Source organism: Vitis vinifera, chromosome 18 (genome assembly GCF_030704535.1).
Source record: "Vitis vinifera cultivar Pinot Noir 40024 chromosome 18, ASM3070453v1".
NCBI lineage: Eukaryota > Viridiplantae > Streptophyta > Magnoliopsida > Vitales > Vitaceae > Vitis > Vitis vinifera.
This window is the reverse complement of record NC_081822.1, coordinates 25,056,223-25,128,311: the sequence shown is the minus strand read 5'-3', so window position 1 is coordinate 25,128,311 and position 72,089 is coordinate 25,056,223. Positions and strand designations below refer to the sequence as shown.

Below are 72,089 nucleotides of genomic sequence, written 5' to 3'. Positions count from 1 at the left end.
GTATGAGTGATCAAACCACTAACTTAAGAAGTCTTTCATTTTGCACCCTTTTCTAGTGGTCTTGTCAACTTCTTTTTAAAGGTTCTCCATTCTTTTGTTTGACTCTATTGATTAGTTGAGGTTTAGATATTGGTTGGTTGTTGGGGATGTTATTTATTTTTATGTTTTGCTACTTTTTTTTTTCCCCACAAATTTACAATCCATAGTACACTTTCTCATTAAGTTTTCCCTTTCTTGACACACCACTCTCTCTATAAAAAATTTCAAAAGTTTTCCTCGAGGAAAAATGACTACTCATCTCTTGTCAGGTTAGTTGTTTTCTATGCAATGGGTTGCATTAAGCATGGGATTCCCTAAGGGAAAAGACTTTAGTTTCATGATCTATGAAAAGGAAATCTAAAGAATTAGTTAGTAAATAAAAACTAAACTTGAAGAAGTATGAAGATTTGTGAGGTGGAAAAGAAGGCCTTTAAGGTTAGGTTTGAAGGTTCCCATGGGAGGAGGTGATTTCTGTTACTGAGAGGAGTGGAAATGCTGCTTTTTCTGTGCCTTTCGAAAGAGAAGAGATGGGTTGGTTATTGGAACACTCTAAAAAGACATCAGGGTTAGAGAGGCATTTGGGTTTCAATGGGAAGTTCAAAGGAAAAACAAGGACACATCTTTGGTGATTCGTTTTAATAACATAGGTAGGTTCATCAAGTTGTTGAAATTTCTACAAATCAAAGAACCACAACACTGGTAATTCTTGAGGGTGATAAAGGGAGAGGATGGGAAATTCTCAGGAAGGTGATATATGTACTAATGGAAATCACTTTTAGGGTTCCTTTGGTTAGTTGAGTGGAAGTTGGGAGAACAAAGAAGGAAATGGTGGAGGATTTTGGTAGGAAGAAGCATTCTTTTGTGAGTGGTAGAGGGAGGGGGGGTTGGGGTGAAAGTAATGTTAGGTTGTAGGATTAGGTGGAAGTGAATAGAACGATTGCTAGAGAGTTGGGTTTGAGGAGTTTGGTGTCTATAACCCCTTTTGCATCTTTCAAAGGGTTGCTCCTTGCGTAATCTTCTGAAAGGGTTGTCTAACTTCAAGAGCAAGGGAAGATATCAGTGAAGGGAGGCCTTAGTATTACTTTAAGAAGTTGGTCACTAGAGAAAACACAGAGGTCCTTGGAAAATTCAAGCCGGAATGGATCGAACCAAGGGGCCTTCCTTTCCATTTATAGTTCAAGAATCATTTTCGACATTTAATGAAGTCGTGATGGAGGGTTATAGAGATAGATAGTCACACCTTGAAGCTTGTTGACTTACCAAAGGCTATAATGAGAGTGGAGATAAATCTAAACATGATGCTTCCAACACTATTGGTGGTAAGATATGGAGCATGGATTGTCACGGTTTCAATTATAATTATTAGGAGGGAAGAAAAAGGGTAACAAGGGAGGTTTGAGTCAACTCGTAGTAGAGGTGAGTTTGACTTAGCAGGAGGTGGTGTGGTTTCAAGACATCTTCAGGACATGGGGACACATGGCTTTGCCAGGTAGAAGATAGGAAATAATAGTCCTCCAACTCCTTTGTTCTGAAATTCAAGACAAAATGAAGCCTTAAAGAGGAAGGTAGCCCATTTTGAGGGGAAGAAGGATAACCCATGTTATTCCAAAGCCCACTTAATAATGGAGAAAATTTTAAGTGGTAGCAGGCTTAATGATATTTTAATATGTAGGGCTCAATCTAGTGGAAGCCCAAAAGATGGAAATGGGCCTTTGCTGTAATGGCAAGCCCAAAAGATGGCAAACCTAACTATAGGTCACTTCAGATAAGGGCCTTTGCTATGAGATTCAAGGCTCTTTTTTCTTAGTGTTGGTGCCTCAACCTTCCACAATCACACATGAGCTACTGCCTTGAAGGCTAGTCCTAGATATTATTCCTAGTTTATGCGCAAGAAGTTGGCCTCCATTTTTCCAAAGGTCATTTTTGCGCAAAGCTATGGTTTGTGTTGCTGTAGAGATCAAAGAAGGCCTTCATTGAGGAGAATGGCTGCATTGTCCCGTTGGAAGCAGCAAGGTCATCAAAGGTCTAAGGCTTGACTACGATGGACGGGGATGAGTTCAATCACAACCTAGATTTGTTTGGGGCAACATCAAGAGTGGCTGAGGGTCGAGGAGGTGTTCTTCATTGTGGTTTTCAAGCCCATGTACTTTCATCTAACCTAGAATCCATTGCCAATGGCTAGATTTTAGATAGGGCCTCTGATTTGCATCCTATTCTCCTCACCCTTGTTTGATCTTTGACTACGTTTTTCCCTCATTTTCGGACAAATTGCGGTTCCTTAATCACCCTGCTTGAATTATCAGTGCTTAACCATGTCTTATCTAACACTAAAGTTGTCCCATTTCAAAAGGTGTGGAGTCTCTCATAGTTATTTCTAGCCAAGAATTAAAGGGCTTATTTTTCCATAGGTGGTGACCTAGCGACCCTAGTGACACTCTTTCCCTAGTTATATGTTTGTCTCTAGAATCAGACCCTTCTTTATAGGAAGGTTTTCATATAGAAGGTCTTACACCTAGTAAAATGGCCATTATTCAATTGGTTTTGGGAACTATGAACATCAAGCTTGTCAAACATAGTGATGATGCCATTAAAATGGGGAATAACAGTGCACGATCTTTGGATAAGGTCTATTCCAGGAGGAAGAATAAACCCTTATTTTATATCCCTAGTGTTTCTTAGGTTCTGTTCCTAAGGTTTTTCAGGTTGAAATATATATTTATGAAGATCATTAGTTGGAATATAAGAGGTCTTGGTTTTAGAAAGAAAAAAAGGGTTGTTAAGGAATTTCTTGGCCTATGAAAGTTCGGATATTGTGATGTTTTAGGAAACAAAGAGGGAATCTTGTGATACGAGGTTTGTGGGTAGTGTGTGGAAGGTTAGAAACAAAGAGGTGGGCTATTCTTCTAGCTTATGGGTCTTCAAGAGGGGTTATGATTATTTGGGACACATTGAAGTTTAGATGCTTAAAGGTGGTTCTATTTAGTGTTCAAAGACAATAAACTTGAATCCAAATGAAGAAGGGATTTTTTGACGTACTTCAGTTTATAATCCAACTAAGTTCAATCTTAGGAAGGTCTTTTTGGCTGGAGCTATAAGACCTTTTAGTTCTAACTTTTTTGAAATGGTGTGTTGGAGAGGATTTTAATATCATAAGAAGAATCTTATAAAAGTTGGGCAGTTCCGGGTTAACTTTGAGCATGAGTGATTTTGATGGACTCATAAGAGAAAGTGATTTAATCAATCCTTCTCTTCGAAACACGTCTTTCACATGGTCAAACATGCAAGAACTCCTTGTTTGCAAGAGGTTGGATATATTTTTAAATTCAAATGAATGTGAGCAAGGGTTCTCTAAAAGCATCCAAGAAGTGCTCCCCATATTGACCTTTGATCATTGTTTGATTGTTTTAGACACCAATCCTTTTAAGTGGGGACCAACTCCGTTTAGGTTTGAAAACATGTGGTTACTACACCCAAATTTCAATGAAAGATTAGTTCGGTGGGATGAGAGTTAGGTTGTAGGATGCGAAAGTCATAAATTCATGAAAAAGTTACAATTTATCAAATTAAGGCTGAAAGATAGGAATAAGGTGTCTTTTGGAGATTTAAAGGAGAAAGAGAAAAACATTCTCATAGAAATTTGTTAGCGTTAATGCTAGGGAGCAAGAAAGGAATTTGATTCCTTAACTTTCAATAGTGAGGACCTTAAGGACAGGGGAATTGGAAGAGTTGTTAAAGGAAGAGGTGTTTTGTAGGCAAAAAGCTAGGGTCAAATGGATAAGAGAAGGGGACTGCAACTCTTAAGTATTTCCATTGTGTGGCTGATGGTAGGCGATATAAGAAATTTATAAAGTTATTGGTTTTCGAAGTAGGGGCGATTCTAGATAACATTGAAAACATTTTGGAGGAGATAATGCATTTTTTTTGGAAAGTTATACTCTAAGACTCCATTTCAGCAGAGTGTTTCATGGTTAGGCTGCCTTTTTTCTCAGAAAAGGAGATTCACAATGCTATATTTTAGTTAAATAGGGAAAAGACTCTTGGGCCTAATGGATTCACCATTGTAGTGCATCAAGAGTGTTGGGATGTGATTGAAGATGATCGTCTTAGAGTGTTCTTAAAGTTTCACAATAATGGGGTAATAAACCAAAGCACCAATGCTACCTTCATTGTTCTTTGGCCAAAAAAGAGTCAAATCAGCAAAATCTCAGAATTTAAACCTATTAGCTTGGTTACAAGTTTGTATAAGATCATAGCTAAGGCCTTATTAGGGCGTATACGAAGAGTTCTTCATGTTACCATCTTCATGGTCGAAGGAGCTTTTGGGGAGGTGAGGCAAATTTTGGATGCTATTTTGATTGCTAATGATTTGGTAGATGAGAAAAAGAGATAAGGAGTGTAAGGGGTAGTCTTCAAAATTGATTTTGAAAAGGCCTATAACGATGTAGATTAGGGTTTTTTAGACTATGTACTTGAGAGAAAAGGGAAAGTTCACAATGGATGTCTTGGATGAGGGGATGCTTCTCCTTGACAAGTTTTGCGGTCTTAGTGAATAGAAACACAAAAGGTTAGGTTAAGGCAATTAGAGGCTTAAGACATGGAGATCCTCTTTCCCTATTTCTTTTCGCCATTGCAATTGATGTTTTAAGGAGAATGTTTTTGAGAGTGGCTTATTAGAGGGTTTCATATGGGTTAAAACAGGATTAAAGTGTCTCATTTGCAATTGCAGATGACTTTATCTTTCCCTCTACAATTTCTTTGGAAGATGTGCAAAATCCCAAGCTAATATTACTAGTTTATGGGTGTTTATCAAGGCTTAGGATCAATATAATCAAGAACACTCTTTCTAGTATCAAACACAAGTTAAGATTAGATCTCCAAGTTGGCTTTGATACTTGAATGTCTCTGATTGACTTTTAGTGTACTTAGGTCTTCTATTAAGGGAAAATCCGAAAGCAAACGCTTTTTTAGGATCCGGTGATTGAGGGAATCTCGAGGAGATTGGATAGGTGGAAAAAAACTTTTTTATCTTTAGGAGGTAGAATAACTCTAATTTAGTCTTGCTTATCTCACATCTTCTTATCCCTCTTCAAAATTCGAATATCAATAGCATCAAAGATTAAAAAATTGCAAAGAGATTTTTTATGGTTAGGTACTAGTTGGGACCTAGTGTGTATGCTTAAGGAGTTTGGAGATTTGATTTAGGAAAATTTCTTTGAGGTATCGTGCTCTTTTAGGGAAGTGGTTATGGAGGTTCACTAGGGAAAGTTATTTTTTCTTTCTTTTTTGATAGGTAGAGGTTCTTCCCTAGGAAAAGTTATGCCCTTTGGCATTATATTATTTAAAGTATTTATGGGACACATCCTAATAGGTGATACATCAATAATACAGTCAGATGGTCACATTGGTGCCCTTGAAAGGCCATTGCATATGTTTTCCAATTTTTTTTTCCACACACTTGCTTTGTGGTGATGGGACAAAAATTCATTTCAAGTCTTTATTTCAAGTCGTTACAAATAGAAATCTCTCTATTTCAATTATCCTTGGCAGTTCTTCCACCTTTTCTTGGAACCTTAATTTTTATCGCAACCTCATAGTTTTGTAGATTAAGGATCTTGAAAAACTCATGACCTCTCTTACTCACACACACTTGTCTCCATTCATCCCATATCCAAGAGTTTGGGAACTATCTTTTTCAGGGTTATTTTCAGTAAAATCTTACTTCTTCATTTAGTTTAACATATTAGATTTAGTCTTTTTCCATCTAGCCAAATTTTTATGGAAATCTAAGGCTCCATCTAAGGTCAAGGCTTTTATTTGGTTAGTGGCACATAAGAAGGTAAATGCCAATAATATGTTACAGTTGAGAAGACCTTTCAAAACCCTTAATTCTAGTTGGAACATCCTATGTAGTGCGGGGAGTGGAGAGACGATTAACCATCTCTTTCTACATTGTTTGATGACTTTAGGGTTATGGTATAAACTATTTAAATAGGCAAAATGGATCAGGTTGAGCCTAGGAGTTTTTGTGACATGTTGATTATTGCATATATGGAGTTAGGGAACTCCATTAGAGACAAGACCTTGTAGAAGATTGCTTCTCACTTTGGTATGGATCGTATGGCAAGGGAGAAATGCTAGGATCTTTGAGGATCAATGGAGGATGTCAGAGATGTTATGAGATTTACTTAACTTCTTTTCTTCTTTTTGGGCCTCTTATACTAACGAATTTAGAGGCATCCCTCTAAATGCCATTCAACTCAATTGGTATTCGGTGTGTACACCATTAGAGTTAGACCTACAATAAGAGGAGCTTAACCAGATTTGAAGAGATGAAATCTTTATACATTTTTTTATGATCCATCTTTTTGTATATATCTCCTTGTATAGTGGTAGAGTTCTTTGTTTTGATCAAGTTTGTGTATTTGGGGAGGATTCCTCATCCTTAACATGAACTCTTTATTAATAATTAATACACCTCTTGTTTGGTGTCTCCTCTTTCTTTTTAATATACTTCTCTTTACTTATCAAAAAAAAAAAATTAATACACCTCTTGTTTCTGATAAAAATTAATTAATGAAATGGAAAAGGAGGGAGAAACACATGTGGGATCGGTGCAACTACTAAACACTATCAACTACTAAACTCCATATTAATGTTTTGGCTGCTGAATTCAATGCTGCTAGAAATTGACATGCTTTTTATGTTTCTTTCCTCGGTAAGGGGCTTGGGATGATGTTTCATAAATATACTTCTAGAGGGGAGATGCTGCATAGATCTATGAACTGAATACCATGATCCAGGTAAGAGGTTAATACTTAGTAAAGATTCTCTTCCATCTTTATGTGAAGTATTCTTATGTGCATTAGTGAAGCATTTGGAAGGGTTGTCATGATGGGACCAACTTCTCAAACTCAACACTCCATATAGTTTAGGACAACAGTCTTGGACTTCAAAAGATTGGAGAAAAGGAGACTTGATGGTATGATTATTGCAATAAGCCAAGACACACACAAGAGACTTGTGGGAAATTGCGTGGAAATCCATAATCTGGGGGGGCCAAGGATGTAGCTAGCAATTGAGAAATAGCAAATGGGTTTCTTCACGAGGTAGTGAGTTTTTCTTCAACCTCACATAGTCTTCCTTTCACTAAAGAGTAACTGGATCTCTTGTACAAGATTTTGGAAAAATTCAAGGTTTCTTCTTCCTTAGTTTTTCAAGGTTTCCTCTGCCTCCACTTCATGTGCTTTTGCATGGTTTGCCACCTTTAAAACAAGCCTCGAGACTTCAAGCTCTCTTCATCCTAACACTTGGATCATTGATTTAGGGGCAACTGATTAGGTGAATAAAGAGTCTAATGTGTTTTTTTATCCCATGTTCAATGTTTTAGTGAACAAAAGGTATGGGTTCCGTAACACACCTCAAGGTCTGAAACAACAGCTCAACTTAATATCCAAAACAATCTATGATTACAGAACTTGAAGTGTGAATTATAGAAGATACTATGGTGTTTATGTTAATTAGATTGAGAGTCAAGTCCCATTACACCTTGATTTGTCATTTATTTCGGTTGTGGTGATTTCAACCCTAGTGTACAGTGAATCAACATGTTTTAAAATTTTAAGGCTTTCAAAGCTTACTTCTAGATGACAGTACATCATGCCCTATGGTGAAAGATTTACTATCCTGGTTAGGACTCAATTATCTCCTCTAAATACCCTTATAATGTAGTTCTACGAGTTTAAGAACATTGAGTGAACTCAGTAAATAGACCGAATAGCTTAGATTTTTCACTGAACTAAGATTGCTGTCTGTTTTTTCACTTTCTTGTGGTACTATATTATCATTTTAATGAAGTTTGTAACTAAACAATGGTCCCCTTCTCCACTTTTCTTTTCCTCTGAAGATGTAATATCTGAAGGTAACTTTTGGTGATTATACTGGGCAGATTTACCTTGGGAAAGTGGTGCTGTTAAATCAAACCTTACTAGTAAAGGTGAGGCCCTTGCTGTGTCTGGTTTGGTGGAGTATGGAGATGATATAGATGTGATTGCTCCAGTTGACATACTGAAGCAGATATTTAAGATGCCATATTCCAAGGCTCAACTGTCAATTGCAGTTCATCGTATTGGGCAGACTCTTGTTCTAAATACTGGGTATGATTTTGTGTATCATATGCTCCATTTATCATGCTGTCAGATCTTTTATCATTTCCAAATTTTGTGAATCCCAGGCCTGGTATTGAAGACGGAGAAAAATTGGTTAGAAGACATAATCAATCAAAATGTGCGGATCAGTCTTTATTTTTGAACTTCGCCATGCATTCAGTTAGAATGGAGGCTTGTGATTGTCCACCTACTCATAATTCCCAGTCAGAAGAGCAACCAAACTCATCTGAGGTTCTTCCTGGGCTGTTTGAGTGCAGGGCGGAGGATGGTCTTGAATCTTCTGATTATCCAGCACAAGGTGTTACATCCCAGTTTTTTGAACCGGTTGATGATGTTTCTCAAAAGGAAGGATTCAACTGTCCAGAGTACACACATGTCAAACAGGGCAACTTTTTCTGGGGAAGCAAAACGAATAAGAGAAGTAATGGGCATGATTCTGTTAAAAAGGCTTCACAAGTTGGTGAAAAGCCTAGGTACTCGGTACAAGACTCTGAGAAATATCGAAGAGTTGGTAATGATGGGTTTTCGAGGGTTTTATTTTGGCAATTTCACAACTTTCGTATGCTCCTGGGCAGTGACTTGCTTCTATTCAGTAATGAGAAATATGTTGCTGTGAGTTTGCATTTATGGGATGTCACTAGACAGGTGACTAACTAACTATTTGGCAATACATTCTGTACTTTTCTGAATGACCGGTCCTTGTTTACCAGCCACACTTTATGTGAAGCACCTTTTCCATGTCCATATTATGTCTACTCTTTGTTAGCAAATTGCTGAAGTATTTGGCAGTTTTTCCCTGTCATGCATAATCCTTATTCTGTTTTTTTTTTTATTTTTTTTTTATTTTTTTAATATTTTGTTTTTATTTCTTTTCATTTTGACAGGTCACTCCATTAACTTGGCTTGAGGCTTGGCTTGACAATGTCATGGCAAGTGTGCCTGAATTGGCCATCTGTTATCATCAAAATGGTGTTGTTCAGGGCTATGAGCTTCTGAAAACGGATGATATATTTCTGCTCAAGGGTGTTTCTGAGGATGGTACACCTGCTTTTCATCCACATGTTGTCCAACAAAATGGCCTTTCTGTTTTGAGGTTCCTTCAGGAAAACTGCAAGCAAGATCCTGGTGCTTACTGGGTAATACATGTTTTTGCTTTTGTGTTTTTCTTTTTCCTAATTTTGTGTACACCACCTATATTTTATTCCTTTTTGAACTTGTCAATGAACCTTACTCTTGTCTTTTACTTCATATTTTCAGCTCTATAAAAGTGCTGGGGAAGATGTAATTCAACTTTTTGATCTTTCTGTCATTCCCAAGAACCATTCTTCCAATGATTGTGATGATAGCTCTAGTTCTCTGCCATCTCTGGTGCATAGAGGGAGAAGTGATTCCTTACCTTCACTGGGGACTCTCCTGTACCGAATTGCTCATAGGCTTTCACTCTCCATGGTGTGGAACAATTTAGTTTTTAATACATGCAATCTATTCTGTAAATTGGTGGCACTAATGACAGTTGGTTTTGGTGCAGGCTTCTAACAATAGGGCCAAGTGTGCAAGATTCTTCAAGAAATGCTTCGACTTCTTGGATCGGCCAGATCTTCTGGTAACCATGTTTAACATTTCGTAACATGATTGTCTTGTTGTCTTTCTTTCTCTATTTTTACTTCTGTTGAGGAACAGCAAGAGAAATGTAATTAACTACCAGAATTATGCTGTTTAGGTTGTTCGTGCATTTGCTCATGAACAATTTGCAAGACTCATTTTGAATTATGAAGAAGAGCTGGATTTAACATCTGAAGGCCTTCCTGTGGAATCTGACATTACAGTTACTGATGCCGAAGAAGAACCACTGGATCTTGTTAGTAGTATTTCTGAATCAATTATCCATGGAGACATCCCATCCCTCATTCCAGAGGATGAACCAAGTGAAGAAGGAACTTATTTTCAAGATACAATATCTGAAGTTTCTTCAAAGATGACTTTGGAAGAAAACATATCTGCTTCCAAAAAATTGATAGCATCAGGTGACACAGCAATGGGTGATCAAGGGGTTGTGTTGAATTCCATAGATGATGAGAACTTTGCAGTGACTTCTGCTCATGTGGTTCAATCTGTTGCTGATCCAATCTCTTCTAAGTTAGCTGCTGTACATCATGTTTCCCAAGCAATTAAGTCCCTTAGATGGAAGCGCCAACTGAAGAGCACTGAACCAGAAAATGGAGAACATGGTGGCAGAATTCATGATAGATCACCTTCATCTGTAAATTTTTCTGTTTGTGCTTGTGGTGATGCTGACTGTATAGAAGTTTGTGATATTCGGGAGTGGCTTCCAACAACGAAGCTTGACCATAAGCTGTGGAAACTTGTTCTTTTACTTGGAGAATCTTATTTGGCCCTTGGACAAGCATATAAGGAGGATGGTCAGTTGCATCAAACTTTGAAGGTTGTAGAATTAGCATGTGCTGTTTATGGATCAATGCCTCGGCATCTTGGGGATACAATATTTATTTCATCAATGGTTAGCACCTCTCCATCCCAGACTGAACTCAATGATAGAAGAGAGAGGCTGAAATCTAGTTCTAGTGATGACGGTCTTACTTTTGACCGGTTTTCTTCCACTTATCTCTTCTGGGCCAAGGCGTGGACACTAGTTGGTGATGTGTATGTTGAGTTTCATATGATAAGGGGTACAGAGATCTCAATACAAGCAGAGAGAAAGCCTTGTAGCGGGGAATTAAGAATGTCATCAGAAGTTATGAAGGAAGTCAAAAGACTTAAGAAGAAGCTGGGACAGTATAAGCAGAACTGTAGTTCATGTTCCTTGGTTAACTGCAGCTGCCAGAATGATAGGGCCAGCAGTGGCAGCAGTGCAAGCAGTAGCAGTGGAGATACACTTCCCTTTGTTTATGGCAGAAAACTGAGTAAAAGATCATATTCCAAGAGTGCTTCCTACTCACATGTGGAAAAACCTGATGGGGATCTCATTTATCACAAAGTGGATAATAGAAGAAGTTCTGAAAGTCAATGCTTGCGGCATGACAGAGATGATGGCGCCATTGCAGAAGCTTCTCATATAATTACAGACAAGCTCAGAGTAAAAACCTTGGAAGCTACTAACCGTAAAAGAGTTGAGAGTACCTATGAAATTCATGATGCACAGTTTAAGATGGCAGATCAACCTAAAAATGCTCTTGGAGAAACACCCAAGACAAAAAATGGTGGAATATTCAAATACTTTGGGGGTCCTGTAGTTGGAGATGCAGATTACAATCTTTCAGCTGCTCTAAGCTGTTATGAAGAAGCCATAAGAGCATTGGGTGAGCTACCTACTGGTTCAGCAGAACTACAGTCTGTAATTAAAAAGAAAGGATGGGTTTGCAATGAACTGGGTCGAAGCAGGCTTGAAAGAAAGGAACTGGAAAAAGCTGAAGTTGCTTTTGTAGAAGCCATAAATGCATTCAAAGAGGTTTGTGACCATATGAACATTATATTAATTAACTGTAATCTGGGCCATGGCAGGCGTGCATTGGCTGAAGAGATGGTATCAAAGATAGAAGGTCTCAAAGTACATGCAATTTTCCATGATGCATATAACCAAGCTCTTGAGACTGCCAAACTGGAATACAGGGAATCACTTAGATACTATGGAGCAGCAAAAGCAGAACTAAGTGCTATTACTGAAGAGGCTGATTCTGAAGCAAGCAGCTTGAGGAATGAAGTATATACACAAACTGCTCATACTTATCTGCGGCTTGGCATGCTTTTAGCAAGAGAAGATACAGTTGCAGAGGCTTATGAAAAAGGAGCCTTTGAAGATGTAACAACATGTTATACTAGTTCTAGTGGTAGACAAGGTAGGAAAGATATAAGGAAGCATGAGATCTCAGCTAATGATGCCATTAGGAAAGCTTTGTCTTTGTATGAATCACTAGGTGAGTCGCGCAAACAGGAGGCTGCATATGCATATTTCCAGCTTGCTTGCTACCAAAGAGATTTCTGTTTGAAGTTTTTGGAGTCCGATCATTTGGAAGGCAATTTGTTGAAAGGTGAAAACAGCCTTCTCCAAAGGATCAAGCAGTATGCTTCTTTGGCAGAGAGGAATTGGCAAAAGTCTACAGACTTTTATGGCCCAAAGACGCATGCCACCATGTACCTGACCATCCTGATGGAGAGATCAGCTCTTTCACTACGTCTTTCAAGCTATTTTCACTCGAATGCAGTATGTTCTTCCACTTTGTTTGTTCTCCAACATGAAAAATAGCTTAGTATTATGGATTTCCTTCTCATTTGATGCATGCAAATTTGTTTTCTCATTATAACCAGGATGCTACATTGATATGTGTATGGCTGCAATACCAGTTGATGTCCTAATTGTTTCAATCCCATAATAGAAAGGCTCTTCAACATTTACCCTGAAATTTAAGAATGCTGATAATATGCTTTTTGTGATAGTTCATATTTATATTTCTTTTTTCTTAAGATAGGGAACAATACTATAAAAAAGAACATCATGGGATGGGACATCCTTCAAAAGAACCAAAATTATACTAGAAAGGAAGAACACATATGCAAAAGATCCACCTTAAGCCTCTGAACAGTCGAGGAGAGTAGACATCCCAAGTAAAAATCTATAATATAACACTCCTCATAGCCAACTGTCAGCCACCTGATTGACTGGTGTAAGTCCCATTATAAGACATTGTCTACAACAATAACATGAATCCTAGAAAAATCCTGAACAGCCACAGGAACCAGGAGGAAAAAAAAATCTGATCTATATTATAAATGATTGGGATTCTAATTCTTTTCCTAGGACTGTGACCTTTCAAATAATGGAATTAGAGCTTAAATAGATGTGACCTATGTTACATGGGTTAGGTACAGGTGTAGGGTACAGGTATGTGTCTAGGTGTTGGATCCTTTGTATCCCAACATCTGAAAACATGGGGATTCAGTTGAAAAGGATCTCAACTATGAGTGCAAGTACTTGGATTCAACGTTAAAGAAAAATAAATTAAGACTAAATATAAACACCATAAGATGAGTCATCTATAATAATACATTGTTAATTGTAATTGGAGAATATATTTATTGTATCTTTTCAATTTTGATAAGGTGTTAAGTGTTATTTTACTTTGATGTTACTACTAATTGTACATGAAAAACTTGTTTATTGTAGGTCTTTTATTTTCATACGATGCTGAGAAAAATCTTTAAGACAATATGATGTAAACATCAATTTTTTATAGGCAAATAAAGACTGTATTAAAAGGGTGTCCAAAGGAGTGCACCAAAGTATACAAGACATCTACAATGGTCGCTGAAAGACATTAGAAAAGGGAAAGGGACAAACAAAAAACTACTCCCTCTATTAATGAAATTCTAACTAATCAATGTAGTCACATAAGGACATTGGGCCTTCAGCTATGTACGACATCGTCCAAGACAAGTTACAAAGACACAAGCTTTTCAGTCTGTGGTTGGAAAGCTCCTCGTTCAAACAATCTTCTATTTCTCTCTTTCCTAATTGTTCAAAGGAGGCACAAAGGAGCTGCTCCCTACACCTTTTTTCATTTCCTTCCAACAAAGGATTCATGCCATCCTAATAGGGTCTCTCTTATGGAGGAAGATAACACCAAAAAGACAGAACAAAAGCTGCTACAAAACCCTTGCCTTGCCACAATGTACAAGATGTGGTCAATCAATTCCTCCTAGATATGATAAAGGAAGCATCTATTAGCTAGCAACCACCCTCTCCTTTGAAGCTGATGTAAAGTCAGAGCTTTACCACACGCCTCCTCCCTAGCAAAACAGCTTGCCTTAGGTGGAATCCACAATTTCCAAACAATAACATATGGGAAAGGGGCTGAACTCCCAAGCTCAAGGAAAGTGTAAAGGGACTTTATAGCGAAAGAACCACTCTTTGTCTCCAACTAGATCATCTTATCTTCTCCCATTCTCATTCACCACCCTTTCTTGAAGCCTTGAGAAGAAACACTCCACAATCTCCCAATCGTTTAAATGTCTAGAGAAGTTAGTAGTCCGACAACCTCTAATATTAGACTGATTCTGTGAATCTGCCACCCATACCTCCTTTGAACTAGCTAAGGCAAATAAGGACAGAAAAGAAACACACAAAGGCTCATTACCACACCACTTATCCTTCCAAAACTTTACCCTCCTCTTGTTGCCCACAAAGAGGAGACTCTACTGTTAACAGTCTCCCACAATTTGCTTATGACTTTCCATAACCCAATCTCATACCTGTCACGCACTTCCTTAAAACACCACCCCCCTTTCAACTTCCCTATATTTACCACTTATAATTTGCTTCCAAAAGGCCTCCCTTTCCACTGCAAACCACCCTCATAAACAAGGAAAGCTTGATTGCCAACGGCACAAGAACTTAGACCCCTAGGTTTTGTCCAGGATTCCCAAACCTGAGAGCTGGAGGTGCTGAACTTACTGAAGGAAGAGATCCATGGGGCCTAGGGAAAAGAGGGAGGGAAGGATGTAATAACATTTGGGTGTCTAAGAAAGTGTGATTCAAGGATTCTTCCATGGGTTGAGGTTTGGGGTTCTCTGGCTCCTCAAAAATGGCTTTCTGTTTTCATACAGCTGCAAAAGAACCTTTCTTGATTAAAATGAGTGGGGGGTTCTTCCAAATTTCATAAGTGGGTAAGAGGGTGGAAAATCTGGAAATCACCTTCCCACTGGTGTAGCTAAAGAGTTGTGGGGCCCTAAGCTTTGTCCCTTGAGGGTGAAGTGGGTGATGCTAAGGATAGGGGAGGGGATAAGATGCTTTCAGGATGGCCCAGGATTTTGTTGGGAAGAATGTTAAAAGAGCTTGGAGGGCAGGACCTCTCTGTTGATTCTGGTACACCACGAAAGAATGAAACATGAGTACTCTTGGGAAGAGGAGCTTCTGATTTTCAAATTTTGAAAAGAGCCCACTTAGAATTCATTCTTCCCCTTCGGTATTGAGGAGTGAGAACATCTTCATTTTGAATTTCATTACTGTTGTAGGTGACAAGTAACTTGTGTGCTGGGGTTGTCTTTTTAGAACTTGTGGTAATCTTCTACCTTTCGTCATTTGTCTTTTTTTTTATCTTTTTTCTTTTCCATCATGTGTTATTCTTGGTTATCAATGTATTAACCAATAATGAGTTATATTATCAAAACCATGTTGATGCTAAGGCCCTTTGCTATAATGACCTAGTGGATACTGAAAAACATGTTACACAATACAAAAGTTGTCAACCTTGATTAGTAGCCTACTGTCCTGGAGTGAAGATGTGTGCCAGTTGGGATAATTCGTAAATATGAAGCATGATACTTGCCTCATTTTTAACCCTGAATGTTGTGGGATTAGTAATGTGTATAGTCAAAATCATGGAAATAATAATAACTTGTTTTGTTTCAGATGCTGGAATCAGCTCTCTCCCGTCTTCTTGATGGACGCTACATATCTGGGGAAACAATCTCAGATTCCTTAAGAAACCTCAATTCTGAAGTCCTTTCTAAATTTTGGAGTCAGTTGCAGATGATATTAAAGAGTATGTTGGCTGCGGCACTCTCAGAAAGTACAAACAGGTCTTCTCCTGCCCCTCATCCAGGTGTACCATCTAACAGGTTCCAAGATGTTGGAAAACTGAGGGAGCTGTACAAGATGTCTCTGCAGTCCACTGATTTGAGTCAATTGCATGCTATGCACAAGCTGTTAACGGCATAATCATGATGAGTTTTAGTGGCAGTTGCGTATTTGTAGATTGTCTTTAATTGTGTCAGAATTGACTTATTACATGAAAAAAAGAAAGAAAGAAAGAAAGAAAGAAAAGAAACAAGAAAGCATTGTAAAAGACACTATTTGTAATCGTCTATATTTGGGGTATCTGGAGTTGCCAGGAATTGTCAAGGTCCCCGCCGCCCCCACCACTCCTTAATTCAGACTTGTCTGCCGTTTTGGAGGTGTTCTGGTGGAAACAATTAGATATAAGTTTGTAGTCTGTGGTTAAGTGGATATTATACCTTTGTACGAAGTTGTGTTTGTATATTTTAACTGTTCATGATTTCTAAATATTATGCCATCATTTTGGGATTCCTTTTTATAGAAGTTCAGAATGCGTTTGACAATGATTTTAGGAAGCATTTATTAATTTTTTGATACTTAAAATTTTTTATCATTCAAGTGTTAGAAAAGTTAGAAACGTTTTCAAATACACTCTTAAAATTATAACTGTGATTTTAACGAAGCAATCTTAAAAAAGAAGAAATTTTCACAAGATATTATCCTAATTTGTTTGTTATTATTGTTAGATTTAAGTTGGACTCTCCTTTCATAAAATTATTCAAATTGTGTACTTCTAAAATGAGCTTTTGGGGCTTTACATTTACATTTTGTGTATATATAAGGATGGATGAATACGCATTGTATGATTATTACAAATTATATATCAAATATAAGTTAGTTTTATAACAAGAAGAGGTACAAATGGTAATATAAGTATTAAATCAAGCTCTTAACTTATGCTATGAGGATCACAAAAATAAAGTGTGAATTATAAAAGACGTGAAGGTATTTATATTAAAGACTCATGTCTCACTTTTAGGTGGCAATGATTTAATCCCGGTGCATAAAGGGTCATCATATAATTTTAAACTTCTAAAGCTTTCGAAGTTTATTACTAGATACCATGGCATATGCCATTGCATAATGTCTCATAATGATTGATTTTCAATCCTTTTGATAGCTGGTGTGTGTGTATGATGGTTAATTTATTTATTATTTTTTTATGATAATGATTACAATAATCAAGGATTACAATCATGATGCTTGCATGAATTCCTTGCCATTGAAAAATTCCTTGTTACATGATAACTGAAACTACGTTTGCTTAGATTGTATTACAAATGACTTTGAGTGTTATGTTTAATGGAGTTTTGAATAAATCATTACCTACCGACTCAAATCTTGGGCACATGAGTTGAATTTATTTTTTTAGGGGATTAGCTAGTAAATTCAAAGTTTGTGTTATCCCTTATGAATGATAGGAATTTCTCCTCCCCAAGTGATATGGGACGTTATAACTCATCCTCCCATATAGGCCAAATGTCCCCCTCAACCCCTAGCTAACGAGGTGTAGCTATCTCTACATATTTTTTGATTAAGGATTGGCTTTGATATCTAACGAGGTGTAGCTATCATGACCTGTTAACATTGAGTGGATATTGTTTGCTTTTAGCCTATAGGCTTTATGATCACCTCCTAAACTTTAAAATGCATCCACCAATTCAAAGACATTACCCCTTATAAATGTTAAGAATTGCTTCTCCCTAAGCAATGTGAGACTTCATAACATCCATCATGACCTATCAATATCAGGTAAATGTTGCCTACTTCTAGCCCATAGCCTTCACGGTTGCCTTGATAGCTTTAAAACACATTAAACCATTTCAGAGGCATCACCCTTTATGAATCTCAGGAACTTCTACTCCCCATGCTATGTGGGATGTCATAACTTACCTTCCCATAAAGGCCTAACATCATAGGATAATAGAGTGTAGTTGACTTTTTTTAGTGGCATGTTAAGTCAACTTCAAACTTTGATTTTGAGGGAGTCAATATTTTCCTATGCGTGCTGCCCGTCCTTGCTCATGCTTACATTTTTTGATGACATTTCTTTTTACGAGAGTTTTTATACGTAATTATGTGCATAAGCATAAACACAAGTGTTTATCACTAAGTGACTTTATGTTTCTATTTGGGCTATTTTATTAATTGGAGTTCATCAAGTTAATTATTAAATATAATCCATTAAGGCTAGATTAAATGACTTAAACCCATGGGATGAACCTTAGTCAATTAAGCCCAATTGAGAGTCTATATAATTAGGTTAAACGAACTATTATCTTCCACTTTGTTTGGAAAGAAACCCTAGCCACCACTTTCTTTAGAAAGAAGTCCACACTTCCACATTGCCAAGATCCAAGATGGAGTCATTAGGTGGAAGATCGCACGATATTTGAGATTTCTGTTGTGAATTGGAAAAAAGATTTGGGAAAATCCAAATCCAAAGGTATATTTTCTAAGAACACCTTATAGTAATTTTTTGAAAAATTAGGCATGTTCCGTCATGCCTAAGATCTTTGTTGCATGAGTTCTTTAATCTAGATCCAAGGGTTGTTTCCCAATAATTGGTATCAGAGCCTTTAGATTTAAAGAATAACATGTTAAATCCTTTCTATGGTGTACTAACTCGTTTTTGCAACATTCAAGATAATCCCATGGCTTAAAAGAGATGAATGAATGCATAAATCACTTTCTTGTGAATGTTTTATTTATCTTTTAAGATTGGTTCTAAGCTTTGTTGAGGGAGCACAGTGCCTTTTGTTTTCTTATTATTATTTTCAATTGGTGTAAACTCTATTGTGAAATGTATTATTATTATTTCTAGATAATTGGTGTAAATTGCATTATGGTATGTTTATAAATTAAATCATAGTTTTGGGATGACAACAAAGGTAAGGATCATGCTTGGGATAATCTTGAATTAGTCTAGATAGCAAAAGGATGGACTTTTTCCATCAAAATTAAAGCAAAAAGATGAGAGGAAAGTGGCATGACCCAATCATAGCGGCCATGAGTTGCTGCAATTTTGGAGTATGCGACCTTAACTTTGACTGGAATTCAAAGTAGTCTCCCATGAGTTTCATGGTGCAAGCCATATATGGTTTAAACTAAAAAGTCAAGAATCCAATGCTTCAAACGTTTTCAAATTGGAGTTGAAATGAGGGAGGTATGACCAATTAAAGTAAGACTACATAGAGGGCAATGTTAAAATTAGAATTGAATTCAAGCTTCTTTTAGGTTGTCTTTGGACTACATTTTTTTGAGCATGTTCATTGGCTCTTTGTGGCAACAAGTTTGGTGGTTTTTTGGTTGGACATTATCAAAATTTCTATCACAGATACCTTGCCATGAGGATATCTTTATTTACTTTCCTTTTATGAATGCCTTTATATATGCATGTGCATATAAATTGAAATGAATGCATTTATTTAAATTGGAATATACATCTAACAATGCATTTTGGATCTTTTGATAATGTGTTGTAACAACAACACATGACTCATGTTAAACCTATGATGTTCTCTTTAACCTACAATAGATGTTTGGTGATAAGGGTAAGTTAGTTTGCTAGGATGTGTTAGGATAGAGCCTTTAAAAACATGTCATGATGTAACAAATTTGGATACATTATAATATCTTGATGAAGTATGACTATTTGATAGTGACTCACTATAGGTCTTGTCTAATATGTAACCGTACATACTGGTGTACTCACCATGAGAAACCCATCCCAATGAATAAGACTAATCATTCCACCATTTAGGAGGTAGTGCACTACAACCTTAAATGGATTGCTTAAGTCCATGAACTGACTATGAACGAATACTCTATTTGTAGGTAACTGATTTGTGCCTAATTGGTGTCTCAGCTGATTCATGTCCAGCTGGTGCTCCTTGATTGAGGGAGTAATCAACAAAATTTATAACCTATAACACCATATACTAGGGTAGCAAAGAAAAAGCTACTATAGTATAGTGGCTCTAGGATCGTTCACTAGGAAGGATTAGCAAGCTATCAATGATACCAATTCAAAGTGAATTGGTCTTGTTTCATTTCAAGGTTAGCTTAAGAAATAAAACACAAACTTTGATTGGTAAAGATTTAGATTTGAATTAACTAACAAAACAAGTAATGGGAATAACTTAGGAAGAAAAGCATTCCTTGGAGAGTCAGGTTCACTGGGGTGGTTCCTCATGCAAAAGACATAGCTTCGGTCAGATGGTTCATTTCCTCGCGTTAGAGATTCAACATATAGTCAATTCTCTAACCGGCGTTGTACAGATACATCCTTTAATTAGATTTCAACTTTAATTTTCTCACTGATGCAACTTGCAATGGTTTAAGCCTCTCACTAAGCCTTAACCATTCAAGGTGATCTTTAACCTTGGACTTCCCTTCTCAAGCTCGTAAGAGATAACTAATGGATGTCTCCTTGGAGTCCAAAAGCTTACCAAGTGTTGGCAATTCCAGAAAATCCTACCTTAAAGTCACCTTCCAGAGGCTCGCAAGGGGTAAACTAGTGCATCTCCATGGTTGGAAATCACTTGACTTACCAAGTGTTGGCCTAGGTGACTCTAAGGTGTTTTAAGTTAACTAAAAACATATAAATCACTAAAGGATTTCACTTTCTCTTCATTACTTGCTAAAACCACAAAGCTTTGCATTCTTGCACTTGGAACCTTCCCCGGCAACCTTAGCTCTAAGGAATTAGAGGTTTAGTTACTCATTCTCTGGGGAAAACTCCTCAGAGAGTTCATAACTTAGTAAGAAAATAAAAATACAAAGTGAGAAGGTAAGGCAAAACAAAGGGCCTGAACTTTACTTGCTTTCCCAAAACTTTTCAAAAGGATCTCTCTCTCGAGAACAGGCTCCCGAGAGGTATTTATATGAACATAATAAAAAACTAATTATTACATGGATATTTTCTCTTTTTACTAACTTAAAAGCTAAGGAATCTTGTAATTGGTGGCTTATAAGGAGTATTTTGGGATTTAGACAACAAAAATCTGATGCAAAATATCTCCCAATGTCGGTAGCAAATATCGGGATGCTCCAGGAACCATTTCGCAAGAGAAAATGGTGTCTGCGAGATTTCGCAGACACTCAAGAAGGGCTGCGAAATCACTTCGCAGCAAAAAGCTATTCTCGCAGGGCTGCGAAGTTGGCTTCCACCTTGATGTTCTCAGCTTCCAGCTTGCGGCATATATCGGGCAACTTCAGAAGGAAATACACCCTACTGTACAAAAAGGCTGCGAAATCACTTCACAACAAAAGGGTGATTTTGCAACACTTTGTAAAATGCTTCTTTTAGCTTGGAGTGATTGGCTTGCAATGGTTACAACTTCTTCGTTTCAACTCCGAATTGCACACCGTTTGAAGCATTGGATTGTTGACTTCCTGAGCTTTGAAATGGTATATAACATGCATCAATTGGACTCCAGAAAGTGCTCCAAAAGTGGCTGCTACGACTGTCATCAAGAATATGCTTCATGGCAGATTCTCTTTACTTTTTCTCCTTGCATTCCGGATTTACTCTTGGCAAATGACTTCCAAGCTTTGCCCAAGATTCCTCATAATTCTCCTCAATCTTGAATTGCTTTGGTGATCAAATTACTAACAAAAACACCAAAACTTACACAAAGTGATTAAAATTGCTTTCAAGGGTCCTTAACATGCCAATTGAGTTAAAAGGCCAAAACTACTACTCAAAAGTGTTTAAAAGGATTAATTATAAGCTATCAAATAGCGCTTTTTGAGTAGTAATCAGTAACCTATGACTTGGATCTTATGTGCAACTCCTAATGCACTTAAGTTATGTATAATGCAAAAGATGTCATGCTGGAATGCTCATAAGATATAATGCATGGAATATGATAGATAAAAGTGAAACTGGAATTATATTAAATAAATAATAAATCTAAGTTTACTATATCATGTCATACTTTTAAGGGTTCTATTCTAACACCCATAACAGAGAGTCAATTGCACTCCAGTATCCTATGATATTAGATTGTTATAGAAAAATTAGATTCATGACCTACTAATGATTGAATGCAATCTCCACATGAACAAATGTTTGTAATCTAACGAGGTGATTGCTATCAACCTTAAAAGAGTACTAAGCTTGTTTCAAAGTTTGAAGTGGCTTTAACTTACAAGTAAAGGTGGTCGGTCATATATTCCTTATGGATTGGGTCACTATGGATGAAAGTTGGTGGTAATAGGTATTCTTAATAGAGGCACCATGATATTTCATGAAGTTTGATACAATGTGTTCTCTTGGGTAATTCTAAGGAAGTGTGTTAAGGTAAACCATGACAATAGTAATTCCTTAAGTGGAACTTGACATAAGCTCTTTGTGAGGTAGAACATTTCAGTTGACCACATAATAAGAAGATTTGTAAGTCAAGTATGGTAAAGGTAATCTTAAGATGTTATCAACATTTGCCTTGTTAAATAATGGACACTAGTTCATGGGAAAACTGCATATAACGAATAACAAGTCACAAACTCAAACACAACGTCTCATTGTAATATACATAGGGTATTGGAGTGTAGTTGACTCACTATAATAGAATGTTGATCCAACTTTGGAATTAGATTATGAGGTAGCCAATATTGTCCTATAGGTCCCAATTGTCCCCATTTAAGCTCATATATCTTGATGATACAATTTATGAGGGTTAGATTGGTTCTTAGTTCACTTATGTACTTAAGGGAATTTTGGTAAATATACAAAGTTGCACTAGGGTTATTGGATGGTCTCCTTCGATTGGACTAATTGATTAATTGGATCCCAATTGGGCTAATTAATCAATTAGGACCCTTTTTAGGCTTGGGTTATTTAAGTTTATTTGAAGCCTATAAGTACCCTTTTAGGGATTAGGGCTTTAAGCTTTCTTTTATTCTCTTATCAACCATACATTTCAAAAAGAGAGAACCATAACCTCCAACCCTTTTTGATCTTTGCCATCTTTATGCCAAAGTTCAACGATAAGTCATTGAGTGGAAGACTTGAGGTGTATGAGTTTTTTTACAATTTTGTTCTACTCTTCACCAATAGGAAAAGATCTAGGAACATCTAAATCTAAGGTAAGCACATCTATAACTTGAATACTAGATCTTAAAAAGAATTTAAGCTTGTTTTGCTTCTATTGCCAGGATTTAGTAAGGCTAAGAAGTTGCATGCACTTAATGAGATCTAAGGCTAAGGAATAGAGTAATACAGGATTCCCTACATTGGGATGTTGAGTTAACTTTAGAATTGGATTTCGAGGGAGCTAATACTTTCCTATGGGTCTCAATGGTCCTTACTCAAACTCATATCCCTTGACAACACATTGTTTGAGGGATAGTTGGGTTCTTTATTCACATGCATGCATAAGGGCATTTCAATAAATATGCAAGGTTTTACAAGAGCTTGTGAATGGTCCTTCTAGATTGGGTCAATCAATTAATTAAAGTTCAATAGGGCTATTTAATTAATTAAGATAAGTGACTTAAGCCTAAGATGGGATCAAGTCACTTAAACCCATAAGAAAATCTATATAAACCCATTTAGGGATTTAGGACTTTAGTTTTGGCAGTCTTTTTGTTCAATTTTTTATAGACTAGGAGCCCTAGCCTCCATCCCTCTAAGAAGATTCTATCATTCTCACATTCCAAGGTCCAATGAGAGAGCCATCTAGTGAAAAATTGTGAGGTATTCAAGATCTACTCCAAACTCTTCCCTGATTAGAATCAATCTTAGAACATTCTAGATCATAAGTAAAGTTTTCTAAGCACTAAGATCTAAGATCTATAGTTTTTATATGATATAGGCTTTCGTTATGTAGATCTAGAGATCCTTAGGAAGATATTTCCATGCACCTCTATGCTAAAGTCTTTTTAGACTTTGACCTATGAGTGAGACTTTAAGGCAATTGTATATTCCTTATGCATTGGTCACTTTTGATGGAGGCTAGTGACAAAAAATATTTTCAATAGAGGCACTATGATTTGAGACAATATGTCCCTTTTAGTGATCCTAAGGATATGTAATCATAAAATCTGTGATGACCTGTACTTAATTATGGGTTAAGTTTACTTAATTTCTTAATGAAGAATAATGGTTTGTTTAATTAATTGATTGGGTTAATAAATTAAAGAAGTTGGTTAGTTTGTTAATCTAATTAAAAGTAAGTGATTTTTTATTTTTTATTTTTTTTATAGAATTTTCCCGGTGGTTAGTAAGCTGATAGTTTAGTCAATTGCTTGTTTGAGTGAGTGGTTGAGAATTCAACAAAACTAGATTATTTACTTGGTTGTAATAACAATCATTTTCCACTTTAAAAAAGGACTAAATATGTATGACAAATTGATTTTTAGAGGACACTAAGTTGGTTTTAAATTGGAACATCTAGAAACAATTTCTTTAAATAAACAACTCCAAGCCTTAACCTTGGTTGGTTTTGAAATCAAAATATGTAGGAGAAAAGCTTTCTTTAAGAAAAAAAAACGACTAAAGTTCTAGCAAGCCAAATTTCGAAACTTGATTGAAACACTATTTTGAAACTCATTGTTGAAGTGTGAACAAACATGTATGTTATATCTAGTATTTAATTCAAGTTGTGATATACTCTATTTTGGTGAGATATGCTATTTTCTTGTTGAAACTAACCTCTTATACAACTTAAGCAAACATGGAAAAGCGTTGAAAGCACTTATACACCTATGAAAAAGACTTTGATAAGGGTGGCTTGAATGAAAGGCAAAAAGTGATAAGGAGAATGATCCCTAGTGGAGAGTCCATAACAAAAGAAGGGTAAAGTATCCTAAGGGTGAAAGACCTAAAACATTCCCTAGGAAGATCCATACGCGAATTAATATGGGGTATGGATGCATGTCCCTAGGTGAGAGCCAAATAATACGTTTTAGTCAATATATGTAATTGAAGTGGGTTGTGGAAGGGGCTTGTTCAAAAAAGGTGTACAATGAGATATTTATTACTGGATATGATATAATTGTACTTATGCCATAAAAATTTGTGATTTATATGATTGTTGTTTTAATTTGTGCAAAATATTTTACATAAGAATTTTTTTTTGTGATAATTAAATCCTTTCTTACCGAGTTGTAGTTCATCCTTTTTATAAAATGGTTTTCCTCAAATTAAGTTGGAATTAAAGGAGTTTATAGAAAGAATTCAAGGTTGTGCTCTAGTTAAGGATGAGTGGTTGTGTTTTTCATGTATAGAAGTTTGATGATAGAATTTTTTTTTAATAATAATAGAAGTAGGAGATATTAGTGTTTGTAATATGTAAACATGTATCAAAGCACTTGAATGGATATACAACATTTAATGAAATGAAAAAAAAAAATGCAAGTTTTAGTATTTTTGGTTTTAAGAGGTTTTAATTATTTTTAGGTATATTCATCAATTGAATTTATGGTACAACAAGAATCATTTAATTGTGTTAAGGGCTCTTTAATGGAGGAAAAATTAAGTTTCAAAATTGAAACACATTAGTTAAAAACAAAAGAGAAACTGATGTAGGTAAGCTTAGGTATGGGTGCACAATTTGAAGGAATGCAAAATTCTTTTGTTTTTTAGGTTGGAAAAGGTGCACTATTTAAGTTGGAGTGTGCTAGAGAGATGTACAACATTACTTGGAGGTGTATTATGATTCAAGTGCACAATATAAAATTTATTTAGAGGTGTATAATTTGATTAGGAGGTGCATTATTTTAGTTACAAGTACATAAGAGAAATACGCTATTTTAATTTGGAGAGGTGCCCTAATGGAATTTGAGTGTGTTATTGGAGTTTAGTGCATAATTTGGAGTGTTAGTGCACTATTTGTGATTCGGGTGCATAGGTTGGTTAAGTGCACTATGTGAGGCATTGTATTGGAACTGTGTTTCGTTGGAGGTGTGTTAAGTGTGTTATATAGGGTGTGTTGTGTGGTATCATGTGGTGTTTATGTGGGTGCCGTGAATGGTGCGTTAAGTAAATGCCCTCATTTTTAATTTTGTCATTTATATATCCATTTACTTTAAGTTTACAATGAAACTAATAAAATACTCCCCATTTGAATCTAATAAAGATACTTTAGAATCTAATTCTAGGTAAATCAAAATTTGATTTTTCAATTTTAGTTATAAATTGATAGCTTTTACTAAATTTCTTTGAAAAAAAATTTGTCCAAGTAAATTTACTAAAAATAAAGATCTAGAAAAATTATTTTGAATATCGCTCACATAAAAACAACAAAATTGTTTTTTTAATCTTAAATTTAAATATTTTAAAAATGACACGTTTCTCTATACTTAGTAAAATTTCTATACAACTAAAACAACATACATGATATATCATAAAACTCTTAATCCATTGTACATGTTATCCAAACATTTAAAAGAGATAAAATTTTAAGTTTGAAACTTTTAAAATAAAATGTTAAGTTGTTATTATTTAGAAATATATATTTAATAATAACAAAAAAATTGATTATTATTCATACATCAAAATTAAAATTTCTAAATACGAAAATAAATTGTTAACATCTTATATTACAAATATTACATTATTATTCTTTAACTTAGAAAAGTCCTTCTAATTTCAAAATCTTTATAGAAGGAATTTTTCTTGTAAGCATAAGGTTCCAATTTTGGAGAAATAAATAAATTGGAAATTCTCATGGTATAAAATTTATTTCAAGAAAATAGTCAATATTAAAAAAAAAAACCTCTTTTTCAAAATATTAAGTGGGAGTGGGCCCTTGGTAGGCTCATAGCCTCTAAGATGAAGCCCATCTTGATTTGTTCTTATCACCATCCTAAAGAAGAGTTCGCCCAAGGAACCAAAGGACATAGACTTTCCTTTTGGACATGATTATACATATTAATATTGTGAGTGACCAATCCTAAATATGGAACTCCTTACTTGGTAACACTAACTAATTCTAAAGTGGTCCCATTTGTATAATCTAAGATTTAAACTTAAAAGGGTGTGTTAATTATTGCCTTAAGAAACTTTCAAAGTTTAAGGCTAATTGATTTATTAGAAATGGTCTACACCTAGTAGTAAGAATCATGACCTACTTAAAGTAGGCTTGATCCTTATGATACTAGATATCATGATACTAGGATATCTTGCATAGATTTATGTAGTATTTGAGAACATTACATTATTGCTAAATTTTACCAACTTGCCTTGAATGCTCAAATTAATTAATACATAATGGTTTAATTGTTATAGGAATCATGTCTTATAACCCGATCACTCTCATTCTCACAACAAATAAATTAATTGGATCTAACTATTTTGATTGTAAAAGAAACCTGAATATAATGCTCACATAAGAGGAGCTTAAGTAGGTAACTTAGGAGTTCCATCCATTCTTAATGAACATTCCTTACAAGAAAGGAATGGTCATTGCAAGTGCAAAAAAACAGTCAAGTATAGTACCTAAGTATCTTTGGAAAAGGTGTTGCAACAACAACACGTCTCTTGCCACACTAATTATGAGATTTCCTTTAGTCTACAAGACGTTTGGTGACGGGAGCAAGTTAGCTAGACTGGTTGCCTTTAAACTATTATGAACACTAAGATGATAGAAGAAAATCTTGTTATAGAGCATTCGATTTGTATGATTTGATTCCTTAACGAGATGGAGATCTTTAGAGCTAAAATCAATTATAAGAGAAAAGTTGAAATAATCATAGAGACTTTATCAGATTCCTTCAAGCAATTCAAACTCAACTATTCCAAGAATAATATGTTGATAAACTTGCTATAGTTGATGAGGAAACTTTAGATGGTTGAGGGAATTCTTAGTATTTTTTACCTTTTGAATTATACAACAATCTCTTTTTTACTTCTCCTTAAGAGCAATAATTTATAGGCTTATGCAAACATTCTACATATGAATGGATCGAAAAATCATCTTCACACACACAAAGAATCATACATGTCTCCAAGTACTCTATATTACAAATTCATGCAATATTCCTTTGCCAAATATTAATCTCTCTCCTCCTAGTAGCTGTCACACACATATTCTTTCCTATAGGAAATAATTAATGTATCCACAAAATGCAATTCATTGTCAAATGGTTTAGTAAAGAAGAAAATTCTAACAAGCTTAACTACTTCTAGTTCACAAATACATTTTTTTTGCAACATATTACTTATTTTTACAGTATAATTGAAATTCTCTAGCATCAACGATTAACGTAATACCAAACCTCTGCATGTCTAATTCTTCTTCTAGGTGGTCTTACTCAACATGCAAAGGGTTATGGGGAATGAGAATCAAACACAAATCTTGTTTTCTTCTAACTTTCAACCCAAATGACTCGGTCATGTCTATGTCATCTTTCTTCATTCCATAAAGAAGTTCCCAATCAAAATGGTCCAACATATTTGCCAGTGGCAGCTCAATGTTAGGTATAGCAAATAATATACCAGGACATATCCTCTTTCCAGCACCAAATGGGATGTACTCAAAATTATTACCCTTGTAATCAATTGGACTATCAAGAAATCACTCTGGGTGAAATCTTTTAGCTTTGGTTTGGTAATAAGGATCCCTTCCAATTGCCCATGCATTAATGATGACTTTGGTCTTCAGGGTATCTCATACCTGCTTCATCCATCACCTCAGGGTTTTTTTTCCACCAAAGATCTGTCTAACCTTAGCTTATGCCTTTTCCATCACTCTTGGGTTTTTTCATCATTTTTTACATTGCCCATTCTATAGCTATTGATGATGTCTCACCTCCACCACCAAAAATGTTCTAAAAAAGAATTAATAAGCCTTAGATTATGTTGGAGATGCCAAGGATTCTTTCTTGCATCATTGAACACACTTTGAAAGAACTGGCAAGTAAAACCCAAGCAATATTAGTGGCATAAATTTTCCATTTTGTGGAAGCTACAGACTAGATTCAATTAGAACTATTTACTTCAATATGGTTAGTTAAAAGCTTGGCCTCTCAAGAGCTTGAATTGACTCCTAATTAGTTCTTGTTTCTGTTAAACATAAGACAATGATAATGTGATTGAAAGAGGCAAGTGACCATATCTAACTTGAGGTCTTGAGCTATTATATAATCATTATTCACCAATTTATTATTGAGTCAACTCATCTTTCAATGGTTATATTTTTCACAAGATGTATAACCCACCATTATTGTTTCCTAATATTAAATTTGAAACAAAATATTTACATTCAATATATTGGATTGGACTTTGACCATTTCATCTGAAAACTAATTGGTGTTCGGTGAGGGTAGGTCAAACCCTTTATGACATCGACATCACATCCCGTAGACTTGTTCTAAAAATCATCACTTGGGTGATCCAACCCTAGACTTAAAAGTGACATTATTGCACCCTAACACAGTAAGATATAAATTACTTTCTTACCATATTCATATTCTCCTTCACTATTTTAGTGATGACTTGTTTAAGGTGATAGATTTGATCTAGAAGAAAAATGTTAGTTTCATTTGCTTCTAGTATCCAAAGGGCCTTATGACTTTCAAATATGTCTATAAGGTTAAGAGGAACCCATATATATATAGTCTCAACAACTTTCTCTTTTATCCTATGTGGGATATCATAATATATCATTACACTCCAATGAAAAATCATAAAGGAGCGTGCATTGAAACAGATTTTTAAACAATGTAAGACATTACTTGACTTTTGCGTGCAGATAATATGTGTTCCTAAGAAAATTTTGGCACCCTAAGAATATTTTAGTCAATTAACAATAAAATTATATTGGTTAGGCTTGATTTCATCTTGTGATAGAAGAAAATTATCAAATAATTTTTTTCCTCCTATTCAATAGCTATGAAATGAAATAATTTTCAAAATTAGTGAAATGTTAGAAATATTGAATCAAAAGGTAATATACTAACCAATATGATTGCTTTGATGTTGTTGTCAATTAAGGGAAATCCAAAGTTTCCATGCTTTTGAAGCTTTAAAAGAATATCAACTAGATCTTCATTTGCTTCCTGCTTTCCTGTTTCTGTTGTTGTCTTGCTCTCTTTATGCTCATCAATGATATTTTGAAGTATCCTATCAAGTCTTTGATGCACCTGGAAAGTGAATCTCAATAATGGACTACACCTAAAGAAGGGGAGGGGGTGAATAGATGTTGTTGAACAACAAAATAATAATAATAATAATAATAATAATAATAATAATAATAACAACAACAACAATAATAATAATAATAATAATAATAATAATAATAATAATAATAATAATAATAATAATAATAATAAAATAAAAATAAAATAAAAATCCTAACAAAGATTGTCTAACCTTAGAATTTCTCAATGTCAATAAACTTCTCTACCAACAAATTTTTAATAAAGCATAAAATCTACAAGCATGTATGCACCAACACTCTCCTAACAATTTATAAATGCAAGTCACATGCAAATGCTTCAACACTCCTCAAAATTAATTCAAAAGAACAATTATCTCCTTAACTCATTTCAATTTACTAGAAGATATCATTAACTAAAATGAACAGAAAAATTATTGAAGATCTTCCATGGATAATCACACTTATTTCAACTCATATTTCTTCCATTCAACATATATGCCCAAGTAACCAATGATATAAAAAAATGAAAATAAATCAAAGGGTAGAGTGAGAGAAAAAGACAAATAACACTGGATTTTAACGTGAAAAACCTTCGAAGAGATAAAAAACCATGGTTTACAATCAATCGAAAACATCCACTGTGAAGAATAAAAAATTGAATACAAGGTTTTACCTAACTCAAGCCAACCAATACGTCTCAGACCACTTGACTAGTACCTTTCACTTTCAGCTTCTCACTTTTTTCTTTTGGAGCACACTTGGAGCCCACACTAAGCTCAATCTTGCCCTTTTATTGAATCAACACAATAAGAAAATATGTTTTTACGCAAACCCAAATAGAATGAGAGATGAATGTTTAAGGAATTGACCTATATATATATTTTTTTTTTCAAAAAATCCATTTAAAAATTTTCTTGGAAAGCTGGGATGAGATTTTCTTAGTATGCAAACAACCTCAAAATGGTAAGGAATAAGGAGTTCTCTCTTACGATTGTTGCAATTTTTCAATCTAGAAATAAAAGAAATTTGATTTTAAAGGGAAATGAAAACCTTAATCTGATGGCTGAAAACCGATCTAAAAAAGAGGTTATTTGGATTGATCTGCTCCTACACTTGGATCTATCCATAAATAAGGGAACTTACAACTTTTACCAAAAATTATTTCTCTCAACTTCCCTAACACTTTTTAAAATAATTCAAGGTAACCAACTTGTTGAAAAACAAGGTTGATTTGAATCCATTCAACACACACTTGGCTACATGCCTCGACCTCTTAGCAAATCCAAAGTCTTAATCTTCAAAGGTTAAGTAGTCCGAAAAAAATTGGAAAATTGAGTTAAGGGACACTTCAAAATTTTGTCAAGAATTGCCAACCTAGCTAAATACTCACAATCTCCCTCTTTGACAATTCTGGGACAAAACCCTTTACAATACAAATGAGTACAAGTAAGTAAGCCCCACCCAACTCTCATACAAGACCACTCACTCACTCACTCACTCACTCACTCACTCACTCACTTAAAAGATACTACAACACCTACAATTAAATCTCAAGAAAAACTATTAGTTGCACCTACAAGAAACCATTAACTGTACACAATATTTCCAAGAATCTCTAGACGTTTCAAATGAATTTTCACAAGTATATCCACATATATCCACATTCAAACATAGAACTATATCCATTTAAAAATGATCACACATGTCCAAAGTTAAGAAGTATGCATTCATATGTCCAAAGTTAACAAGCACGTATTCACCATCATGTCAAGTAGCCAAAGATTTTTGAAAGTTGATCATGATCAACATCAAGTATCCAATATAGCAACATCCATGTATAATGTCTTCCTCTTTTGTCCCCGAAAGAGACAAATGTCACTTGTGAGTTGTCCAAAACTATGCAAAGTGTTCAGAAGCCAAAAATGAGTTGTCCAAAAACATAACTATCTAAAAACATGACTAAAAGAGATGTTTGTGGACAAAATCTTCAAGATCTTACAGCTAATCCATATTATAGTGCATTTGTCCATCAATTAAAGAAAAACCTTTTTCCTATGTGATTGAAGCTGGGAAATCTACTCAGAAAACAAAGTGGATTGTACAAAAATTTTCTCATCTAAAGCATCAAACCTAGCGCATAGTTGAGCTAGGACACCTGATCCTAAAATTGAATCTGAGTCACTTTCACCAATTTTATTCTACACATTCTTCCTAAGAGAAAGAGCATCCTCAATCTATCATTGACTTCGATTCTAAGATGAGGTATTGATGAGACCCATTGGCTTGAGAAATGATGAATTTACAGGAAATTCCACCCCGACCCTTTAGCAATTTTTTGTGATCAGAATGCCATAGGGAAAAACCTCTTTCTTAGACATGGAATGATATCCTCTAAGTATCATTTCATCTATGATGCAAGATGCTAGGTGAAAGGAAAAACCCAAATCTCTCTATTTCCCAACTCCAAATCAGGTTAGGAACATACATAACTATCTTAAGCTTTTTCTAAATCCTATACATAGTGGAAAAATAACATTTTTATACTTTAAAAGGATTCACAAAGTGCTAACGAAAACCATACCTTAGATTCAGATGTTCCCAAAACAAATCCACATGGTGAGGATGAAAATTGAAATCGCAAAAGTCTCGTAAACCCGTAGTCTTTCGCTTGATGACTCGAATCTTGATCTTGACACATTTCTGATAGGGAGAAAAAGAGGGTGTAGGCTATGGCTCTCTATCTCTTTGGATGGTGGAAGACAAAATCTATGGAAACCCTAACCCAATGAGGAATTTATAAGGTTCCTAAGTGGGCTTAAGTGACTTAAGCCCACATGTGCCCAAGTCACTTAATCTAGTCCAAAATGTGTTCTAATTGATTAATTAACTTAGTAGGATTTAATAATTAATCAATTAGTCCAATCTAGAGACCTTGTTCACTTATTCCTATGCAACTTTGCATAATTACCAAAATGCCTTTATGCACAAAAGTGAGCGTAGAGCCAATTCGACTCCTATAACCCATGCTAACAAAGTATATGAGCTTAGAGCAGGGACCATTGGGACGCATAGGAATATTGGCTCCCTCAAAATCTAATTCTAAAGTTGATTCATTATCCCACTATAGAGAATCAACTAAACTCTAGTATCTTATGTAAATAACGAGACATCAAGTGCTTGGGTCTGTGACCTGCTATCCATTGTGTTTAATCTCCCCATGAACTGGTGTCCGTTGTTTAACAAGGTGAAAGTTGTTAGCCTTTCAAGACTACCTCTACTATCCTTGAGTTACTGATCCTCCGATTGTGTGTTCAATTAACATATCTTAGCTCTCAAAGAGCCTATGTCAAGTTCCACTTAAGGAACTACTATGACCATAGTTTCCATGAACACACCTTCTTAGGATCACCCAATGGGACACAATGTCTCAATCCCAAGAGATATCATGGTGCCTTTATTGAGAATACCTATTGTTATCGACTTCCATCAATAGTGACCCAATCCATAGGGAATATATGATCAGCTTACGATCTCACTTTTAGGTCAAAGTCATTGCTAACTTTAGCACAAACTCAATATTCTCTCAAGGTTGAGAGACATTACAATGAAGCAACTTAGTGAGGTCATGACTACTTGATAGTCTTAAGTCATGACTCACCGTAAGTCTTGTCCAATATGTAACCATACACACTAGTGCATTCACCATGGGAAGCATGTCCGGATAGCTAAGACTAACCATCCCTCCAATTAAGAGGTGGTGCACTATAACCTCTAATGGGTTGCCTAGACTCATGAACTAGTTGTAAACAAGTTATCTATTTGCAAAGAGTCCATGACTTAGATCTTTTGTGCAACTCTTAATGCACCTAAGTCATGTACAATGCAGAAGATGCAAACAAGAATGCTCATAAAGTATAATTCAAGGAATAAAGATAGATAAAAGTGAAATTGGAACATCATTAAATAAATAATGAATTCCAAATTTATTACATCATGTCATGCTTTTAAGGGCTCTCTATCCTAACACTAGGTTGATAAGTTCCCAATGAAGAATTCGAGACAATAGAAGACAACCTCTCTTACAAATATCTGTCTAGTAAGACGATGGATAAACTGAAAAAGTTAGAAATGTTGCAAACACCTATGTAGGATGAGATATGCTACCAATGTGAACAACTAAGCCTATTTCACCTCAAACCTTTCCCCATAAGTCAATTGAAACTCTATCTAACAGTTTTGAAGTGATGTCCAATTCACTCACAATAGGTGCATCAACCAATAGGATGCTTAATACTTCAACAACCACATCTGGAGTGACCTTAACAACTATTCCAAAGAGACTTGACTTGAGATAGGACTCACCTAGGTCATGTTCAATTATATTTGAATAGAACATATGGACGATAGGAGCACAAGTAGTCCCAATGAAGCCTGCATGAGGAAGTCAATCTAGTTATGCAAATAATGCTGAAATTTGGGTGTCTTTGAAAGATTCCAGATGAATCTATCTTTCAAGAACAAGAGACTTGTGACGATAAACCTTGTGTACAAGTCTCTATAGAACTTTGTCAGGAAATCATTGAAAGGAATCCCATTAATGGATGCTTTTGTAGGAGCCCTAAGGATACTAGGAGGTTGGATAGGTGGATTAATAGGGGCAAATTTTCATCTCGTTTACCATTTCGAGTCCTAGAGGATGACCCTTTAACAAAGGCTTTGATCCTACGACATTTCAGAGGCATAGTTAAAAGTAGAAAATACAAAGAACCAAGTAGCCAAGGAATGTAACAAAATCAGAGATGAAATATTTCCTTAAAACATCCTATTGTGATAAACTCTCACATAGAGATAGATAATAACAGAGGATTAAAACCTATAGACATAGTAACGAAGGTTGTTGGAGATGAAGTCCTTTGATAGAGAACACTTGGAAATGCACTGCATTGAAGACACAAACATAACAACAATGGGAAGAACTCATCGGAAAGGCTGCTGACAACAAGAGATGGAGCACCAGTCGATGACAAATGACAGAGCACAGGTCGACGATAATAGTTAGATTAAATGGGTTGTGCGGCTTGCAATTTCCATTTATGAAGCTAGAACAATGGATCAGCAAGAGTCGAAAGAGAGGAAAAAGACAACAACATGTAGCAAAGCTTGGAAATGATGAGTTGAAACGAATTTATAATTATCACTAGAAAAGATTGTTGGAGAGGGAAAGGATCTCGACAAACTTGATTCTAATAAAAAAAACTGTGTTGAAAATCTTGCTGGAATAGATGTTGACAATAAGGATAGACGCTTAGGTCAGACACGAGCTAAGTATAATGGTAGTCCCAAGCTTGAACAAGGCAACACACATGTAGTTACAAAATAAATCTAAATAAAATAGTTAAAAGAGATTTATGCTACAAGGGAAGATTTTTCTAACATACACAAGATCTTTAGGATACAACCCAAGAACCTAAGAAGGTTAAAAACATACCAAAATAGGTTAATTCAATAAGTTATACAAAAACCACAGAAATAGGATTACAAACAAATGTTTATAAAATAAATCTATTTAAAATGGTTAGAGATGGCATAAAAATCAAATAAAAAATCTGCAATATATATAAAATGTCTATAATATATTTCAAAAGCCCAAAGAGCCCAAACATGCACCATATGATACAAATTTTAATAAACATTTCGTAACTCAAAAATAGGATTGCATAGTTAACCACAAATCTCTATTGTAGTTAAAATATTAAAGTCTAAATACATGATAACTCTAGCTAAGAAAAATCAAAGATAGAGTTATCATGGTTTTGTAGCATTTTGGGTTGTCGTCCTTTGGGATTAACTCTAAAGTGTTTATTTGTTTGGCTATTAGGTAGTCATAATCTCACCAAATTGTTATACTATATAGTCTCCCAGCCTTGAACGAACACTAAGCTTGTACTAAAGTTTACAGTAGTTTTAACCTACGGGTGAGATCTTGAGGTAGTCATATATTCTCCATGGATTGGGTTATTGTTTATGGAGATCAATGACAACAAGTATTCTCAATACAAGTGCTATGATATCTTATGGAGATTGAGACAATGTGTCCCTTGGGTGATCCTAAGGATGACTTTTTAGGAAATCTATGGTCATAGTGGTTCCTTAATTGGAACTTGATATATGCTCTTTGTGCACTAGAGTATGACAATTGATCATACAATAAAAAGATTTGAGACTCAAAGATTGTAGAGGTAATCTTGAAATATTGATAATATTCACTTTGTTAGATTACAAACACAAGTTTATAGGGAGTTTACATATAATAGATAGTAGATCACATACCTGAACTTATATATACATATAATGCTGAGTTAACTTCAGAATTTGATTATGAGGGAGCCCATATTTTTATATGGGTCATAGTGGTCCCTGCTAGAGCTTGTATTCTTTGATAACATGGTTTATAAGGGTTAGTTGAGTTTTTTATTCACATATGTGAATAAGGGTATTTTAGTAAATATATGAAGTTGTATGAGACCTTGTGAATGGTCTCTTCAGACTAAGCTAATTAATTAATTGGAGCCCATAAAAGCCCACCGGTGTCTCATTCAGACTTTATCATTACGATGAATGGTTGATACCCCGTGTTGTATATGTAGTCCAATTCGTACCATAAGGTCCATAACAAATGCCCAATTATAGCAGCATAGGCCTTCATCAGAACAACTTGGGGAAAGCCAAGACCCAAGATCAGTGGTGGGCGTTGGTGGAGTTGGGTCCCACCTTCACATAGCCCTTCGTTTCACCGTAGCCGATTGACCAGTATCCAACCAACGCATTCAACCCATAGTAGATCTCTCTCTTTGCTGCTGGCGTCGAGGAAGAAACTTACCTTTCTGTCCAGGTGCAATCATCTATTTCCACCTTACAGTCTTGGTTCCACATATTGATTTTCTGTTCTTTTTCATGCTTTGATTTTCATTGGGTTTCACTTTGATACATCTGTAAAACCATTCCGTTTCTGGGGTTTTCTTGTTTGCCATATCCATCTGTTTGGTTGCTGAGAAAAATTGAGGAAATGAGCATGTTATGTTCAGAATGCTTTATTTAGTGATTTAAGTTTTTGAGGCTTTTAGGTGTCCTCCTATTTGGGTCTCGCTTTATTGAAAATTTGAAATGGATATCCACTAAAATGAACTGTAGGAGATGGGATAGGCAGTGCACAGGATAGAAAAAGAAGAGTAGAGGAGCGTTTCTACATCTTACTGGAGTGTTCTGACTGGGGTAAGCATGGTTTTTTCGAGTTCTTAGAATGCTTGTAATGCATTCGAAAATCCCTTCCAAATTAAGCCGAGACTTAAACTATTAGTTATCCTTGGAGACCAATCAGGGTTTGCTCTTGAAGACTAACATATCAAAGTAAGTCATTTTGTTAAGGCAAAGGTATTGATCTGTAGGACGAGTGAGTAGGTAGGGGCCCTATTAAGAGTTTTCAATGAGCTTTCCCCATTTTATGTTGCTCTTATGCAGTTCTACATCTATTGGAAGCAAAGGACTTCATTTTTCCCTTTTTTTTGGTGATTACAGGGTATCCCTAGTTGTACTCCCACTGGATAATAAAGGAAGGAAGCAACGGGACTTTTAATGGAAGGACTTGGTTACATGTTCAAACATGAGTTTAGTGGAATGGGGTTTTAGTTGTCAGGGTTGGGATTCATTTGGGGTTGCTCTCACCTTCTATGGTCAATGAGGCTTTAATGGGAAGTGGCTCTGAAGTTTGATGTTTCATGAAGAATAGAGCAATTTATGGTTGTTATGGTGGGGGCTTTGTGGGGTGGGGATGGGGAGGAGATAAGCTTTCTGACAATAGAACCTTTGTTTGGAGAAGGGCATCTTTCAACTAGTTTCCATTGTGTGTGTGCTGCATATAGGGGATATGGGGGGCTCAAATAAAAAAATCTGCTATGAATTTCAGTTTTAAAGGAACCTTAGGATGGAGGGTTGTTCCAATACCACCCTTCTTATACCTTTTCTAGTCAAAGAGTTAATCTCACTGGACCCCTTCCCTATACTTGCTGCTATGAAGAGGTGTCTTTTGTATCTCAAACCATATCCGACCTCTATTGAGCATGTTCACTTTCTCTATGGAGAATGACCTCAAAATAGGTTCTCATCTCCTGATGCATTCCTTGTTTCGTCTTTGATTTGGAACAGATTTTAGCTGAGATAGCTAATGTGTGAGTTATTCCTAGTAGAGCTGGTTGTCCTATTATATGCATAGACAGACGATCAGTGATTTGAGCAAAATGTCTAGCTTATAATAAAAGTTATGCTATGTCACTAGCTGTTGGGTTATAATGAATGAGGTTACCATTGTATCTTTGATATTCAGTTTATTACAGTTGAGACAATGGAATCCATTGTTGAGTTCACCCCTTCTTGTGAAGCCCCATGTTGAGAAATAAGATGTTTTTTCTCATGTTTTCTCAACTGAAAAGCTGCAGTCTTTCTCTATTTCAAGATGCCAGTAGAGTGATAGAAATATCAGAGGGAAAAGAGTATCTGGTTTGACTTGGTGGCTGTCCCATTACAAGCATGGAGGAATTTCACGTATAGGTTCCAATGGAAGTCAATGTCTATCACTATTTTGGGCCATAAGTGAACCATTGTGTAAATGATGATTTGTCTATTACATTGAAGCAGTATTCTTAGTGAAGTTATGTCAATCTTTTTCTTGTGGTACCCCATGCTGAGGGATTTAGAGGGAATTTTGATCTCTTGTTTTACTTTGCTAGAACATGCATTCTTGCTGCATTATGAAATGAGAATAGGCTGATAGAAATTCCAAGAAGAATAGACTGGTTTGGCTGTTTGGTCTGTGCACATGTTCTCTAGTTATCTTATCTTGGAATTGAAATTTTAAAATCTAAAATAAAATAAAGTTAGTGTTAGCTGAATTATAGTATGTTTTAGCAGTTGTGAACTTTGAAATGTGGTTTAGTTAGACAGTATGATTCTGGATAAACATCATCTAACATTTCTTTCTTTCATTTCTTAGCTTCAAGAAGGATTAGACATTACGTGTGACAGGCTGGTGAAATGGGTTTGCTTTAACATTTTCACTTTAGTGTGGTCTAAGTAGTTTATTTCAATTTGGTTCTTGTATCGGGAACTTCTTTGAATTGCAACTAGCTTTAGGGCTAATCTATTGAATCCTTTACAGTTAATTTAAGGTACGCATGAAGTTTAAGTGTATTTTAAAAACCTAATTAAAGTAAAATTGCCAGCCATAATGTCTCAATGATGTTGTACTATGATTAAAATTTCCAATATTACACATGCTGATAAGGTTTTTCTGAAATATATAGGGAAGGAAAATTGGAAGCTATCTTGATTCTTGTCTACTTCCAGGAGGCCTCATGAAAATATCTGAATGAAGCTAAATTCCCTGGAAGCAGCCAAGATAGCCCTACCCTGTGACAAAATAATATTTCAACACAATTAGAAGCTTTGTACTTAAATTCCATAATTCTTCATGTTTTAATTGAAGTCTGCTAGGTATGAAAGCTAGACACCAAGTAAATGAGATAGGCCACTTCTCTAAGGTACTTATTGATGGTTGTGAATAATAATAGTAAAAATCATTTTATGATGTTTTTGCCCTGGATACCTGTTTCAACTGTTAAGGAGTTTGGATGGGGATGTGGGAGGTTCTAAGCTTGAATCCCTATATGGAGGAAAAGGAACAAAAAATTTTAAAGATACAATTAAAAATAAAAATTATTATTTTATGATGTTTCTACCACCATTTATTCTTTTTTCTTTGTTTGAAAGTGCAGGGATGCTTGGAAAATCATTTGCTTCTCCTTTGCTGACCTTGGATTTTACAGCACGCTTATCTTTTTCTAGTGTGAGTACCACTTCCAGAGCTTATTACTAAGATGATATTGGACAAAATGGAAATAACATTATTATAAATGGTTTTTGCACTATAAAACATGAAAATTGACTTATTTTGAATCCCATGCAAAACCAAATAAACTGATTTGGTTTGTGCTCCAAAATCCACCTAAACTTTTGCAACTCTTCTTCAACTCATACATTTAATAGCAAGAAGTCAACATGCATAGATACTTTCCTTGGGCTAGTGAGGATTTTGAACTGCATCTTCTATGTTAAGATTGTATATCCTGCGTATCCTAGGGAAAAGAAGAAACAGAAATTCTTTATGGAGTAAAGGGACCTTCATTTAATGGTTTCGATTGGGATCTCCATGGTCCTTACTTTCATCCGTATCAGAACAGAAGAGATGGATCTATAAAAATTTAGCAATTCTTGGGACCAAGTTCATCTTATTTGCAGCTCCTTTTAGTTAGTTATTGAGGGGCAAAAAGGGTAATCTTAAGCTATAGGTCTCCCAGTAAGTCATGCTTGGATTGAGAACTCATGGACTTCGACTAATAGTGTGTATGACAGTGTTTCTATTCAAAGTGCTTTTAATAGAAGTGCTTTCTCTAGAAGTGTTTCTGGGAGAATTCCTATTAAGTGCTTCTCTAAGAATTACTACGAGTGATTTTTCAACTTTTTAAAAATGTTTCTGAACTTTGCCAAACACCCGATTTTTCTTCAAAAACATTTTTATACTAGAAGTGTTTTCTAAAAACACTGCCAAACAAATTAAGTATGACCCCAAACCCAATATTATATGAATGAAAATTAGTCTTGTGGATGGCCCCATTTCAGGCCCTACAAGTTGATAAAATAGTTGATAATAAGTAGGTTAAAATGAAGAAGCAACCCACATTTTCGGTTATTTCACATCTAGTAGTGGTGCAACAGAAATTGGCTTTCTAATATATGTGACTCATGTATTTTTTTTTTTTGTTTTTATGATTGAAATCTCTTAAGGATTACTGGAGAAAGAAAGCATCTTAGAAGTTTTGAAGGAGATAAAACACAAGCTCCATTTGTTGTTAGGAAAGTAATCCCTTGGTCTCTTTCCATGCAAGAATGGTTTCAGTGGTGAAAAATTTTCATACTCAAATGGTCTCGTCCTTATCATGGAAAAGTTACTCAACATCAGGGGGTGATCATTTCCTCTATTTTTGGCTAACATGAATACAAGAATATCAATCACAGCCTCATGTAATATTTAATTTGTAAAGAAGCTGCTTAATCGCTGAAGCAGTCATAAGTGGAAATGTCTGATTCCTTAGAAATAAACAGAGCTTTAGCAAGTTATGAAAATATTGTTAGCATGAACACTATAAGTAGAATGGAGATAGGAGCCAATTCAATTAGTTAGTTAAAGGAGTGTAAGTCATGTATTGAGATACGAGTCAAATACAGATGAAATGTATAAATCTCAGTAGAGGTTGGAAATAGATGATTTATTCCTTTCACTTGTACTAGCAAAACAAGATTTGCTACCATTCTTTAGCTTTTAGTTTTTGGAAGTTAATTGGCATGTTTTCAGAAAATTGGTTAGATAGTAGAAGGAAATTATGAAGTTGACTAAAATGTTTAGTTTTATGGGCACAAAATGTTTGGGTAGTTAAGTTACTACATGTTCCAAACAACTACTATGTGAATATTAAAGGAGTGGTGACAAAAGAAAAGAGAGAAACCAAAGGTGAGTGAATCAGTCAGGAGTTGGAGATCAAACTGATGAAGGGTTTAGCTGCAGGAAATTCATTTTAAGATACATTGATCATGTGCAGTAAATACTAAAGAATGCAGTGTTGGAGTTCAATTCAAGTTGAAGGAATTAAAAGGATAACAGGACAGCCAAAAGGACTGTGTTGGTTTAGGCTGCAGGAAAAAATGTGAATGACCAGTTTTTTAGAGAGAGATAGAGAGTAATTGGTTAAGTTGATCAGGTATAAAACTGGGGGTGGGAAAGTCCTGCAGCATTCTATTTCACATGGACACTTCAGAAGTCGGGTTTTACTGAAATTTTATTGCTAAAGTTCCTCACGCTGCATGTCACCATTAGGAAAATTATTAAACAGAGTGGATATTTTCTGTGACTAAGAATGTAGTAGTAAAGACCTGATCATGCTTGACCCTCAAAAAAGAACCGTAAATATTGAATGACAAAAGCATTGGGGCATAACTGAGATGCAATTGTCTTGACATCTTCCATTATTCTTGTACGTTGACCCATATACGGTTTTAAACAATCTCTTTTTAGCTTTTCTTCATAATAAATTTTTCTTCTTTTCTCATTGCAGACTGATCTTGCAACAGCTGCACCAAATAACTTGAACTTCTCAAATGGCATTCTACCAAATGTGACCAGAGGTGCTTGTACCTCCCTTGCTGCAACTAAGAAATGGGAGTTGCATTCAACGGCACAAACTGCAAGTATAACACTGAACGATGAAGATGGGAAGGCATGGGAAGCATGCAAACAAGCTCTGTCAGTGTTTCAGTTCAGTGATGAGGAGGAAGACAAGATCCTTGGGAAAGCATTTGGCCATGTCCATTCACCTTACTGGAGCGAAGAGCGGAAGAAAGAAGTCCCACAATTTGAAATCGTGAGTGAAAAACTGGAGTATTTGAGGAGTTTAAACCTTTCTGATGACGATCTGGGCAAGCTCCTGAAGAAATTCCCTGAAGTTCTCGGGTGCAGTCTTGAAGAGGAGCTGAGGAACAATGTACAGGTCTTAGCCAAGGAGTGGGGAATAGAAGGTAAATCACTAAAAAACGTTCTTCTTCGTAACCCAAAGGTACTGGGTTACAACGTGGACTGCAGGGGAGATTGTATGGCACAATGCACACGCTGCTGGGTTCGGTTTTAGCTTTCATGAAACTTCAATGTTCTATCTATGTCCAAGATCTGTTTCTGCTCAATTATCTGTAATTCTTTAAGATGAAAATAATCTTCAATTTCTAGCATCGTAGCTGTGTTATGTGTTGCATTTTGAGGTCTGGCTGAATGCAGCCAGTGCTACGTATAAAAGCTGAGTTGGGTTGAAATCCATTGTAATTTTTGCTTTGTAAAAGATCTTGATATTCATGTGAGAACACTCACTTTTAATTTTATTCATCAATAATTTGAGGCTATGCTTGGTTCCGAAAAGCTTTAAGCTATGTTTGGTTCTCAGAAAATTTGAAGGAAAATGCAAGGGAAAGAAAATATAAAAGAAAAGTAGAAAGAAAGAAAAAATAAAGGAGAATAAAAAAATAGATTAAAAGTTGATAAATTATTTTTTTTGTTATTTTAAACTCATTTTCTTTATTTTAACTCATCAATATAAAGATTAAATAATTTAAAAATATACAAGTTTCTAATTAGTTTTAATTATATTTTATTTTCTTTGATATTTTTTATAGGACAATCAATCATGAAAAAATTATTTTCCTTTACATTTTTTTTCTTTCCTTAGTATTTTATGGGAACCAAACATAATCTTAGGGAAAGAAAAAAAAATGTTGAGGTATATAATTTTATCATATTTGATTTTACTATAAAAAATGTAAAATTTAAGTATAATTAAAATTATTAAGAAATTTGTATATTTTTAAATGATTTAATCTTTATATGGAAGAGTTAACTCCGTGAAAAAGTTTTGAAATAATATATAAAAATAATTTATTAATTTTAAATATACTTTTTATTTTCTTTCATTTTTCTTTTCCTCATATTTTCTTTCAAACTTTTTAAGAATCAAACATAGTTTTAAAGTTTCTTCTTTATATCAAATTAAGATTTGTGAAAGTTATATATTTCCTATGTTTTTTTTATTATATTAACGTTAAAAAAAATAATAATAATAAATAAATAGACCAAAAGATCCAAGGTAGGAGATTGAATGTTTTAAATTCAGCCAAAGTTGCAACACCGAGTGTAGATGAATTTCAACTATGGATAACACTTAAAAAGGGGTGAATGTTTTGATATTTTCTTTCAATCTTACCAACAAGAAAGCAAAACAAAAGCAATAAGGGATGCACCAACACTCTCATGAGAGGATGATCGATGCAATTCATATGCAAATGAATCAACAATGTTCAAATAAGATATACAAGGCATTTCAACTATTCAAAACACATTTTCTCATATCCATTAACACAAAAACCAAGTCAAATTATTTCATACTATTCCAAAGATTAAATGATTCAATTTCTACTCATTACCTTAATAGAACAACAAATTAAATCAATGGAAGTTTTATAAGCTAAATAAAATAAATGAAAAGATGAGATAAAGGTAAAAAAACCGTAACACCAAAATTGAAGATAAAAAACCTCCAAATATATAAAAAACCACATTCCTCTAGGTAATTAAAAGTATTCACTACGGAGAAAATTAATTAAGTACAAGGATTTATCTTGTTCAAGTCTTTAATCCTATCTCAGACCATTTGCCTAGAGCTTTTAAACTTCAACTACCCACTTTTTTCTTCTCTAGCATACTTGGAGTCCACACCAAACTTGATATCGTCTTCTTCTTGATTCCATACATGAAGAAATTTGGATTTTACCTTAAAGATGATGAATATAAGAGTAGGATTGAAACCTACATTGAATCAACCTATTTTTAAAGAAATTTTCTCACTTAAAAGATATTTTTTAACTCAAACTTGTCAAATTTTCTTTGAAATTAAACATCCCATAAATAGGTAAAGAACTTGAAGCTCAAGGAAGACCATCTAGTTCTCACAATTTTGAAACCTTCTTCTAGAAATAGGGCTTAAATGCTAGGGTTTTAAACTCCATCAAACGGTTTAGATTTATTTGAGAAAAATGAAGATTTTGCAAATATGATCAAATCCTAATTGATTAGACGGGACCATGAAATTCTAGGTATAATAAAAATTGTTACCCTTAGTGTGGCCAATCAAAAATTGATTCAAATGTTCTAAGTACAATTTTTTACATGCTTAAACTTTAACTCCAATTTTCAACAAAAAAAAAAAGTTTAAAACTTGGTTGATCAATGTTTAATATCATCCATCACTTAAAAAACTTTCACCCTCTCCCTTAACAATCTTCAATCATGGTCTACTTGGAATGACGTACAAGAGTTAAAGGGAGGATTTGAAGCAAATGAGCTAGGAGAACACAATGAGAATTGACCCGAAATTGCCAATACACAAAGATGCTTGCACTCTTCCCCTTTGGCAATTTTAGGGCAAAAACCCTTTACAACTCAGATGAGTACAAGTATACCTTAACCCAATCTCATATAAGACACAAATACTCATCCTCACAACCTAGATACTACAAAACCTACCGCTAAAATTTGATAAACATAAACTGGTTAGTAGCACCTACACAACATGGGAAAATATTCATAGATAACACCATATGTAAAGTATCTTGAATGAGTCAAAACATTCTATACCAAAACGAGCAATATCTAATAATTCCAATAATATCAACTTGTAGAAATCTCTCTCACTATTGTCCCAGAAATAGACTAAGGGAAGAAATAAATCTTTTCAAAATCCTAAAATAGATCCTCAATATTGCACATACAATTAACCAATAATAAAAAAAAAACATTTGTATAAACCATTACTCTAATAGAAATTCAATATCCATGTAAACAATTATTAGCAAAATATATCAACATTGACATCCTCCCCCTCAACCCAACTATATATGGGATTAGATAAGAAATTTTGAGAAAGAAGCTTTAGGAAACCAAACCTTTTAGAAATATGAAAGAACCAAGATTAAGCCCCAAATTGAACAAAATATCACATTCAAGCTCCAACACTAATATTGAAAACATTAAGAAGCTAGCACCAATTGACTCTCACATTTTCCATTTTAATAAATTTCCTTCCTCTTCTCTCTCTTTCTCTCTTTCTCTCTTTCTCTCTTTCTTTTTATTTTTTAAAAAAAATACAAAAACTTAAAGAAAAGTGGCTATGATCACAAATTGATTACCAATTTGATTATACAAACACAACTCTCGGTCAAGCTCAAATACAGTTGATTGATCAGAATTTCAGTTGTACTTTTGATCATACAACATCAGGTCCCGATTTTGGTTGAAAGTCTAGTGATCACCCTTTCTATCATAAACAATCAGCTCTTAGTTTTTCTTTACAAATAGGTGATTGATACAGTCAATCAATCAATCAATTTTGATCAGAGTCATTCAGCTCTCAATTTTGCTTTCAAAAAATAGGTGATCAAATGAGCTATGCAAAAAATCATCAAAATGAGCTAAAAATTCTATACAAACTTAAGAAAAATGAGAAAGATGGTGCAAACAAAGTTAATGATCCTAAGAAAATATTCAAAATAAAGCATTAAAGCTTAAAACAAGAATCATTTGACATTTGATTATTTATATGCATAACAATAAAAAATGCTAACAAGAGACTTTTGACTTGAAGAGACAAGGCAATGATCATATGAAACTCATCAATTTATCATATGATAAAGATAAAAAGTAAGGGATTATTAACACTCCATTAAGTGATTTTTAGCCAAAAAAAAACTCACTTATAAGTCCATAAAAAGCTAACAATGATAGATACTTTCCACTTATAAGATTATATTTTATATCCATGAACCAAAAATTATTTTCAAGATCACCTTCATCGTGAGAGCAACTCAATTTTATTTCCCTTGAAGTCAATTTACATACCTTTTAATTAGATTTCTATTTAACATGATCGGATTATATCTTACACTACTTTTGCATCATTATAACAAAATAACAATTTGTAAAAAGAAAAATAAACACAAGTCCTCATAAGAACGTCAATCATGATTGAAACATAAAAAAAATATATATATAAGGAGATACCAATGTGTGGGAATAGCTAGGTAAACTATCCTAAACCTTGGGTCATTAAGGTGTATGAAAAAACTATCGTACACTCTTTAGATCTATGCAAATGAAAGCAAATAGATATTTAAACATAGATCCATGAAAATAGAAGCAATACCTACATGCGATATAAACGTTTCATGATCAATTCTAGTTGGTGAAGAGGTGATGCAAATTTTGAAAACTAAGAGATCTTTCATCATATAGCTTTCTTTCTTGGATCCCAGCACATGAGGATGGTGGAATCCTCTCTAATGGGATGGAGGCTAGGGTTTCTCTCTATGGAAGGCTGAATGGCAAAGATGATATAAATTCTAAACCCTTAAGGGGGTTTATTAGATGTTTATTAGTTGACACGAAAGACATGCAAATTAATCCACTCTCTAGCTTTTCTTTAATAAAATGTTTATATATCTCAACATGTTTAGTTATGTCATGTTGCACTAGATTGTTAGCAATATTTATGGTTGCCTTATTATCACAATAAAGCTTCATTAGTCCCTCAATTTTGATCCTTAATTCTTCAAGTAGTTTTCTCAACTAGAGGTGCTCACACATACCTTGGGGCACAACTCTCACTTCTGCCTTAACGTTACTTCATGCCACCATTATTTGTTTCTTACTTCTCTAGGTTACAAGATTTCTACTAACAAACATATACAGTAACCTAAAGTAGATCTTCTATCTACAATTGAGTCTATCTAATCTACATTTGTAAATGCTTTCACTTGAATCTGTTCATTCTTTTATAATAATAAACCCCCACTTGGAGTTTTCTTGAGGTATTTTAAGATTTTGTACACAACTTATAAATGCTCCCTTTTAGGTGCATGCATGAACTAGCTCACCATACTAACAAAGAAAACTATATCTGGTTTGATACGTGACAAATAAATCAACTTTTCCACAAGTCTTTGATATCTCCCCTTATTGACACACTTTTACCACTTTCGACAAGGCTAATTTTATGGTTTGGGTCAATTGGAACTTCGGTAGGCTTGCAACCTAGCATTCCTACTTCCTTCAACAAGTTAAGTGTATATTTTCTTTGTGTGACTACAATACTAGTCGTTGAACACCCCACTTCCATACCCAAGAAATATCTTCGAAAACTCAAATCCTTTATCTTAAATTCCCTTGTAAGTTCCTTTTTCAGGTGAAATTTCAAACACATCATCCCCCTATCAAAATTAAGTCATCAATATATAATATTAAAATGATTGCTTCACCTTCCTTGAAAGATTTGAAAAACATGTTGTGATCTAGCTAACTTTATAGATACCTTATCCCCTTAATAGACTTTGAAAAACGATCAAACCAAGTCCTAGAAGATTGTTTTAATCCATATAATGATCATTGTAACTTGCACACCTTTTCTCTACCATAACTTTCTTTAAAGCCAAGTGGTAACTGCATGCATATAGACTTCTTCAAGTTCTCCATTCAGAAAAACATTTTTGACATCAAATTGGTGGAGAAGTCAATTTAAGTTTGCCGCAAGAGACAATAAGTATTCCTCTTGGCAAGGTCAGTGAATAGTGTAATGCATTGAATTTTTTTTTGTCACACGTTATTATTGGAATTACTTAAAAAAAATATCTGGTTGCTAATGGATCATGCATTTGAATAGGAGACTTTGTAGGAACGCCTAAAAACATGAGTTGTGCGTAATTATCTCCCTGCATAAAGATAGGAGCCATACTATTAATTTCCTCTATAAAGAGGCATTTCCGATATCATCACAAAACACCACATTCCTCTCTCTCTCTGTTCTTTGAGTTGTTGGATATTTGAAGCTCTGACAATGGCTACCAATAAGGCATTGACACTGGTGTTGGTCATCCTTTGTTTTGTTCTCGTTCATGAGGTATGTGTTAGGGAGGTTTTAATTTCTTTTTTCTCATGGAGAATGAGGGAAAGGAAATGGGAAAATAACCAAAAAAATAAAATAAAATGAAAATTATAAGGGAAAGTAAAGAAATAAATTTGAAGGAACTGATTTTTATATCAATCTTCAACTTTTTTTGCACTTTTTTTTTTTTTTTTCTGTGAGGGGATGAGAAGATTAAAAATGAGTAAATTTTTTCCTTTTTTTAGCATTTTAATAAATTTTAAAACTTCATTTTCTAAATGAGAAAATTATGCTATAACTGGTTTTTAATTCCAGAATATTTACATTTTTACCATTAATCCTTGAGACTTTTTTTCCAAATCTTTTTTTGGGTCCTTTCAAAAACATGAGTTTGGGTTGATTCCCCTTTAGCCCACTAATCCTTAGAAAGGGAACGAGTCTAAAGCATAAAGATATGAAAACTAAGTTTGGGTTGTAATAGTTATGAAAAATAGTTTTTTTATAATAGTTTTTGAAATATATTCTCTAATGTTTTGTGAAATACTTGTTTGTTTGAAAACTTGAAATATTTTTAACTTATTTTTAAAATTTTTAAACATGTTTTAAAAATAATTTTTATATTTAAGACTTTATTTTTAATCATTCTTTATGTTTGTATAATTATTTTCTACAACTTTCAAAAAATAAATGAAAACAATTGAAAAATAGTTAAAAATACATTATTTTCTATTTTTAAGAACTGAAAACAAAAATAGTTTTTTGAGTATAAAGTTAGGACCCCTTTGATCATGTTTTGTAAAACTTGTTTTTAAAAACTATTTTTTTTTTTAACTTAAAAATAGTTTTTAAAAGCAAGTTTAAAAAAACTATTTTTAAATTACACGATCAAACAGACTATTATTTTCTTATTCTCGAAAACAGTTTTCAAACAAGACCTTAGTCTGCTTGTGATAAGTCTATGTTGCAATCATTTTTCAAATTAATATCATATGAAACTTTTTTTTATGATAAATTTTTAATTCTAAAGTTGTTGGATGCCGTTTCATTTATGCTTGATTTTTCTTGAATGATCGCTTAATTTTGAACCTCCATTCTAGTAAAAAAAAAAAAAAGTAACAATAATAATAATTAAGTAAAGAACCGATGCGAGGGGTTGAGTTAGTTGGATTAAGTCACACCATAATATTTTCTATTATTATTATTATTATTATTATTTCTGATTTAAATTTAATTTTGAAATTTTATGTCAGTTGGAGACAAAGAGTGGACATCTGGTGACAGCTAATGCTGAAAAAATAGGTAAGTCCAATTTTATGCAATCGGAAATAATTAATCTCAGTGGTTTATTTTCCTTTTTTTTGGAAATTAAACAAAGGAAAGGGATTTAATGATACCAAAATTCTGAACAGAAAATATACTGATATTTTTAGTGATATCTTTCTTCCAATAATGTTCGTTAAAATTAATGAAAAGCATTTCATTAACCAACATACTTTCTCAAAATTTTGTTGCATAATTCTGTTTTCTTAAGGAAGAATTTCCAATAAAAGTTAGTAATTTGGGTACCCAAAATTTATACTATGACCAAATAATTTTTTTATGAAATAGAAACTCTATATTTGTATAAACAGTGAAAGATAATAAACCAAATAGCATTTGTAGGAAGTGGGAAAATCTAGTTGAATATGAAAAAAATCATATGAAATGTCATTGGTGTTGTGATATTGGGGTTTAGTATCTTGAATTTAACATTAAGGTAAAGGGTTAATTTCATTTTATTTTTTTATGAGATTTTGGTTAAATATATTTAGCCCCATAGGTTTAAAATTTCATAGTGTACCTCCTTTATTTTGGGTGAGAGGGGAGATAAGTGAAAATAAGAAATGAAAAAGATAAGGAATGTATTTAATAAAATTTTAAATTGGGGTTAGGAGTATTTAATCGAAACCTTAGAGGAGGAGGTCATGAATGAAATTTACCCTTAAGATAAACGCTCTTAGCCTTGTGTTTTCCTCCTCTTCTCAATATAAATTAAGAACATCTGTCATTTTATCTTATAAGAAAATAATAAAATTAGCACAATTTTTTACAGTCTTTTATGGGTAAATCATGCAAGTTAGGGGTGACAATTTGTATTGGTAAATCATATTCATATCATGTTAAAACTTAGATATTCTATTATATAGTTCAACCCAAAACTTGACACGAATAATAATCGTATAAAAAACATGAGCTCAAATATTACTTAATTATTAAATAGATAATAAGTTGTGTGACCCATTTAATAATCGGGTCCTCCTATCATGTTGACATGGGTCTTGTGTATGTCTGCATGATTAATATATCAACCAAATATGTTTTTTACTTAATTGACATATTTATTTAAAAACAAATTTAAAATGAGTCAAATATGGGTTGAATAGTTTAAAGATATAACTTAGTTAATAGTGAGATTATTAAATAGGTCAATTCAAGTCGATTCGGGTTATATAAGTTCATCCAAAAATTACCTGTTTATTAAATGAATTATGTAGGTCGACTCAAATTTGACTTAAACTCATTTATATTCAACCCAAAGTCATAAAAAAATGTGTTAGGTTCGTTTCTTGTCAACAAATTATATCAAATTTTGTCACCCATAATGCAAGTCTTGTTTAATTCTATTGTTGCATATTTTAGTTTCAATTGTTGTCCTTAAACTTAGCATACCTCTCATCGAAAAATAGTGGAAAATGGTGCATAGTTTCCAACATATAATAAGGTTTGATGACTGATGAGGTAGGTTGATGTTGATATTAAAATATAGCTGAAAGAAGTTGTATAAATTGTCAGACTGCAAATCCAAGTGTGCATACCGATGCAGCAAGGCGGGCTGGCATAAGCTGTGTCTTAGAGCATGTAACACTTGCTGCGAGAGGTGTAACTGCGTGCCACCGGGTACTGCCGGCAACGAAGATGTCTGCCCTTGCTATGCCAAGATGACCACCCATGGTGGTAGGCACAAATGTCCTTAATTATTAGGAACAATTTATTATCGATCTTCAGGTTTCCATGTATATACAATACGTACAAGTACATATGCAACTGTATGCATGCTTACCAAAATGTACAAGAATAAAACCAGAAGCATGCAGGTAGGTATTTTTCCTTAATGGATCTTCATCTCTTCTTCCTTTGCCTCTATTTTATTGCTTGCCCATTTGAATTTAGGTTATGTTTGGTTCCAGAAAGTTTTGTAAAAAGGTCATACCAAGCACATACTTGATACTCAAGTCCTATGCAAGAAAGCGATTCAGTGTAGTAGTACAATATATAGACCAAATATCTCACGTTGGAATCTCTAAAAATCCAGATCAAAAGCATAGATGGAATTTATTCCTTGCTACAAAATAAAAGGCAACATCGGGGAGGTCTCCCACACGCAAAGAGCAAATAAAGTAAGCTGAATAAATGGACGGAATAGATTCTAAGGGCACTTGGGCTTGTGGCCATGTGTCTTGAGACTGGCATAGCATGGGCACATATTCTTGTTGCCGTAAGTGCCTGGAGGAACGCAGTGGCATCTCTTGCAGCAAGTTTTACATGCGCGGCTGCACACATTCTTCCTCGATGCCTTCCTGCATCTCCTTGAACATGCATAACTGCAATCTGTTTCATCCATTAGGAAAAAATATATATATATCAGCAGTGATTTCCACTTTTCAAGCTCTCCATTCTGATTGTTCTACCTAATATTTAGGAGAGAAAACAAAGCAGTACGTACATATATTTACATACAACAGAGGATCAATATTTAGTCCAATTTATAAAAAATTTATCTTCAACCAATCATGTAAACATTCTTCAGGCACCCTCAATAAAGGGAATTGGAGATTCTGATCCAGCCATAGCCATAGAGAGAGGGAGAGAGTACAATGTTATCAAACTTTCAAAAATTATGTGTAGAGCTACTTACTGATTTTCCGAGGATGAGATTTTTTGTGCAGAGCTACTTCATCTCTGCTTTCATCCACCTGTACCCAAAGGATTAGATTCAAGACACCAGATCAATTGGACTGCCAAAACAATAGTTTGCAAGAAAAAAAAAAAAAAAAAGAGATTGGGTTTTTAGCTCAGATGTTCTTCCTTAGGTATCTTGTTGTAAGATTGGCCAATTCAGGCAGAAAAGTACCATCAGAGAGAAAGACTTACACTTGTAAGAGAATGTTCTGCATTACTGATAACCAATGAAGCTTCTGCAAAAGCCTGAAAAAAAATGTACATCATAGTACAAAATTAATCAAATTTAGGCCCAAAAAAAAAAAGAAAAAAAGAAAAAGACCATGGAACTATGATAGAGTTTCTAAATGCAATGCACCTGCAGGAGAAGGATGGAGATAATGAAAACTGAAAAGAGCTTCATGGTGATAAGGAGGAGTAGGGGCTACAGGATTTTGCAGATTGAAAGTGGGTGAAGAAGAGGATGGCCTCTTTTATAGGGTTTTGGTAACTTTAGCTTATGATAGAAAAGATGGTAAAAACTCACAGGCTTGGAGTTGAGGGACTGACTGATAAAATATTAAGCAGGTAGGACAACACTTTTTTGGTAGCTTCCCTTGGCATTTTAGCCTTTAGTTTTTATTGCATTAGCTATAGTAGTGTTGCGTTGGAGCAGAGTGGGTGGTGCATGGACCAGAGAGAGAAAGAAGATGGTCCCCTTACCAATTGGCCATGTCTCATGGCATGTGAATGAGGGAGCAAAATAAGATGCATCAACACATAAAGCATTGCATATCTACCAAAAAAAGATAAAAACATTGCATATGATGCCTTGTATTATTGAATGAATAATTGAGTATAATCTTGAAAAGAAGGAAAAAAAAACAAAAACAAATAGAGAAGTAATGATAATGTTATTTTTAACAGAATTATCTCATATTTAATGAAACTTTAATTTTAAGTCATGAATATACATTCTTCAACTTTTAACTAAAAGCAAATAATAATAATAATAATAATAATAATAATAAAATTATGGTAACAGTTGCTCTTTGCATATCATCTATGACTTGAATGTCTTTAAAATTTGGAATTCAGGATTTATTTTTTATCTTTTAGTTTTAAAATTTTCTTTATCTTTTATGATAGCCCTTGTCTATAGGGTAATCCAGAGTGGCGCATGGAAAACATGAAGGGGCTATTTTCAGCAGTCACGTGAAACGGCCTTGACAATCTGTTTGAAGAAAAAAAATTCATGTTAATAGCAAGTTTTTAACTATCCAAAGCAAAACAATTTTGTTACTTTGTGTAGAGTTGTTGGCTATTAATAGTTTCACGATAACAATTTTATCTTGATATATTTGGTTCCTCGAAAGTATTAAGAAAGGTGTAAGTTTATTATATTTATTGGCAATTCCAGTTCAAATTTCTCATTATGTCTCTTAACTCATATTCTTTAAATCCTCCCTCGAATACTTGCCTTTTCCAAATTGTTTAGTATTTGAAGATGATCATCTATTCACCCCCTCTAGGTGTTATTTAGAGGTGAGATTCATCTTCAAAAAGAGAAAAACAAAAAAAAAACATTAAGAAAAATAGATTTCTCATTTTTTATTTCACCATGAAAAATACAAAAAGAAAAAAGAAATATAATTAAAATTATTTAAAAATTTATACATTTTAAAATTATTTAATCTTTGTATAAGGAAATAAAATAAGTGAAATGAATTTAAAGAAACATGCAAAATAATTTATTGACTTTGAATCTATTTTTTATTTTCCTTTACTTTTTTTTTTTCAATTTTTCCTTCCTATTTTTTTTTTTGCTTTACATATTCTCTCAAATTTTTCGGAACCAAATGTAGCCTTGATATATTCACATGTAAAATATATTAAACTCTAAGGTCATGTTTAGTTCCCAGAAAGTACTAAGAAAATTAAAAAAAAAATGTTAAGGAAATAATTTTATCATGTTTGGTTGTCTTATAGAAAATAATATATAAGTAAAATTAATTAAAAATTTATATATTTTCAAATTATTTAATTTTTATATTGGAAAGTGAAAATAAGTAAAATGAGTTTGGAGTAGCATGTAAACATGACTTATTGATTTAAAATCTATTTTTATTTTCCCTCACTTTTTCTCTCATTCCATTTTTCTTTTCTATTTTTTTTCCCTCACATTTTCTTTTATATTTTTTGAGAACCAAACATAGCCTAAAAGAATTTGCATGAAATTAATTATAAGATACTAAATGTATGCTGAGACAACCTATATAATTAGGTACAATATTATGGCACATTTAAAAGTTATTTTCAAAATATATTTAAAAACAAGTTAAAAACATTTCAAGTTCGTAAACAAACTTTTGTTTCATAAACTTTTTTCAAGAACTATTTTCGAAAATAATTATCAAACGTCACTTAATAACTATTCTTAAAAATAATATTTTAACTTAGAAAACACGTTCAACGGATCTTTGAAAAAAATAAATTTTTTGGAATTTATTTTAAAATATATTATTTTTCATAACAAAAGTTTGATATTTTAATTTTTTTTTTCAAATATTAAATAATAATTAAAAAGACAAAGAATATTTTATTTGACCTTCTAACTAGCTGTTTAAGAAAATAATTAAATAATATTTTTAATAATATTATTCAATTTTTTTTTTTTTTTAAATGTGCCTTAGTTTTTTGTTTTCATAGGTAGTGTTAAAACCCTTTACAAATGAAAAAAAAAAAAAAAAAAATCCCAAAAACAACTTCATGTTGCATTTCCATGAAATAAGTTGGATATGTTTTTGTGTTTGTATTATGGGATTCACGTGTGAAGATGGTAAATATTCAGAGCCCTTGAATTGAGTGCGCAGAGAAAGGATGGATGCACGCACGCTCTGTTGGAAGTTTCTTTCACTTCAAATTTTGTATGTTGCGTTTTCACACTCCCGTGACTCCGGCTATTAATGTATTTGGATGTCCCGTGAAATCAAAGTCAACCTAAAACAACGTAGCCTTTCTAGGGTTTTCTTTTTTTCTTTTTCTTTTTTAATATTATTTTTTAAAAACAATGGTATGAAATTTCGAAAGGATTCTTTTTCCCCTTTTTTATTATTTTAATTTTTTTGACATATAAAATGGACAAGTTGAAATGGATAGTGACAAATTTATTTTGGCACACAAACATAAATGCATGTGGCAATTGTTTTTCCAATGAATATTTCAATACCTGGTTTTAACTAGATTTTTCCAAAACGAGACTTGAAAAAGGCTATTATTTGAGTTAAAATTATTCTTTGAAATGACGATATCAAAGTAGTGTTTGTTTTTTTTTACTTAATTTTAAATAGAACTTAGGACTAAATAATATTTAATAGTGTTAAGCTTTTAAATTGTTATTTTTTTAATATTGTATTTCTATCGAGTATTAAGAAGTAAAAAAAATAAAAAATAAAAATCAATAGATCCAATGTAGTAATGGTGATTTACTTTTAGCATTTAGAAAAAGTGAAACATTTTAGTTTTTTTTTTTTAAGAAACGAATAATAAGTTAAGAAAAAGTAAAAAAAAAAACCACCATCTAAGTCTTGAGAAGTGTTTATAAAACCAATTTTAAAAATTATTTTTGAAATTTGTTTTATAATGTCTTGTAAAACAAAGTTTATTTAGGAACTTAGAAATGTTTTAACCTATTTTTTATGTTTTTAAATACATTTTAAAAATAAATTTTACTTGTAGTGTTTTATTTTTAATTATTCTTCATATTTGTATAATTATTTTTTAAAATAACCCCCATAAAATAAGTAAAAACAACTTAAAACAATTAAAAGATGTTTTCTGAAAATATCTTTTCAGAATAGAAAGTTGTTTTCTATTTTTAAAAATAGAAAATTGTTTTTTGTATTTAAAAATAAAATATTATTTTTTGTTTTCTTGTTACCGGTTATTTTTTTTTTTTTTGGAGAACATAAAACAGTTTTCAAAAAAAGTTACCAAACATGGCCTAAGTGTCTAGTTGTATCTATATATTTTGTAAATAAAATTTTTTTGTATAAAAATAGATCATCTTATACAAAAAGTATAGATTTAACTTGTGTATTTAAAAATCACTTTCAAAAAATTTTTAATTTGAGATTATAAATTTTTTTTGATACCTCAATTTTTTTTAAAAAAAAAATTTAAATCATTACTTTTCAATATAAGCCTCTAAGAGATTTGGTATCTTATATAAAAGCCATTACTATTTTGTATCTTGTTGACACATTATTTGAGAGATAGTTAGATTCTTTATTCATATATGTGCATAAGAACATTTTGGTAAATAACACAAAGCTGCATAAGAACTTATAAGTGATCTTTTTGAATTGAGCTAATTAATTAATTGAAACTCAATAGGACCAACAATTAATTAAAAGCAAGTGTGCTAGTTTAAGTGACTAAGTCCAAGATGAGCTCAAGTCACTTTAAGCTCACAAGTAAGCCTATATAAACCCCATTAAGCTACATTTGGTTGATCGGATAAGAGAGAATATATATATATATATCTAGGATGTGATTTCCAATAGGATATGATATTGTGGACCCACGTTTTGCTCGATGTGTTCCCATTTGATTGTGTGATTTGCTTTTTTTATTTATTTGGTGAAAAATATGATTTTTAGAAAAGACTTAGAGTCGCCACTTATTTTTGTTTTATTTTTAAGGGAAAATAAAATAAGAAAGAAAACTCTAAGTGTGACTCCTTATTTGGAAAAAACAATCTCTGAAAAACCAAAGTCGGGTTCGGGGGTCAGGTTACTTATCAAATAGGTACGGCGAAAGTCTGAAGCACCCCTCTAAGTCCCTAAAAACAGGTCTCTACTAAATAAAGTGAGGCAAGTGTGACAATTGATAAGGAAATCAATGGATACCAATGAAATGATCAAATAATAAAACAAATCAAGCATGAGAATGAATAAGTAAATGAAGTAGGAGCAGGAGCGTACCTCAACAGTAAATAAGAACGTGCTATCATGGAAATAAGGTTAGCTCATAATGATAAAATTAGCACATGCACATCAAAGAGAAAAACAAAGATCAAACAATATTCATTAAGCATAACAACTGACAATCAGAGGAGAAAACTCACATGTAGGGGCCCCACCAAAACCCAATTGATTTTGCATGAATTAATCTCATAAATTTCATTGTTTTGGAATTATGAAAATTGTCTTCATGCTTATTAAAAATTGAGAAAATCGAAAAATTATTTGAAGATCAAAGAAAATTTGTGAAAGTGCTTACCTGAAAGGAAATGTAGAAAATTTAGTTAAAAATGGGATTTTTAGTGACTCTAAATCCTAATAAAGGAAGAAAAAAATGACTTAAAATTATTTGAAAACTAGGGTGCAATTAAAATTATTTGAAAAAACTAAAACTTGAAAATTGGAGTTTTGAAAATTGAAATTTTGGAAAATTATTCGAGAATGAAAGTTTTGAAAATTGGAATTTTAAAGAATTATTTGAGAATGAGACTTCTTAAAAATTAAATTTAAAAATTGGAATTTTGAAAAATTATTTGAAAATGGAAGTTTTGAAAATTGGAATTTTGAAAAAAATATTCAAGAATGGAAGTTTTGAAAATTGGAATTTTGAAGAATTATTTGATAATGGGATTTCTTAAAAATTAAATTTGAAAATTGGAATTTTGGAAAATTATACTTTGATATCAAAAGATGAAGAATTAAAAAAAATGATGAGATGTGGTCATTGGGTAGTGCACTAGAAGGGTTCAACCTCAATAACACTATTAGTTAGGTAGTCATGAGCTCCAAATGCATATTCTACACCATGAACTTCTACAACAGAGTGAAAAATCCCAAGGCCGACCCAATAGGCATAACCATTCATAGGTGTCAAGTCGTACACATTGAGATAAACTGGTGTACTTCCATGACCATAGCCAACTAACTTCACCTTTGGAAAAATGCAAAATGAGTTGTTGATTTGCCCCTCAAACAAAGAGGCACAATATACTTTCTTTATTTCTTCAATCCTAGCTTCATGTTTCCTTAATGATGAAGCCAGCAAGGGATCAATATCTGGCACCAACTTGTGAGTATGGGTGACCGCATCAACTTATAGATACGTCTTGGTCAAGCAACTTGAATTTGATGTAATGTTTGCAAATTGAAAAATCTCCAAGAGCTTCACCCAACAAGGAGCACAGATTCATCAATTTACGTCATTAAAGACAGAGCAAACCATCGTGACAGGACATGAAAAAAACAGTGTGGTAGAGTCTTCAAAGGCAAGAAATCATGTGGGCAAGACGCAGGTTTAGGTGTGTATGAAGAAACACTCTCATCTTTGACAAAACCGATGACTACACCTCCTGAAACCACTATCCTTTCGACCCAAAAAAAAATCAATAATAAAAAGAAATCTTAGCAATAACCCCAAGTTTGGGAAGTTAAGAGACTCTCTCTCTCTCTCTCTATTGTTTTTATCTTCACTTGTGTGTTAAGCTACTTCTTCCTCACCTATCCAGCGATGTCCTCCGATATGGCAAAGTCACTACCGCCACTCAATGTCTTGGCAAGCACTTACATCTGAGTAGGAGCCAGAGCCTTAGAAACTTCCAAAGCTGACATGCTCCAAGAGCGAGAGAGAAAATCCATGAGCTCATGAGAGGTCTCCGACAATTGTAAAAAAAAACGGTATCCGATTTCCACTAGGTTACCTTCCCATATGATAGCTAAAATGGATCTATACAGCAGAAACATGAGTTATGACAAAACTCTTCAACTTAATGTGGTTACAAGTTGCTCACCATGTCCTCGTGACCTAGCTGACCAGATATGCCTTTTTCCCATGTTACCACATTTCCAGATTGCACTAGTGATGCTGAAATGGCTTGCATTATCCTTGTATAACTGTTGAATGGCTTCTTCATCACCATGCTCATAACTGAATTCCAAAAAATCTCAAAAGGAACTCGTGAGGAGAGCTGTGGAAGCCTTGGTGTGTAGGTTACATGGCAATATAGGCATAGGGAAGTTTTCATTTGTGTGAAAAGTGGTATATATGGGGTTCTCTCAGGAACATCCCAACCAAGATGGCCAACCCAGTTGGCCGGGATACTCCCTCAAACACAGCAAAGACCAAAATAGAGTATACATAAACAAACCAAAGACCATTAAATCTTGCACCATTTCATAGTTTGTCAATGAGCTTGTAAACTAATTGGGAGTGACCAAAATGAACTCTAAATATAAATAGAAAAAATAAATAAATAAATAAATAGTTGTAGGCATCTTATAGATAAACCAAAACAGAGAATGATTTCAGATTCTATAAAAACTGAAAAACCTAACAGAAAGTGTATGCAGATAATCTCAGATATGTATGATTTCTAATATCCATTCTCAATCATCAGAAACAAACCCAAACATCAGCAAGAAATAGAGCAAAAATGGGACAACACAGCATGCAATGACTACACCTAGATAACTCCAACTCGAACAAGGATTGCTCAGATTCAAACACTTGATTCTGTAGCTTCTCCCAACTCAACAAAAGCATTCCCTTGCTTATTCGATCCTCCTCCCTCACCTTCTCCCAAAAACCTCTACCTGTTGAAAACCTTCTTCCCTATTTTTCTTTTCTTGCAAGTCTCTACCTGTTTCTCTGCTTCTTGTTCAGAGATGTCTCTCTCCCAACCACCACCATGGCAAGGTGGTGATGTTTTTGCCACACATCCCATGCATGTCGCCCCTATGGAAGCCGTTCCCCACTCCCTTATATAGAGATTCCCAACTCTCCCGAGATGGTAAGAAAATATCCCATGAAATGCTAACAATGAAAGCAATAATAAGAAAAGAACAAATACCCCTTGGTCTGCAAGAGGGGTCTATAGATATCCTTGGATATACAAATCTTATGGTCATGATATTTTAAGGTAACATATCCAACAAGATATATTCGATTATATCATGTTTATATTTAATTTGTGAAATAAATAAAAAATAATATGAAATATATATATTATTTTCAACATTTAAAATAAAAATTATATCACATTTCAATATTTTCTATTTAAAAAATGAATTTTATCTTATGTTTAATAATAGGGAGAATTGTGTTTTGGGCCCAACTGGGCCCAAAAATTAACAAATGGTCCATATATCTAACAAAATTAAGCCTACCACCCAAGTAAAGTCTCAATATTGATAAGAAGGATATCCCATTTATAATATTCCGAAAATGCCCTTGGCTGGGGATTAAAAAAAAAACCTGAAATCCACGTTGGATTTCCCTTTGTTTTCCCCAAATTGGAGTCGTTTTCACATTCCTGGCTTCGTCCCCCTCTTCCGCCCAAAGAATGCCCTAATCCTCAGTCCCAATCTCGTGATCTCTCAAGCTCGTGTTTCCCGGCCTTCTGATTGTTGGTGTAGGCAGTCTCGTTTTTCATCTGTATCGATCCATTGGCGTCGACAATCACAACTAGATTTCGGCTCCGTGGCGAAGTAGTTTATAGGTGAGGTTAGTAGGTTAATCAATTTCATGTTTTTTATGCTTCATTTCAACTATCCGGACCATTTGATTTCAGCCCAAATACATTGCCCTAATTTATCTCGCCAGTTCAGTTTGCCATATATTGTGCCCTGATCTATCCCCACCGGCGGTGCCCTCCGTATTGGTTATATTTACTGGTTATATTTTTTCTATTTTTTTCTCCTTGCATTAGTGCAGACATATTTTTCCTCCGTTGGTTGAAATCAAATCTTTCAACATTATAGTGACTTCATCGTGTGGCAGTCTAGTTAAGTACGATAGTTCGTATGTTAACTTTCTTTGATAAAACCCAAGTTATGGTGACCCTATAGTATGAGATATTGTGGGCTACTTAGTATGTGTAGATAGATTATCATTTCCAACTTCATGAAATCTGTAGCTAACATGAATATAAGTGGCAAATAAAGAAACAAATCAGTTGAATTGATTCAAAACACTAACCACATAGCCATCATATGTACATTTATGAGTGTCAAAAGTAACTGTTATGTTCCCATTGGGATCTAGAGAGTGATAGCAGTATGCAAAAACAGATAAAGAGTCAACCAATTTGTGAAAAAAAAAAATAATAAGTGAAGTAACAAAAGGAAAAGTATATGTATAAATGATATATTATATACTTGACATGGCGACTAATAATAATGTCAACTTCAAAGCCAAAGGCGACATTGGAGAGAAGATCAACCCCATTTTCTATACTATGCATAATTGATTATTCTATAATATGAAATTTTTGCTATGTTTGTATAGGTTGATGGACGCAACTAATATGATATATTGTTACATTTTTGTGGGAGGTAAACTTGTCCAAAAAAATGATGGGCAATGGGAATACGTGGGTGGAAGAAGCAAAGGTATTCACATATATAAAGGAATGCCATTTGAAGAATTCACCAAAAAAATCTTAGAGAAATTCGACATCTCGTTTGATGTGATGAAGATGCACTACACCCTCAAGTTCAACCCTAGAGTCATTCAAGATTTAGAAGATGAGGATGACTTGGATAAGGTGGTTTCCCACAGTGATGACTTTGCAAATGTATACCTAGTAGACTTACCCTGTGTGGAAGGCTTTGAAGCAAATATACCGAATACAGAATTGGTAATTGGGTAATGGACGTTAACATGAATGTCTATTTAAAATATTGTGAATATCACTTTTACGCATCACGTAGTTTAATTATGTTAATGTATGTAAATGCAGAGGTCCACCTGCGCCGTTTCCTTCCTCTAATGCATCATGCGATGCAATTCTTAATACTATGATGCTATCAAGAGGTTTTGTGTCGCGTTGTGCAGATAGTGAGTACACCCCTTTGGAATCGATTCGTTTTTGTGAGGCAATATTAGGGTCGGGAGATACATTTAAAAATGCAAAGGAGTTTCGCAACGTAATTTACCAGATGTCATTAGGTGGAAGGTTTGAATACAAGTACAAGAAAAATTCTCCTACGCATATGTCTGTGAAGTGTTCGGTTGAGAGTTGTCCTTGGAAGATAACAGCTCACGTTATTGAGGGAAATGTCATCTTGCGAGTTCATACTTACCAAGTGAATCATAATCATATAGCTCAGGATGAGTGTTCATCTAAGGTCAAGGTTTCTTCAAAGAGAGGCGCGGTTATTGTTGAAGATGTGTTTAGAACCACTCCAGACTATCTTCCCCGTCAAATTTGTAAGGATTTTGAACATGATCATGGAGTTCAATTGACATATAACCAAGCATGACACCTTAAAGAGAAGGCAAAAGAGTGCATATATGGAGCTCCACGTGAGTCCTACACGTTTGTCCCTTGGTTATGCCATAGGCTAAGGGAAATCAACCCCGGTACAATTGCGGAGTACACTTCCGACGAAGGTCACTTCATGCAATTGTTCATTGCTCATGCATTTTCAATTCAAGGGTTCATCAAGGGGTGTCGACCAGTATTGGCTATTGATTCTTGCCATCTAAGCGGACCATACAAGGGAGCTCTTTTGTCCGCCATTGCATATGATGCAGATGATGGAATGTTCCCTCTTGTCCTTGGTGTGGTCAGTTCAGAAAATTATGAGGATTGGTATTGGTTTTTGGAGAAATTAAAGGGGGTCTTAGATGGTAAAGAAGTTGTTATTATATCTGATAGACATCAAGGAATCTTGCGTAGTGTTTCTGAGTTGTTCGGGATAGGAAATCATGCATATTGTTATCAACATGTTAAGGAAAACTTTTCTAGCTTCTTGAATAAGCAAAACATTAGAGGAAAGAAAGGGAAAGAAGATGCTTTGTTACTTCTAGACAGCATTGCATATGCTAGGTTGGAGATAGACTACAACGAGGCATTTGAAAAACTTGTGCGCTTCAATGACAACCTCAGTAAATGGGTTGCATAAAACAATCCGGAACATTGGGCAATGTCAAAGTTTCTAAAAAAGCGATGGGATAAAATGACAAGTAACATTGTAGAGTCCTTCAATGCGTGGTTAAGAGATGAGCGTCACTAAACAATTTATACGTTATTGTTAATGCACATGGATAAGCTTGTAGCCATGTTGGACACCCATATGCGTGGTACAAAAAAGTGGAAGAGCGTGGTTGGACCGAAAACTGAAGAGAAGCTAATGTCAAATATCATGAGGTCTGGTCCGATTAGTGTGTTGCCATATTTGGGGGGGACGTTTAAGGTGTTTGTCGGGGAGATTTATTTGGTTGTCGATATCAATCAACGTACGTGTACTTGCATAACATGGCAAATGTCCGGCTTGCCGTGTTCCCATGTATGTGCTGTCATCCGTACACTCAGACACGACGTGTATGACTATATTGACCCATGTTTTAATGTCTCCACCCAACATTTGATTTACTCTAGTCAGTTTCAACCATTACCAACACACAATATGCCGAAAGTTTGTGAGGATGGGAGTTTGCAAGATTGCGCCGACAACTTCTTTTCTACTCTCCAACCTCCTCATGTCAAACGTCCTCCAGGAAGACTCTGCCAAAGGCGCATTGAGTCACAGTTTACTCATAAGAGAGCAATTCATTGCTCTCGATGCAATGGCATAGGTCACAACCACTCTAAATGTAATAATCCGTTGCCGTGACATGTGGCTTGTTTGTGCTTATACAATTCTCATACTTTGTATCATCCCATACATTCTATTGTAGGGTATATGGTACGGTATTGTTGTTTTCGTTCCTATGTATTGGGCTGATTATAGGCACGATGCACTATCTTGTTATTTTCATGCTTTATAGTTGCTTTGCTTAACCTACTTAATTAAAAGTGCAATTTGAATGTGGTTTCTTTAAAGTTGTTATTTAATTCCATCAGTGTCTCTACATTATCAAGCATTTGTGGTTCCACCTACTAAAAAATGTCTTTCCATTTGTCTTGAATGAGATATACTCGTTTCACACTTTGTAAGCATTGCAGTTATAATCTTGTAATTCATATGATCTGTTGGCAGTAGCATAGTACTTCACTCACATGTTTGCACCCAAACTATCATCACTTTCCTCAAATGGTTTTTTATTTTATTTTATTTATTTTTACCTTATACAGCTGAATATGGTATAGCCTGACGAAATTTATCCAACTGATTAATGGTACGATAGTGAAATGACCTTTCCCTTTATTATTAGTCTCTCCAGCTCATCGATCACTACTATAGCACTGTTTGGAAGTCACCGGTTATTCTAAGGTTCAAACCTCCAGCAATAAATTCATTCTTCAATGGCCACTGTGGAGGTATTGCATTATTTTTTCGCTATTATTTTTCATTACTTATTTTGGATACTTGATATTTTAACCTACTTAACACAATTACTTGTTATGGGTCTTACATATTCATTATCAAATAAACATTGAGTTGTAAATTATTCATCCACATTATTTTGTTTGTTAGTTCATTCAATTGTATTTCCTTTTGCACCACATTTATGTATTCATATTGTCTTTGTTATTTTTATGTTGATTACTAAAATGCATCTCTAAGATACTAATTATGTCCTTCACTTTTAATGCAGCCCACAAAATTGTTCATACGTTGTTCATCTTCGAGATTCTTAAAACTATGCAATAGGCTGCCAGTTGATAAATTGGAAGTTGTTCGAGACCTTCAGTTTAGAGGTCTTCTCAACTTAAATTGCAAGGAGATACGACATAATATATGTCTATGGCTGATCGACCATTTTAACGTTGGCTTCAGACGCATAGACATATCATCCGACAAAAGTTATGATCTGAGTGCTGCAGATGTTGGCTTTGTATTTGGCCTCCCGACAAGCGGACGGATTCTACAAATTGCATCAACCCCATCTGAGCATCCATTCGGTACACTCAACACTTGTGAGGAGAGACTCCTCAACTTACCTATCGGGGAGGAGTTCCGTAGATGCTTCCTTTACTACGCATGTTCGACGATATTGGCGCCAACGTCAAGGATAGATGCATGCCGAAACTTATGGCATACCATCCATGAAGATGGTTTACGAAACGATGTCAACTGGGGCCAATTTGTTGTTGACCAGCTGGTTGAGGGTATTAGACGATTTAAACAACGGAACAGTGTTTGGGTACATGGTTTCATCCTCTTCCTCCAAGTATTGCCCTGTTTTTACATTGATAACTTTGTCACTTTTACATTGTTCACATCACTACCATCAAGTAACGAATCCACATTTGTTTATTTCCATTGTGCAGCTCCACTACGTAATTAAATTCAAGATTCCTTCAGTTCATGTTCCCGTGACAGTGCCCCTCCTCTCCTCATGGTCAGACGATTTGATAAAGGAGCGCTTAGCTGCTGAGATAAGTCAGTTTGGTAGTTTCGGACATGGCGAGGTAGCCATTTACTCTACATTCATTTTGTTCTCAAATTTGATGACATCGAAATTGAATACCTTCAAGGTTTATACGTTCTTAATTTGCGTCATGAAATCAATTATAAGGGTTTGACTATTCGTCACCGCCCTGTACGTCACCGCCCCATACCTCACCGGTCCGTACACATGTGGAGTCTGGTAGTGGCCGACAAGTAGTCATGTACGAATACTGTTTGTGACTTTACACATTAACTCCGTCTGAATGTCATTACAATTAGGTTTACTGACTCAATTGTTTGAAACCATTGGTTCTAAATATTTTCTTCAATATTTTTATAGTAATTTATGTGCAACTATTTGTTAACATGTCACAGGAACTACTTGAGCAATACTATGCAGCAGAACGTGCAATAAATCAATATCAAAAGGGCATTCAGCACTAGCTAGGCATCATGCATGGTGTGATGCATACATTGGATGGCCGAAAACAACGAAGTCGACCTGCGCCGGCCGCTGGTGACTCAAGCTATGCAGCCCATGAATTTCCGTAGCTCGAACCGCATTCAGACTATGGCGGAGATGACATCGCTTCCCATGGCATTGCAGACGTACCTGACACACCAATTCGACATCCATCAGATATTGGTAACAGTATGGGAGACATTCGTTACTGCATGAATTTGTACATAATAACTCATATTATATTACTATGCATTACGAATTAACTGTTGTTACTCCAAACTAACAGCCGATGAAGAAGTAGTCGTCCTTGAACAGTTGCCTTTGCAAGCTATGGTTGTGGCTCCATCTGATAGGAGTGGCAGGCAACGAAGAGTGCATCGGTTGGCTCCCAATCTATTGTCGCCATTCATAGCGCAACCACAAACACGCCAGTCTGCCATCAAGATGGACCTCAAAGAAGCGGTTGTAATTGTTTTTTATGGCGCCTTGGACCCGAGGTTTGACATAGCATATAATACTCCACTTTCAAATGTATTCACCTCCACATATTTGGTATTACCCTAACGTTGATGGTTTTGTTGACAGCGAGGAACTTGTTGCAATGCATGACACCAATTTAAGCAGAGGCAACCTCGCCTCTTTTCAAGGAGACAGCTGGATTGGCAATCATGTTAATATATCAATTTCTCCATTACTTTGCAATATTTTTAATTTAATATTCATGTACCATCTTGTCATTAGTGTCTCTGAATATTGCTTACATATTAATCACTTCTTCTCTTAGGTGGTGGATACGTATTGTAGATTGCTGCAATGCGATGATGCATCAAGGACCAAACTCTATCTATCGCCCTACATAGCGGTAGTGGAGGGCTTTGATGGACATTACAATTCAATGTTATTTTGTTATAACATGTCAACAAGTTTCCTTACCCTTTAAAGCTTAAACTTTTTTCATATCGTATGTAGGAAATGGTCGTGCGTTCCAATGGCAAACATTTGACGCGGGAAGCAGTAATTGGCCGTTTTGAGCCATATTTGTATCCCATCGATGTTTCCTATTAGAATGTTAATGAGGTCAGCTTAAATGCATTGTTCGAGGTTTCTACACTTGTCATCTCCTTCACCCAAATATATGTTGTAATCCATTATGAGTGACATCATGCAGGTGTACTTACCAGTCCTTCTCAAAAACCATTGGTCGCTTTATGTTTATGCCTTGCATAACAAACGAATCCAGCTCTTGGTGTAGACCCTCAATTTTGTCCCTTTAGCACATGTCTTTAAAATTCGTTTTCAATGCTTCAAAATAGTTCCTTGGTGGCCCATTACTACTCGTACAACTTACCTTTTTTTGAGTCACCTCGGGGACTTTGGTTAGGGGATTATCTGACCCTTTATTGTGATCCTTGGCAGTCTTGATTTAGACTTAGGTTTTTCTTGTTTTTTTAGGATAGCTTTTAGATACACTTGGCCCATTAGGCACCCTAGGCCCATTTAGGCACCCTAGGCCCACTTAGGCATTAGTCACCTTTAGATGTTTTTGTATGGTTTGTATGGTTGCATGACTTGTATTTTCGCATAGTTGCGTGGCTCGTGTTTTTGCATGGTTGCATGACTCATATTTTTGGTGGTTTCATGGCTCGCATGGCTTGCATGTGGTTGATTTTTATTTTTTGCTTTAATTATTTTTTATTCTTTTTTAGGTGCATGATTTAAATTTCTTTTGATTTTCAATTTCATGATATTTATTGATTTTAATCTTTATTTTATTTTTATTTTATTTTATCTTTATTTTATTTTTATTTCTATTTTTATCTTTATTTTATTTCTTGCATGAGGAAACGGTTGCCATCTATTTGGAGGGAAGATCACCAAAATTTTAGAGAAAGGAAAGTGACAGCTGCATTATTTTATAAAGTTACCTCCACCATGCATGTATGGAAGAGATAGCCATAAGGAAAAGGAAGAGGTTGCTGCCCATAGAAGAATATATGGAAACTTCCATACAAAAAGGATTTTTTAGAGAGATGCAATCTCCATGGACGGAGAGATATATGGAAAGCAAGGCGAGATTTTGAGGATTTTCTAATGGGAGGCACGAAGGAGCAATGAGGATTCTTTGATGGTCAGAGGGAAAGGTGCACAGGAGAGAAAAAAATGGGGAAAGGAGACGCATTGAAAGAGACGTATTGGAGTCTTGGAGGAGGATTTCTGAGGATTTTTGGAGAAAAGCACAGACGAAGCGGGAAAAGACTAATTGCAATCAAGGCTGTCCAGGTATGTTGCTGGTTACTCTTGAAATTATTACCCGTGTTCGATTTCTCCGTGTGTTTTCGTTTCAGAATATTTGATGTAGTGTTGTTTGGTGTGGACGCAAAGGGCCACAAATTGTTTTGTTGATATTGATTGCTTATTTGTTTGCCTCAAACCTGTTCATGATCTTCCCCACAAGCCTGAGCCCATTGAAAAATCATGAGACGTGGCTTTATCTGATTTTCTTTTTATTATTCCTGTTTATTCTCTCCCCGTTGCCTCGTTTCTCCACTATACATGTTTTGAATCATTCCTCCTGGTTCCCTGGTGGCTGTCTACAAACGTTTCATATGAGTGGAAATTTGGAGAGGATAAGGATAGAGAGGACCCTGTGTTTCATCCAACGGAAATCAATTCAGAAATTGTCCTTTATACCAACTAGAAATTGATTCTGAAATTGAAGCATCATGGTGGAGTAGAGTGAGAGAATCAGAGCCAAAGACGACTCCTTCATTCTCTCTCGTGTTCTCGTAATATTGGTTTTCCAGCGCCGGAGTTTGTCAGACTGTCTTCATTGGGGTTATCTTCTTGTGAGGTTCAGTGGATTCTGGTCTATGGCGTCAAGCCTTCTCCAAAACGTAACTTGTTCTCTAATTCCAGCAAGAATGGTACCGCTGAGTATCTGATTGAGGGAAAAGAAGGCACCAATGATCACAGCGTCATTCATAAATGCGCTGAGATATAAAATGTTATCTCTAAAGGAGCAATCTTTTTCTTCTTCACCGAATATCTGTATGTTGGAATCTTCAAGGTTGCTTAATCTTTATTTTCGTTTTCCTTGGCTCTGTGGAAGGTTTCAACACAAAGAGTCAGCCTTGCTCATACAACGAAAAAGAGATTTGCTTTCTTTTAATTGGGGATTCACTGCTTTCTGTGACATGTTTGATGTTCCCCTTGTTTCTGGGATTGTGTATCGAGTTAATCTGGAATATCTTAGACGAGATGTTTTCATTATAGAAGGCTGTGAGAGAAGCATTCTGCATACAGATTAGTTTCTTCCTTGAGGATTCTGTTTTGAATTGTTTATTCCTGGATGGTGAGGCATCAGAATATAAAACTTATGGCTCTTCTCATGCATGCGATTGATAAAGAATCACTCTAGTCTGAAGATCTCTCTGTTTTGCACTTCTTCATTGGGCAGTTGGCAAAAGTATCGTCACCCAGCACTGCAGAGATGTCATATTATGAGGTCTATATGGACAGATGTTATGATCTGTTGGAAGTCAAAGCAAAGGAAATTGCAATATTGGATGACAAAGATGGGCAGATTCATCTAAAGGGCCTATATCGTGTCCCAATAAGTTCCATGTCTGAATTTTATGAGGTCTTCTCTCGTGGAATTCAGCGCAGATAAGTTGCACACACAGGGCTTAATGATGTCTCTAGCAGAAGCCATGGAGTCCTTGTGATATCTGTTTCCACTCCTTGTGATGATGGCTCCAGTGCTGTTGTTACTTGGAAGTTGAACCTCATCGATTTAGCAGGTAATGAAGACAACAGAAGAACCTGCAATGAAGGGATACGTCTCCAAGAGAGTGCTAAGATCAACCAGTCCTTATTTGTCTTATCAAATGTGATTTATGCCCTTAACAATAACAAGCCCCGAGTACCATACAGAGAAAACAAACTGACCCGGATACTGCAAGATTCCCTTGGAGGAACCAGCCGTGCATTGATGGTTGCTTGTCTAAATCCAGGAGAGTACCAAGAACCTGTTCATACGGTCAGCTTGGCTGCACGGTCGCGCCACATATCTAACTCTGTTCCATCAGCTCAAAAACAAGATACTCCAAATGTTAAACCTGACATGGAGGCGAAATTGCGTGCCTGGCTTGAATCAAAAGGAAAGACAAAGAGTGCACAAAGAATGAAGGCATTTGGTTCACCTCTTATGAGCAAAGCTTCTAGTTCTTTGAGCTCTTTGAAGAAGCCCTGTCCATGTCACAGCTCCACAAAAGCAAAGGCTATTACAAACTAAGGTGCTTCTAACGCTAAGGAAAGGGTTCTTTCTGTGCAGCACAGAAATTTATTCTACAATGGAGATTCAGTTGATTCTGGCACAGAGCGTTTCAACTTTGCTGCTGAGAACAATACCAACAATACAGAAGAAGAGTTCAAGGCTGGTGGGGATGGGAGTGCCTCAGAAACAATACAATTTTACCTGATGATGCATTGGCAAATGACAAGAAGATTCTGAAGTTGTATACTTGGAAGGTTCAGTTTTTTAAGGCTCTGTTTCATTTCATATACTGGGATCCATTACCTAGCATAGAAGAGTTCTTCTACTTTGAGAGGCTTAGTATCTGCTCAACAGATTGGTACAGTCCAGGTAGGTTCAGGCAGCTATGCGAGTCTAATCTCCGTGAAGATGATGCTGTAAATATTGTAGCAACTACCTTAGCTTGTGATCAGAATAGCACCTCTGCTTCCAGCTAAAAGCTGGATGTCACAAATTTGTTGAAATCTTTGAAAAATCTGAGAACCGTAGGCCTTTGTCTGATTCTCTTTCCAGTAACCCAATCAGAAAAGGTATTGGAGCATGTCATGGAGTGCATTGTGCCAGTTTCTGGTTTATCCATGATAGAAAGGCAACAAACTTAATAAGTGGTTCACGTATGCAATGTTTATATGCAATAAACAGAGTGCTAACAGTCTTTGTTACTACTTCTAAACTGGTCCATTATGTGAAATAACCAGCTTAGATCCAAGATTTATAATCGGTTTGATTTGGGCAGGAAAGACGAAGTGTTGCACTCACTAGCTTGGTTGATTGCCATCAATACTGGTAGGATTTGCAGTGTTCATATAAGCTTTAAAGAGCCTTTGAAACAGTAGCAATGTCGGATGAATATTCCAGCAACCACAGCTTATTTGCAGCCTTATGTGCATCCTCATCGAGAAGTTACCAACCATGCTGATTATCTTCGAGTTCCTCACCAGATGGGGGTCCTAGATCAACTTTTGGCAAATTCTGGTTATTCATTAACCCATCAGTAGATCCGTGACAATGCTAGTGGTGCTAATGGTGAAGATGATGCTCCATCTAATAATCAAAATTGTCTAGTTCCAAAAGATCTATTAATCTCAGATGATACAATACCTGAAACAGTTCAAACAGAACCTGTAGTTGTGGCTGCTACTGTTGCATCTGGTGCTGGCAGTAAAGATTTCATCCTTGAATCTGAAAGAAGGACAAGACATGATAACCTTTAGTTCCTCTAACAGGGTTCCAGAAACACAATGGATTGAATCGGTCAAAATTCGAACCATCATATCTCACTCCTCTGCTTTGTGCCACATCGAAGAATCTAAAGTGCCATGTCCTCCTAAAATAAGCATAGAAGAGGGAAGAGAACATATCTAGGAACCAATTTTACTACATTCAGTCTGA

At 34.6% G+C, this 72,089-nt stretch overlaps 4 protein-coding genes across 8 annotated transcripts in view; 3 read left to right on the top strand and 1 right to left on the bottom strand.

Annotated features, from left to right (window-relative positions):
• Positions 1–16,305, top strand: part of LOC100252053 (uncharacterized) — a 20,587-nt gene extending 4,282 nt beyond the window's left edge. Inside the window, exons 2-9 of one of the 3 annotated variants that reach the window (XM_010666798.3) lie at positions 6,760–6,839; positions 7,985–8,192; positions 8,270–8,849; positions 9,089–9,340; positions 9,462–9,653; positions 9,733–9,807; positions 9,925–12,423; positions 15,628–16,305. In XM_010666798.3, coding sequence (XP_010665100.1) covers positions 8,122–8,192; positions 8,270–8,849; positions 9,089–9,340; positions 9,462–9,653; positions 9,733–9,807; positions 9,925–12,423; positions 15,628–15,936 — 3,978 coding nt within the window. In that variant the 5' untranslated portion in view covers positions 6,760–6,839; positions 7,985–8,121 and the 3' untranslated portion in view covers positions 15,937–16,305. Of the gene's footprint in view, positions 1–6,759; positions 6,840–6,900; positions 7,146–7,984; positions 8,193–8,269; positions 8,850–9,088; positions 9,341–9,461; positions 9,654–9,732; positions 9,808–9,924; positions 12,424–15,627 lie in introns of those variants that run through there. The other 2 variants (XM_010666799.3, XM_010666797.3) reach the window with 2 other exon arrangements.
• Positions 16,306–36,552: 20,247 nt separating this feature from the next.
• Positions 36,553–42,998, top strand: LOC100241910 (uncharacterized). 3 transcript variants are annotated; one of them, XM_002272604.5, is made up of 3 exons: positions 36,553–36,834; positions 39,770–39,840; positions 42,164–42,998. In XM_002272604.5, exons 2-3 carry the CDS (start codon positions 39,772–39,774, stop codon positions 42,731–42,733), a joined length of 639 nt encoding a protein of 212 aa, XP_002272640.1. In that variant the 5' UTR covers positions 36,553–36,834; positions 39,770–39,771; the 3' UTR covers positions 42,734–42,998. The 3 variants fall into 3 exon arrangements, with proteins under 3 accessions (XP_002272640.1, XP_059590713.1, XP_059590714.1); XM_059734730.1 differs by having other exon boundaries at positions 38,989–39,840; XM_059734731.1 differs by having other exon boundaries at positions 36,601–36,834; positions 37,518–39,840.
• An 8,895-nt stretch (positions 42,999–51,893) lies between these two features.
• Positions 51,894–53,287, bottom strand: LOC100247045 (gibberellin-regulated protein 9). The gene is made up of 4 exons (XM_002272532.5): positions 52,938–53,287; positions 52,772–52,825; positions 52,536–52,593; positions 51,894–52,228 (listed from the first exon to the last, which is right to left on the bottom strand). The coding sequence occupies exons 1-4, from the start codon at positions 52,980–52,982 to the stop codon at positions 52,047–52,049; spliced, it is 339 nt and encodes a 112-aa protein (XP_002272568.1). The 5' UTR covers positions 52,983–53,287; the 3' UTR covers positions 51,894–52,046.
• Positions 53,288–61,988: 8,701 nt separating this feature from the next.
• On the top strand, positions 61,989–63,486 carry LOC109121624 (uncharacterized). The gene is made up of 3 exons (XM_019216352.1): positions 61,989–62,224; positions 62,319–62,779; positions 62,852–63,486. The coding sequence occupies exons 1-3, from the start codon at positions 61,989–61,991 to the stop codon at positions 63,484–63,486; spliced, it is 1,332 nt and encodes a 443-aa protein (XP_019071897.1).
• The last annotated feature ends 8,603 nt before the right edge of the window (positions 63,487–72,089 follow it).

Excerpts from the sequence above, each read along its gene's own strand:
- LOC109121624 (XM_019216352.1), top strand. The coding sequence starts at position 61,989 with ATGCCATTTGAAGAATTCACCAAAAAAATCTTAGAGAAATTCGACATC. Across the intron at positions 62,225-62,318 it reads AATACAGAATTGGTAATTGG|AGGTCCACCTGCGCCGTTTC; the intron begins GTAATGGACGTT and ends ATGTAAATGCAG. Across the intron at positions 62,780-62,851 it reads CACTCCAGACTATCTTCCCC|AGAAGGCAAAAGAGTGCATA; the intron begins GTCAAATTTGTA and ends GACACCTTAAAG.
- LOC100241910 (XM_059734730.1), top strand. The coding sequence starts at position 39,721 with ATGATGTTTCTACCACCATTTATTCTTTTTTCTTTGTTTGAAAGTGCA. Across the intron at positions 39,841-42,163 it reads CACGCTTATCTTTTTCTAGT|ACTGATCTTGCAACAGCTGC; the intron begins GTGAGTACCACT and ends TTCTCATTGCAG.
- LOC100247045 (XM_002272532.5), bottom strand. The coding sequence starts at position 52,982 with ATGAAGCTCTTTTCAGTTTTCATTATCTCCATCCTTCTCCTGCAG. Across the intron at positions 52,826-52,937 it reads TCTCCATCCTTCTCCTGCAG|GCTTTTGCAGAAGCTTCATT; the intron begins GTGCATTGCATT and ends ATTTTTTTTCAG. Across the intron at positions 52,594-52,771 it reads CAGAACATTCTCTTACAAGT|GTGGATGAAAGCAGAGATGA; the intron begins GTAAGTCTTTCT and ends CTTTGGGTACAG.